This window comes from Panthera tigris, chromosome A2 (assembly GCF_018350195.1).
Source record: "Panthera tigris isolate Pti1 chromosome A2, P.tigris_Pti1_mat1.1, whole genome shotgun sequence".
Taxonomy (NCBI): Eukaryota; Metazoa; Chordata; class Mammalia; order Carnivora; family Felidae; genus Panthera; species Panthera tigris.
This window is the reverse complement of record NC_056661.1, coordinates 89,383,567-89,452,925: the sequence shown is the minus strand read 5'-3', so window position 1 is coordinate 89,452,925 and position 69,359 is coordinate 89,383,567. Positions and strand designations below refer to the sequence as shown.

General features: G+C 36.6%; 1 long non-coding RNA gene across 2 annotated transcripts; it reads left to right on the top strand.

Moving 5' to 3' along the window:
* The first annotated feature begins 10,888 nt into the window (after window positions 1–10,888).
* Window positions 10,889–52,755, top strand: LOC122236437. 2 transcript variants are annotated; one of them, XR_006214489.1, is made up of 5 exons: window positions 10,889–10,991; window positions 13,898–13,997; window positions 32,804–32,976; window positions 35,929–35,980; window positions 52,542–52,755. It is a non-coding gene; the product is annotated as an uncharacterized LOC122236437 (long non-coding RNA). The 2 variants fall into 2 exon arrangements; XR_006214490.1 differs by lacking the exons at window positions 10,889–10,991; window positions 13,898–13,997 and adding an exon at window positions 30,052–30,139.
* The last annotated feature ends 16,604 nt before the right edge of the window (window positions 52,756–69,359 follow it).

Sequence of the window (69,359 nt, the reverse complement as noted above, 5' to 3'; positions counted from 1 at the left end):
CCAGGTGTTGTGTTCAGGGCCCGCGATACAAAGACGATTGGAGTGATCAGTGTTTATTGAAGCTCACTCATCTGAAGGATTTTTTTCGTTTGTTTACATAAGCCCCAGCATGGTACAAAGAGATGTGTGTGGAGGTTGTCCTCCGCCAGATCACTGAAGCATGAGCTGCCCTTTGCCTCTGTTTCAGATCCTCCTGTCCCGTCTGACTTTGAACTCTTAATAGCTCTGCATGCCCTTGCTTGCATATCAAACACCAAAGACAATCCTAGCTATTAGCAGAAAGGGGACTTTCAGAATGCTATTCTTTGCACAGCTGTAAGTGTGACAACAGTGTGGCCCGTGTGTAATGCTACCATTGAGTTAGAGTCCTTTCAACATTCAACTGCCAAGGTAAAGGATTAGGACACTTCTTACTGGGGCATAGCAGTTTCAAAGTGTCAGATTTCTTTAAGCTACCCATGACAGTTGCTACCTGGTGTGTAGAGATAGGGTCCACACAAATAGACCCACGTCAAGCACACTTAACTGCCTGGCTTCATGGAAATGAAGCATAATAGAATTCTTGCCTGGTCTTTTGTGACTATTGCTTTTGTGGAAGGATTTCAATCGGGGTAGGTACCAACAGGTATAGAGTTTCCGTTTGAATACCCTGGGTGCGAAATTTATAATACCTTTTTATTTGGAGAGAGATTTCTTGGCCTAATTTGTCCAGCAAGGATATTTCCCACTTGTTCTCCCTTTCTAAATAGGAAGATCCCATTGTTGGAGGAAATGGATGTTAATTAATCATATTCTACTGAGCTTTTTATGGTGTAGCTCCTTTGTATTTGAAAAGTATAATTGGGGTTGAGGTAGGGCAAGAGTGAACATTGAAAATAAAGCATATTATTTACGACAATACTGACTACTTACGCAAACCATCTTAAAGTTTTAGTCTGTTTTCTGCTGGTAACATTTTATGGCTGATTAAAGCTGTCAGAACAACATTCAAATTAAATTCAGTGGGAGGTCATTCAGTCATCAAGAAGTATGTTCAGTCAGCGAGCTCCCAGCTCTGCTGCAGAAGGCCAGGGTGCTAATGAGAAGTTTGGCAATATTGCTTTATTTTTCCATATCAATGTTCAATGAATGTATGTATATGTTTGGTTTTAATAATGTAATTATTAAGTCAGAGCCTTAAATTAGCCTTTAACAAGTAGACAAAGAATCCGGGAAAAAAGGCAAGACTTTCTACTAATCTCTAAAATACAAAAGTTAAAATAATTTAACATAAAGGATAATTAAGTTCCCATAAAACCATTTACTGAAGTTCCCACATCATTATAAACATAATTATAATTAGGGGCGCCTGGGTGGCTCAGTCGGTTAAGGGTCCTACTTCAGCTCAGGTCACGATCTCGCGGTCAGTGAGTTTGAGCCCCGCGTCCGGCTCTGGGCTGATGGCTCAGAGCCTGGAGCCTGTTTCAGATTCTGTGTCTCCCTCTCTCTCTGCCCCTCCCCCGTTCATGCTCTGTTTCTCTCTGTCTCAAAAATAAATAAATGTTTAAAAAAATTTTAAAAAGCATAATTATAATTATTAATAAATATTTTATTTTTTCCTTAAAAATTAAAGGAGTCTCTGTTGTTTTCCATGACATGTTTATTCACTGTGATTAACTGCCTTGAAATTCTCACAAATGAATTCAAATATTTAAAGGGCTTTCATATAATAGGAATTGTTCTTATAATGTATGGAATCTAGTACTTGCATTAGCACACTGCAAAGCAGTGGGTGTTCTGTACATACTTGTTTGAAACTAGCAAACAGTGGATTTTCTATCTATGATGCATGGAAATAGGACTACTTAAAGAGGAGATAGATTGACCCCAGGAAACAGAGTACGTATTGAGAAATTTTGGGTCAATTACAGCTCAAGACTTTTATCAGATATCCAATACATTGTTGATGTAGATGACTTCAGAAGTCTCCTCCATCACTGAAAATTCTAAACACACACGTTTACGCGCACGTGCACACACACACACACACACACACACATGTTATCTAAGTTTATCATATCAATTTACTTTTTCCCCTGGCACTCTTAAAGTTCAATCAGAATACATTTCCCTTCTTTCTTACTCTTCTTTTTGTTTAACAGTGCTTATAAATATGTGTACTTCCTTAATAAAAATCTGCAGGATGTTTAGAATCCTAGGTCTTTTTTGGGATTGTCAAGTCACAATTTTCAAACTCTTAAAATGCCTATTTTTTTCATATAACTGGCAAGTGGTTCCTTTCAAATTTCCACATTGAACTTTTACCCTTAGAACTTGCTTTTTCTGTTTTCAGAACTGGCCATATGTAAGACTCTATATCCATCTCCCAGTGCCCTTATGGATATATCCAGATTACTTCTTAAACTTACTCTCTTGATGGTTTTCTGCAACACATATTTCACCTGAAATTAATGACTCTGGTGGTCATATTATGGGTAAACAAAAATCTGTTCGTGTCAGCTCATAAATGAAGAAGTGATAGAATTAGGAAAATCACCATTTTTACATCCCCCAGTATAAAAATTGTTTCAGGCAAGAAGTTTCAGAAGGATATGGGAAATATAACATTTGCACAGTATTAAAGCATAACACCACAGATTACTTATGTTTTGCCAAAGGAAAATTCTGCCTTATAATGGAAACCACTGGCAGTGACTACTTTACTCATGGCTTCAGTTATAGGGAGACACCAGATTTACTCCTCACGTGATTACAATAAGAAGTACGTAAGAATATCTAAAAATTATTCTTATAAAAAATGCTTAACCTAAATCCAATGAAACGTCTAAACTCCTATCTACATTTAAGCAAATACAAGGGGCAGAGGAATAAACTAAAGGATATCACGAGGAAACACTTAGCCAATTCCAGAGTTTGGGACACTGTAAAAGACAATGGCTTTGTACATTTCACAATGTCAAAGTAAAAAAAAAAAAAAAAAGGTATGAAGAGCTTTCCTCAGATAAAAATAATAAAATCTGCATGAAATACCCAAATTAATAACCTGGAGTTTCTACAGCCTGAACAAAGTTGCAGATTTTGGAGAGGAATTAAGACATGGAAAATGGACCAGCTTGTGGTGGGTTATCTATTTGTGTGGATTAAAATGAGGGTAAACTATGATTCATAATGGTCTGGAGTGGCAGAGGCTATGAGAGAAATTCCACTATGCTTTTGGCATGAGAATTTAAAGAAGAATTTATGGTGGCCACATCTTGAGGGGGTTGGAAATTCTGGAAATGTGAAAGCCCAATGATGGAGGCCTCCATGGTTCTGTGTGTAATGACTACCACAGTCTTTTCCTGACATCTGAGCCATGCAAGTGTGGGCAAAATCAAAGTAAGGCACCTGAAGGGGCACCTGGGTGGCTCAGTTGGTTAAGCGTCTGACTTCAGCTCAGGTCATGATCTCCTCGTTTGTGAGTTTGAGCCCTACATCAGGCTCTGTGCTGACAGCTCAAAGCCTGGAGCCTGCTTCAGATTCTGTGTCTCCCCCTCACTGTGCCCCTCCCCAGCATGTGCTCTGTCTCTCTGTCTCTCTCAAAAATACACATTAAAAAAAAAATAAAAAACCAAGTAAGGCACCTCAAGCCAAATGAAATGACAGAGATTTGAGCTGCTGCCCAAAAGACAGAGCTTGAAATTAGAGTCTAACCAACTCAGAGTATAAGAGTCTCCATAATATAAATTTTATAGTATCCAAGAACATTTTAAATTATAAGAATAAGTAGAGACATAGGACATATGACTGTATGTCCTCTGATAAGTCAAGCAGGTATATTGTAATTCCCAAAGCAACAATTAAAAATATGTAATTGTAACTAGATATCTAAGAGATAAATCAAACTGGGATTCTAAAATTATTTACATAATCACAAGGCAGGAAAGAGGAATAAGGAATAACAACAGAGAAGAAAAACAGAAATAAATAATAACATCGCAGATCTAAGTCTAATGCTCTTAATAATCATATTAGAGTCAAAATGACTAAAAACTTCACAAAGAAGGCAGAGAGTACAGAAGTGAAGAATGCAGAACCCAATTACATGCTACAGGTTCCAAATAAATGGATGGCAGAGACATCAAGAGTAAGCTTGAAAAGTCTCGAACGTTATACTATTATCAGATGAAATAGACTTCAGGATAAGGAGCATATTTGAGACCAAATTGTACATTTCGTAATGATTAAAGAGTAGGTCCATAGGGAAGACATGACATCACATAATGTGTATATAGATAATAAGGGAATTTCAAGATATATGAAGCAAAAGTTGAGACAAGGAAAGAAAACAAAGACCTTTCCACAACTAGAGTAGATACATTTAACACATTTATTTCATCACCTGATGGAAAACTATAAACATTAAAACTATAGGTGATTGGAAAAATTATATCACCCATGTTGATTTAATTGTTATTTATACATTGCTATATCCAACAACTATATTATTTTTAATTGCATGTAGAATATTTGCCAACTTAGGCAATATGCTGAACCAAAAAAAAAATCAAGGAATTTAAAAATATTTAAATCATATATGTTGTATTTTCATAACAGAATTATAGATTAAAAAAACCCTAAGATACCAAAGAAAACCAAAAGTATCTCAAAATTAAAGAAATGCTAAACAGCTCATAGGTCAAAGAAGAAACCACAAGACAAATTAGAAAATATTTCAAACTGAATGATGAGGAAAATACAACTTATCAAAATTTATGGGTGGGATAGTAATGCTTAGAACTATGTAACTTTAAATTATCATATACAAGATAAGAAATGGATCACTGTTGAAGTTTCTCTCTAATGGAGCTAGAAAAGAACAGCAAAGTGAATTCACTTCAAGTAAAAGGAAGTAAATGATGGTGATAAGAGCAGGAATGGATGGAAGAGAACAAAGGCAAACAAGATGGGTAATTAACAAAGCCAAGAGCCTGTTTATTGAAAAACATCAATGAATTTGATGAAACTCCAGATAGAGTGAAAAAGAAAGAAGTACAAATTACTAATATCAGGAATTAAAAAGATTATCACTACAGATTCCATAACCATTAAAATAATAATATATTGATGTTATTAGCAATTTTATGCCACCAAATGAAGTGATGAAAAGGAAAACTTGAATGAAAATCTACAACTTAATGAAAGTGACATAATTAAATGAAAAACAGATACCTTTATATGTATTTAACAGCTTGAAATTTTAATTTAAAAATCTCAGAATACCAGAGTCAGATATTTCAGTAATTCTGAGACATTCAAAGAAGACAGGTCAGCCTCTTACAAATTCTTTCAAATGAAGTCAGCATTACCTTAATACTAATGTGATAAAGATATTACAAAAAAGTAAAATGATGGGTCAAGATTATTTATGAACACAGATCCCTCAAATACTAAACAAAAATATTATCAAATTGAATTCAAAAACATGTAACAAGCATGTAACAACATAACTTCTTTTACGATAGCATGAAACACAAAAGATTTGGGGATTCATAAAAAATGCAAAACTTTTGAAATAAATCTAGTTATTTTTTTCTGAAAAAAATTAAAGAAGCTTAGATAAAAGTTAGAAATATGTTCACGGATTTAAAGACGTACTACTTTAAACTATCACTTCTCACCAAATTGATGTGCGTAGATTCAACAAAATACCAAAAAAGATCTCAGCATGCATTCTAAGAAGGGTATTGATAAACTATTTCTGAAATTTTTTGGTAAACTATAAAAAACAAAACATTGGTCAAGAAGGGGAAAGTTAGGGTACTTATAACATTGATTTTAAGATTTACTATAAACGGACAGTTTTTGTAGTTTCTTATAAAGTTAAACATACACCAACCATATCCCCCAACCTTTCCACTCCAAGAGATTTCTAGGAGAAATAAAAACGGGCATGCACAAAAATATTTGTTTGTGAATGTTTACAGCAGCTTTATTCAGAGTAGCCCCAAATAGGAAATTACTTTAATTCCCCAAAAAGGGAAAATGAGCCAAAAAACCCTCACAAATACACACACACACACACATACATGTTATATCATTAAATTATTACTGAGCAATTAAAAGGTAACTAATTACTTATACATATAGTACTGTAGAAAAAATCTCAAAATCATTCTTTTTAAGAAAGTCACATGTAAAATATACTTATTGTATGATTCCATTTATATGAAATTCTAGAAAAAGCAAACTAATCTACAGTGACAGAAGCAGACTGTTGTCTGGATCTGGGAGCAGAGGGAGAGAACAGCTGCCGAATAATGATGGAAAATTTTTAAGCATGATGAAAGTATTCTGGATACTGATTGTGGCTTTATTTCCATATATTTATTTATCCAAAGACAATGATTTGTACACTTAAGATAGATGCAGTTTATTGTACCGTGACTTAAAAAACAAAAGCAAATATAATTAGCCTAATTAAAAAAGTACATTTCATTTTGGTCTAAGCTATGTTTTGTTATGCTTTACTAAATCTGAATTCATAAAACCCTAATGATATATGCTTTTTACACTTAGTAGTAGTTAGGTATTAACACACTTGTTGAGTATACAAGTAAATGTCTAAGTACTATAGTCACTTTGTTTTTTTTAACCAATGGGATGAAATTAGTGTGTGTGTGTGTGTGTGTGTGTGTGTGTGTGTGTGTGTGTGTGTGTGTGTTCTAAACTGTGGTAGAGACATCTGTAAGTCTCTTGCTTTTAAATCGCTTGCAGTATTAAAATGTTTCAATACTGATAGAAGGAAGACCTGATATGATATACCTATTTTGTTTAAGGCTATAATTTGTTTGCTTTTTTAAAATCTATGACAAACCACAAATCTTATTTTATGAAAAAATGTTGATGTCATGGAAAAATAAGTGGAGGAGGGGTGATGTTCTATGTTTGAAAAAAGACTAATGAGACCTAACAACCAGATACAAATACTTTACTGGAATATGTAGGTAATCTTTGCATGTTGCGTGTTAATATTAAAAAAAAGTTATATGTTTTTTCAATTTATTTTGGGAGAGATAGTGTGAGAGGGGGAGGGGCAGAGACAGAGGGAGACACAGAATCTGAAACAGGCTCCAGGCTCTGAGCTGTCAGCATAGAGCTCAATGCAGGGCTCGAACCCACAAACCGTGAGATCATGACCTGAACCGAAATAGCACACTTAACCAACTGAGCCACCCAGGCGCCCGTTAGTTAGTATTTTTAAGGCTGATAATGATACTGTGGCTATAGAAAGGGGAAAAACCCTTATTGTTAAGACCTGTGAGCTCAAGTTCTACAGGTAGATATCATGACTTTATAACTTGTTTTCAAATAGTTCAGGAGAAAGAAGGAGAGAACTATTGTAACATTTGGACTATAATTACATTTTCTGAAAGGTATTCAGTGTTTCCTACTTGTTCAATTTCTATATATTTGAACATTTTCATAAAAGCACTAGAAGAAAAAAATCTCTTTTTACTCTGAAGACAAATAAAAGTTCATTAACTCAAGAAATGGACTCCCAAGAAGTAAAAAATGGACTCTCAGTTAAGACTGACCTTTCACTGACTGAATAAATTAATTTTTCTAGTAACAATCATCACTTTTTAAGGAGTTGAAGTCAGCTATTAGTGAGGTATGAAAAAAAAAACTGTTAAAATGCTATGGTTCACCATGGATGCACTATCATCTAGCTACTAAGTACCATGAACCAGAATATTTTTATGTGGATGATAACATTTCAAAGTTGAAAAAACAATAATAGCAGAAACAAGAAAAATTATATTCACTTTCCACATTTTTACTCAACTACATAGGCTTATGAGCCTTAAATGCCTGTACATCTATCAGAAGGTATTTGAGAATTTTATTTCCAAACCAGTGTCTTTAAAAAAAAAAAAACAAAATCAGAAATAAGGCTGACAAACCCTAACCCCAAAATCTCCAAAAAACATTATCATGTAACATAACTGCTTGGTTGTTTCTACCAAGTTATCAAAAGTGAAGTGCTTGAAAATAAAATTGTTTTTAATGATATTTCATACATGTTTTTTAAACGGTCACAATAATCTCTCCCATCCCCCATTCCTATCGTCAGAAAGTGGGGTCTATGTTCCCTCCTTTGAATCTGAGCAAGTTTGTGGCTACTGCAGACGCAATGCTTTGTGACCTCCTTTTGTGTCCCCACTAGAGCCACCTCACCTGATCCCACTGAAGCAGAGACAATCTGTTACGCCGTGACCTGACCAAATTGTAGACTTATGAGCAAAGTAAGTGGATGTTGTTGTCTTAAGCTTCTAAGTTTTCAGGTAGCTTGTTATACAGCAATACCTAACTGAACCTATTGCCGACAAAGAATTTAATAAAATGTTAATTAGAATTAATTAGAATTAATTAATAAGTACCTTCACAAATACCACTGCTCCTGTAGTTATATATCTTATTATGGAATGCCATGAGTAATGCCATTTTCTTTTCCTGGCAGGTGCCATATGAGATGGCAAGATCTATTATTCGTGATACCCGTGTGCACATAGGTAGGGTAATTTGTGTTGTAAAGAACCTTCTATGAAAGGGTCATGAAATGTCGTACTTACAAAATAGGAAACAGTGGCTGAGTCATTTGCTCATATGTGGTCAAAAGGAGCCATTTTTGTGACTTTCACAGAGCCTATTTAGAAGCTCCAATTACATAAACATAGGAAAGGGGCAACTGGGTGGCTCAGTCTGTTAAGCGTCTGACTTTGCCTCAGTTCATGATCTTGCAGTTTGCGAGTTCGAGCCCTGGTTCGGGCTCTGTGCTGTGCTGACAGCTCAGAGCCTGGAGCCTGCTTTGGATTCTGTGTCTCCCTTTCTCTCTCTGCCCCTCCCCTGCTCATGCTCTGTCTTTCTCAGTCTCAAAAATAAATAAACGTTAAACAAAATTATTTGAAAAAAACCTAGGAAAGCTCTTCCTAAACTCTAAGGAGCCATACAAATAACATTTTCTATTAAAATCAAGATCATTGAAATGTTGCTATTATCTTTGTTTTTATTCTGGTCTTTAAAAGTCAAGGCTGAGAGAACTGAAGAGTCTAAATGAATTAGGTGTAGACTACAGCAAGGTCTTGGGTTGTTTACAGGCAGGTATAAAAGATTTTGCTTTTTCATTTTAAGTGAAATTACTTTTTGAAACCTTTATATGCTACCTTGGCTATATCCTGAGAATAAAAAGCTAGGAGGTCAAAGGGCACTCTGAATTCTGCTGTGATCAATTTAATCCTGCCTTCAGAATTCTAAACAACGTTCTTTTTGTGTCTTAAAAACATTCATGATCATGGGATAATGTTCATTTATATATTATTAATACTCTCAGTTTACTTCATTTCCCAAAACAGAGTTGTCAAAGAGCTAACTTGTTAGTAAAAAAAAAAAAAAAAAAAAAAAAAGAAAAAAACAAAAAAAAACCTCGCTTCTAAAAATAGGTATTATCTTTCAGAAAATCCACACAGTTCATAGATTTTCCAAATGGAAACAGAAACAGCCTTTAACTGCATAAGATAATGAATATTATAAATATTTTAATATTGTTGAAGATACTTGATTGCTACCCCAGTTAGGTAATTTTTGTTCCCATTCGGAAATGTAGGATATTTTTTCATTATATATTTTCTTATTTAGCATATTTCAGGAATGTCAAATGCAGAATATGTGGCTATTTTAATATAGTTCCACTCTTTTTCCGGGATGACATTCAAGCAGCAGACTTATCAGAAATGGGCATGCTTCAGATGACAATGCATATGTACAAAAAATATGCAACTCTGCACTTTACTCTGGATTTTTCAAGTGGGTATCTGAAGGGCATTTATTATTTTGGTGACCTGAAATTCTGAAGATACAAGTCAGCTCAAAATGACAATCTTTTAAACTTGGTAGGAATTAATCCATTTACTCATTTATTTATTCTTTTATATACTCGCTAATTCAGGCATACTATATTTTACTTTCTATTTTTCTGTGCCAGGCACTAAGTGAAATCCTTAGGCTATAAAGATGTTCATGATTAAACTCTGCCTCAAAGAGCTTGCAATATTGATGGAGAGACAGTTGTGACTACACCAGGAGGCATTAGACCATTTGTTTGCCTGGCCTGGCTGCCATCAGAATTAGCAGTCCTTTTCTCTCTGAAGTGACTGGCTTTCCTATTCCTAAAATATGTGGGTCTCAGCCTAGAGAGTCAACACCAAAGGTTTCCTAACTCATGACTTTCTAAATATCCCTGTAAATGATCATAGGACCTGAAAACTTTAATAAAACACAATTCTGTGGCTTTAGGTGTATAAGGTACCTGATCTCCGTTATGAGCTATGCATGTTTGTGTAACAGTTTTACCTTATATGTTAGATCTTTTTTAAACTAGCAGCCTACTTCCCCTTTACTGCTATTGTATCCCCTTCCCTATCTGTCTACAGAATACACATATACAGTTGTTTTCCTTATATGTAAATATTTTCGCGCATGTAACTTTTAGTGGAAATAGGGGATTCTGTGTTTAATCACAGAGTGAAACAAGGAAATTTTCACTTCGCATTCGCTTCACAGGCAGTCTTCGAAAATCTCGAGATACATTTATTTTAATTTTGTATATTTTCTTTGATTCCAAACATCATCTTTTTGGAAAGTCAGCAGTATTACGTGTAAAACACGTGGGCTATTAAGTGGTAATGTACATCTCGCATGTGGAAATGTATCCACCTGTAACAAACAGCTTAAGCTAAAAGGGTATTTATTGACTCACATAACTGAAAATCCAGGGAAGGGGCTGTTTTCAGATGAAGCTTGATTCAGGGCCAAACGCTATTATCTTTCTTCTATGTATTGACTTGAAGGAGGAGAGTGAAATTTGGTAATTCTTTTGTACTAATCAAGGCCTGCATCAGGAGCTGAACAGACTGAGCCTACCCAAAACTATAAGGATTGAGAGGAGACAGGTGAGTTTTTTTGTTTGCTTTGTTTATCAGGAAAAGTGTGATTGTTGGATACAGGCAGGCAAAAGTGCCCTCTCCTGTTTGTGTACCAGTGACAGCATCCCCTGTTTTTCTAGTAAGTCAGTGCGATAACAGACCAAATCAATGGAACAATAAATTCAACCCTAAATATAGATGAGAACAACCACTGGAATTTTCTAGAATCGTGCAGTCCACTTATATGTAAATCATGAATGGAAATGACACTTTGTAACAAGCATTCTTTCTGCTACTGTTAAAGCCTCTGGATCACTTCACATGGACTGGCACTGAGGGAAGTAAAAATATTTAAAAAAACAAAAAACAAAAAACAATTTGGAACTTTTCATAATATTCTGTAGAGGAAGGTACAGGAGAACATCTCAGCTAATGTATGAAAATCTCTTGCAGGTCAAATATCCTCCAGCATATGTCTGAGTTAATTGATACATTTTCTATCAGAGAAGGCTCAAAAAAAAAAAAAAACAACAAACATCGTCATTTCCTTCTACCTGTGTTAATACTAAAGTTAACGAATATTTGTCTAAGGTATGATTCTTGGTAGGTAGGTCATGTTTCTAGAAAAAAAAAAAAAAGACCCTATGGCTCTCTTTTAAATTTTGAATTGCATTCCAGGGCTCTTTGTGAACAAGGATCTTTTTTTTTTTTTTTTTTAATGTTTGTGTATTTTGAGGTGGGGGATGTGCAGAGACAGAAGGAGAGAATCCCAAGTATGTTCCAGGCTGCGAGTCCAATGAGGGGCTTGATCTCACGAACTATAAGATCATGACCAGAGCAGAGATCAAGAGTCTGATGCCTAACTGACTAAGCAACCTAGGTGACCAGAGAGCAAGGATCTTTAGTACTTTCTGAATTTCCCAACCTCCAGGGGATCTCTTGCATATTGGAAGTCATTAGAGTTTGCCAATTTTAGAGACCTAACTATGCCAGATATTATGTAATCACAGAATTCCAAGATTCAAAAAGAATTTTTGAATTAGCAAATTGTTGCGGGCCTTTCATTTACTTAAATATTTACTAAGTAAATGGGTCTTTCATCGGGCCCATGTTTTCATAGAGCTTACATGCTCTAGAAAGACAGGCAGAAGGTAAATCCAGAAAAGAGACAAATACACAAAATATAAAATAGGGTGATGTTACAGAGATCAACTGGGTAGGAAATACTAATTTAGAATAGGTGTAATGAAATGCTTCCCTTAGTAGGTGACATCTGAGTCAGGACTTGAATAATAAAAATAGCCAACCATGTATAACATGAGAATTAAAGATCCTGGAATATAGGTCACAATACATAAATATGTTCGGTGATTAGGCAAGATATAGTCTAAGCTTTTACATAGGTATCAACATGGTTTATTTGAAAACTTGCTTCAGGAAACAAATATTCTAGTTCCAACATTCTAGGGTCTTTTAAAATGTGGCATTATAATAAAATGACTTAAATAAACATCAATGTGGCAAAGCTGATGCTGTTATAGGCAAAGTAGAGAACTAGTTTCTTAGCTGTACTAGGAACAGAAATGTATTGCTTTTTATTTATTGTCACAATGTAAAATTTATTTATCCAAACTCTGGTCTAGGTCTCTGATAAGATTAGGTTGATATGTCTCAATCAGTGTCTCCTTCTAACCAAGAAGCAACTTCTCTCTCAAATGCCTGTATCAATTTGACAGTTTTCTCTACTTCAGATATTCTAAAAAAGCTTTGGCTGTCTTAGTAAGTTTCAGAAGCCTTGAGGTATATAATTTAGAGTGGTTTAAAAGCAATGCATTCATTTTCCCTTTAACTTACTCTGACTGCCAATATTATTTTCACTTAGCCTGACTCTACACATAATGGAAGAGATTACTTGGCTGATAAGTTTAAGTTAGAACAAGGACGTCTGCGTTTCCAATGGCAAAGTCCAGATAATTCTCATCAGTCCACTGATAATTAATTTTTGAAACATTAAGAGATATTTTGGCATTTGCTTTTGTGGTATTATGTCTGGTCAATCAGGGATTTGATTACCTTTTCTTAATATGCTAAAACCTCCAATAACCTAAAATAGCAAACTGGAAAAATTCAGAGAAGCGCTACAGTTCAACAGTGATTAGATGCAGTCACATAAAAACACTGACAATTTTTTTTGTAAACACAATTTTCTCTTGAAAAATTGTGGTTATTTAAAATGACACAAAGAGTTTTTATATTAAACCATAAAGCTAATGATAAATGTAAATTAGAAGATGATGTAACTGTCTCTACTATAACTTTAATTCGTTTCATTTCATTAGGTTCTGAAATATTGGATTAGCCCATTTTTTTATTTTTTGAAAATATTTCTTTATTTTGAGGTAGAGAGACAGCACAAGCAAGGCAGAGGTAGAGAGAGAGAAAATCCCAAGCAGGCTCCATGCACAGAGCCAGGTGAGGGGCTTGATCTCAGGAACTATGAGATCATGACCTGAGCTGAAATCAAGAGTTGGGTTCATCCAGGCACCTCAGGATTAGCCCATTTTATAGAAAAAGCAGATTCATAGGTTGCACAAGGTCATTATAGTGGGCTTAAGTCTTTGGGTAGACCAAGGATATCTAGGTACTAATCTCTGTTAGAAGAAGTGTATGAACCAGACAACAAGTCATCCCTTGGAACCTCCAGAGAGGTATACGCCTGCTGACACCTTGATTTTGGCTAATGAAATTGATTTCAGACTTCAAATCTATAAGAGACTGTGCATTGTTCTACCACAAAGTTGGTGGTAATTTGCTAGAGCAGCCACAGGAAACTAATGCAATCGTAAAGTTGAAATGGTGAATCCTAAATAAGAAACAATGTCTTCCCCCCATTTTCTTTCTCATGTGTCACCTTGTTATGTTGCTTTCTACAGAAGACTTCATAATGGCAAACACAGAACAAATGACTAAACTCTTCATGTGAACTTCATGTGAACTCTTACATTCATGAGAACGCCTCAGTTTGTAGATACGGTAAGGAAACCTATGTTAAAATATTGGCTTCTTCACTTAAAATTGGGTTATTTATAAAGTGTGCTGAAAGGTGAAACCCAAGCCTTGAAAAATTATTGACACTACTTATCTTCTCAGATATATCTCCCTTAGGAGGAACTTAGAGAATATAGACTTCTTGTCAGATAGGCATGATTTGCAACCTATTCAATTCCTTTTGAATACACTATAGTCTAGCATTTTGTGTATAAAATAAGTTTAGTGACATAATCTGGTCTAGGTCTCTGATAAGATCAGGCTGATGTGTCTCAATTAGTGTTTGGCTTGAATAATCACTGGGTGTCCCAATCCAACCAATAATCACTGCTCTGTTGTGTTTTTGGAATAGACAAAAGTTGTGAAGAATGGCATATTCTGTTTACTACTCTGAAAAATATAAGAAAGATAGTAAACTCAAGAGGAAATCTAAAGGAATACAGCACACATTGCTAATAAATTGAATTAGGCAATTTATCAAGTTACTGACTACTAATTTGGATCCGAGTCAAAAATGAGATGTCTTTTCGTTTCTGGAAAAGTGGGTGCCAAAACAACACAGAACCCCACATGTAGGAAAAAGATCTATTTATGGGTAGATTCCAGAGTAGAACAAGTAAAAAGGGATTCAAAGCTGAAGAACTGTGGTAAGATTGGGTATCTGGGTGGAGTGAACAAAAAAGAAATGGGATTTTGGAATCAAAGGCATAGAGCTGAGTGACAGATGTGGGGAATTTGAAACTAAGAGCTCATTAAGGGCAAAGATTATATCTTATTATTTAAAATATATTTATTTCTGTGCCTGCAATGTGCCAAGAACTTGTCAAAGTAAAAATTTAAGCTGAGTAGTCCGAAATGAAACGGCATCATTTCTGAATGAGTAGCAATGGTTAAGGTTGAGCAAAGAATGTGAGGTGGTTCAATTCCTTCGGTTTCAGGTCAAGTTCGGTCCCAGAAATTGAGGTCAAAGTGAGCCTGAAGTGGTCCTCAAGAGTACTATCCTAATGTGAAAAGCAAGTTGCATTTCCAAAGGTTAGGAACTTGGCTGGCTCAGAAGCACTTTGCTGTTTCAATTCACAAAGAAATGGTAAAGGAGTTAAAACTGTACCGCCTACATGGGCAGTCTAATTTTATATGGCAAATGTAAGACTCGAGGTCTTTTCATACTTCTTCAAAAGTGGTAAAGCTGAGACTTGATGTGGTTTATAAATTGTCAGACAAGGGGAAATGGCATGAGGTAAGGTTAAAGAGCTAGACAAGGGCCAAATTGTTTTGGGCTCTGTAGACCATGGTAAAGAGCCTGGACATTATTGTAAGTACAAATGGGAGTCATTGGAAAATTTGATGTAGCGGACATACATCACATGACCACATTCTTAGAGGTCAGTTTGGTGATCTTATGATCACCAATGAATTAGAGAAGCAAGAGGAGTCAGAGGAACCTCTGAGAAGGCCATCAAAGTATTTTAAATGGAAAATGATGTTGAAGGTGGTGGGTGTAGAGTTAAAGAGAAAAAAAATTCAAATATTTTCTTAATTTTTTTTTAAAGTTTATTTTTGGAGAGAGTATGCAAACATGAGCAGGGGAGGGGCAAAGGGAGAGGGAGAGACAGAATCCCAAGCAGGCTTTGTGCTGTCAGAACAGAGCCCGAAGCAGGGCTCAATCCCACCAACTATGAGATCGTGACCTGAGCTGATATCAAGAGTTGGATGCTCAACCAACCCCTAGGATATATTTTCTAAATTGAGGCACAAGAATTTGCCACTGACAGGTAATGTATATGGGTTTGTATGAATATGGTTGGCAATGAGCAGAAGAAATTCAAATTAAAATAATTGGGTGGCATGTCTAGGAATTCACTGACATGAGAAAGATTAGTAGAGAAACAGGATTATTAACCTGATTGGTTGATTTCTGGTGGGAAAAGAGGAAGGAAAATCAAGGGCTGTTTTTTTGAGTTTGTCTTGCTTGTGAGACATTTCAGTGGAAATACCAAGAATCAATGAGATATAATGCGATAGTTCAGTAAGATAAGTATTTGGGAATCATTATCTCACATATGCTATTTAAAGACATGTGAATTTATAAGATAAACAAAAGAGAGGATATTGCAGAGAAGAAAATAGACGCCAGCTACAAATCCTAAACAATTCATCTGAGAAAGGGATAGCACATACAAACTGAGAAAGAAAAATAGGGGGGGTGGGGGAAGAAGAGTGAGACATCATGGAAATTGAGGAAAGAAGTATTTTAGGAAGTATTCATTGGTCAAGTGTAGAGCATGATGAAAGGTGGCCTAAAGTGAGTACCAAAAAATGACCACTGGAATACTCCAAAGGAAGGTTCTTAATCATGTTGATCAATGAAGTTTCAATGGAATATGGACTTCGCAAGTGAATGTGAAATATTGTAAAAATAAATGTATGATATTGTTGAGGAGTTGTGCCTAGACAGGGAGTATAGAAATTTATTGGCTAGTGGAAAAACATACATCTATTGAGGGAGAATGTGTTTTCAAGATGGGAGATATTTTTTAACTTTATTAATTTATTGTGAGAGAGAGAGTGAGTGAGAGCATGAGTAGTGGAAGGACAGAGAGAGACGGAGAGAGAGAGAATCCCACGATCAAGGTACAGAGCCTGACGTGGGGCTCAAGCTCATGAACCATAGGATCATAATCTGAGATGAAACCAAGACTCAGATGCTTGACCCACTAAGCCACCCAGGTGCCCCCAAGATGGCAGATAATATAACATGTTTATTATGTACTAATGGAACAAATTAGTAAGAGAGGGAAAAATTGATGATGTGGGGAAAAAGAACATATAAATGGCAGAGTAAACCACTGAGAAGGCAGGAGTGATATAAAAAAGAAAGAAAGAAAGAAAGAAAGAAAGAAAGAAAGAAAGAAAGAAAGAAAGAAACAGTATTTACTATTACAGAGGAGAGGCATCAGAATCTAAGCAAACATGAGGATATTTTGTGATGGAAAGGTGAATCTTTCTTAACTGATTACTTCTATTTTTTAAATTTAGTTATCAAGAGGAATCATTAGCTGATTCAGAGAAGGGAGGAGAGGGCTATGAAAGGTTTATAGAGAACTTATCTGCTGAAATATCTAAAGCACCAAGAATAATGCTTTGCACATGGAAAAACCTCATAATTGTGTGCTGAGGGAATGAAGGAATGAAGGGAGAAAAGAAAAGAGAGAAAATTGTTATCTCAGGAAACAGAAAAGCTGGCTTACAAGGGATACATAATAGGGTTGTGTAACAGACTGTACGTCCAGTTTTACCTCTTCACTCCTTCCTGCGGATCTTGGATCCTAATTGCTCTGTACTAACAATGATGTTGTCAATGCCCGGTTTTGGCAGTGGAATGCAACTGGGTTCTGGGCCAACAAAGGAAAAGAAGAATTCTTCTAGAGGTTTCTGCTAAAAATATCTTTGCTTTTAAAGAAAGATGCAGGTTAGGAAAAAATGCTTCTTTTCTGCCTATAGACAGCACTATGTTGGAGGATAATACAGGGACCTAGATCAAAGTTCAAAAATGGCAGAGCTGAAGAATGAAGAGGACTCAGGCATGGGACCAGCATTCAACCAGCACATAAGACCCTGCTATCAGCCTCATAATCTGACCATTTAAAAGACCTGGAACAATGCAAACCAATAAAAAAACATATTTGTTGAAAGAATGCACTGGTAAATTTGTCAACATGGTTTTGTGCTCAACAGGTACAAATGTTAACCTATAAACCTAAATATCACCTTTCATGGTTACTGTAGGATAGCCAGATAAAATACAAGACAGACACTTATGTTTGAATTTCATAAAAACAATGATGCCCTTCGCAATATTTGGGAAATGCTCATAGAAAAATATGTTAATTCTCTGAAATTCCAATTGAGCTGAGCAACCTAAATTTTTATTTGTTAAATCTGGCCACTTTAGACTAATCAGCCTGTCTGTAGCTTTTGTCCTAGGTCCTTAACAGGAAATGGGATGGCATTCAAATGCTGTGAACTCTGGTTGTACCACAGAGGACACTGGAAGACAGGCATTGCTTTGGAGTACAGACAGCATTTCACCAGCAAGTGCTTAAGTGAGAAAAGACAAATATAGTTTTATTTATATTTTAACATACAAAATTCTTTGCATAGAGCAAAAAATGCAACAGATTTTGCACAAATCTGCACAAATAATACCATTACTGAGTAGTGCCAAGCATCCACCTCCTTTTTTCCTTTGATGTTTGGATTTGTGGTTCTAGAGGTATTTATTTATGATTTAGTGCAGTATCGACCTTGGCAGTTGATAGCTGGAGAATATTTGGCTATATTAAAAAATCTATATTATAGGTCCATTTATAACACGAGTGGAGCAGGATACTGATGCTTTATGTTGATCACTGGATATTCAACGAAACCTGAAACTCTAAGTGATTTTAATTCTTACAATGTAGTAGTAAATTTAATTTTACAAAAAAAAGTGAAGCATATAATTTTACTCAAGTGTTTTTCTTTCTTTCTTCCTTTTCTTCTTCCCTTCCTTTCTTTCTTCCCTTCTCTTCCCTCTTCCCTTCCCTTTCCTTTCCTTCATCTTGTTTTCAAGTTTCCCAAGCATAGTACTTAGCTAGTATCATTCTAGATGCATGGGGGAAAAATTAATTCATTACACCAAATAGATGCTTTAGGCATTAGGGCTTAATTCTCTTTTGTGACCCTAGGTGATAAAAGCTGAAGGGATATAGGTTTTCATTTAATAAACAGAAGAGCCCATTAGTCCTATTAGAGCTTGTTAGAAAATACATCACAAATGGACTTTAACAATCACAAAAATCTACAGTCTAGATGCTCTGGTGTTTGAACAAAGCAGGTAAAGAATACACAATACTAACTACTGATTCTTCAGATTCTTTGAAAAAATATATACACATATAATTACATATTATTTACATATTTGGTGTAGAATATATATAGGAAAGTGGCAATAGAATTATATATTTGGATTGTGTTATTTTAGTTCTGACGGAAGTGTCTTTTTTTTCCCTTTACAGTGCATATTTTGCTCTAGTTAACTCTTCCTGTATCCATGCCTTTGCAATATGACTTTGAAACTTCTTACATCAAGAAGAGTCTATTATCCTAACCTTTAAAACAGGGCTGGCCTTGGATTTGTTTTGGTTAATATTATATAGAAGAAGGGATGATTAATAAGCAAAAATTTGAATTCATTCTTTTTCTGTGTGTCATAGAACTTGTATCCAGCTATAAGAATTAAGTGAGTGTTTTTTTCTTTAAAAAAGAACCAGAATTAATAGGTTTTTATCTATAATCTTTAATGATACGCATTTTTTTCCTGGATGGTTATTTTTTGTATCTCTTCATCACCTACCACTACACTTCATTCCAAGCAAAATACATTTAGAGTTAAAATAGCTTTAACTGTATTTTTTTTTTTTTAAGTAATCTCTATACACAATGTAGGACTTGAACTCATGACCCTTAGATCAAGAGTCATATGCTCTACTGACTGAGCCAGCCAGGCCTCCCAACTGCTGTCTTTTAAAAAGTATTATAACTACTTTTCTAACTTTTTCACTAGCACTTTTTAAAAATTGTCAAGTCAGCACTTGAACTACATGACTAAAACCTGATAAACTTAAGATACTGAAAGTCATAATCTGTTATAAGAACATCTTGAGACATTATGGCTAAAACCAATTACCAGGTTAGAAGATTATTTTTCTCAGTGATGGTGTTTTAAAAAAACCTTTTAGGCATTTTCAGGTTACTACTTGACAGTTTTTGAGTTTTAAAATAAAAGCATATTCTTTGTGCAAGGGAAAAGCCTACTGTTTTATGAAAACATTGTCTAGAAAGAGTGAGGATTAGGTTTATTTGAAAACTGTATTCAAAGTATGTTTTTATGGCTAACACATATATTTATTTTTAGAGAATGATGTTATATGCACAATGCATAAATATTGCCTTCTACTATTTAGTGTTCCCTCCATTTAAATTTTACAAATCAATATTTTAAGATTCTAACAAATGCTTATCTATTCCTTTAGAAATATGTGCTTATTCCACAAATAAATGTCTTATATTTTTATGGTCATTTTGGACGTCTCTGGGTGCAAATGGCTCTGGGTGCATTGTATGTTCGCAGAATTGAAAGCTTAAAATTTAGCAGAGAATTTGGTGTCTGCTCTTCAGAATGGCACAATGGCAAGAGTAAGAAGGAATATTCCAGTGTTGGTAATGGGCAGAAATGTTCTGGCTTTCAAAAAAAATATATGGATGTCTGAGAACCAGGAATTCATGGAACCCAGAAGGATTTACTACTTATACGTGGACAATTCCTTGACTCATAACTTCTCCAAAATTGAGATAAAATTCAAGATAACTTTGGAAAAGAATGCTATCCAATACAATTTCTATAAATTCTAAATTCAAGGGCAGGGGCAATTTGTTCTATAGTAAAAGGAATGGGGCAGAGGGATTTTCCTGGAATTAATACAACCATGCACTCCCATCTGTTGTCTGAGATGATCTAGGTAATTAATAGAGAGCTTACACATACGAAAAGGGGAGACACTTTTGTCATAGTTTCTCAAGCACATACCTCCATAAGTTGTGTTAGGCTTCTAATAGAAAACACATAAATAATTTTTCTTTTTCTTTTTCTTTTTTTTTTTAGAGAAAAGCCCTAAACACAGGTTTTCTAGATGTCTGCTTTGACAAGTTTAATTCCTAATCAGAACCTCTCCATTTTTTTCCAATCCTCAACAATTAGTACGTAAACAGATAAAATGAATGTATGGGTTCTTTTGAGAAACTGATTTATCATCCTGTGTTCAAGATTTATCTAAAGTGCCCTATGTATTGACAGATATAAAACCACAACATTTTTTCTGCAATTAAGTGAATTAGGCACGTCAAATTTACCTATTACGTAAGACATACTTTAAAAAAATGTGTATGTTGGGGCGCCTGAGTGGCACAGTCGGTTAAGCGTCCAACTTCCACTCAGGTTATGATCTCACTGTTTGTGGGTTTGAGCCCTGTGTCGGGCTCTGTGCTGACAGCTCAGAGCCTGGAGCCTGTTTCAGATTCTGTGTCTCCCTCTCTCTCTGCCCGTCCCCTGCTCATGCTCTGTCTCTGTCTCAAAAATAATAAACATTAAAAAACTTTTTTAAAAATGTGTATGTTTATATGTATACATGTGTATACCAATTAGTACATTAAAACTTGACACAAAGGAAATGACAGGCTGACTTGTGAATTCTTCCAAAATTTTAAAGAATACAAATTGAATTCTTCTTCCCCCTAGACGTTCATCGACTGTTTTAACTTCTATTTAATAGTGTTTTCATGGTTTTGAAAACATGAAATAGACTCCTGACTAAAAGGAACAAGTAAAACTATCTGTATTTGTATATCACATGATATCATATATAGGAAATTCTAAGGAACCTATTAGAAAACTACTAAAGGCAATAAATAACTTATAGTGTGATGGGATACAAGATCAATAAAAAAATAGTATTTCTAAGCATTTATAACAAACTTGATTGAAATAAAAAATGCACTTAAAGTAGCACCAAAAAGAATAAAACACTCAAATATAAGTTAATAAAAAGAGTGAAGAACCTGTATATTGAAAATTACAAAGCATACTTAAATTAAAGAATAAAACATAAATAGACATCCCATGTTCATGGATTAAAAAACTTAGTATTGTTAAGATAGCAATATTCCCAAAATTGATTCAACGGATTCAGTGTGATCGTTATCAAAATCACAGTTAGCTTTTATTACTTTCTTTGCCAATATTGACAAGCTGATGCTAAAATCTGAGGGACCCAGAATAGTCAAAACATCTTAAAAAAGGAAAGAGTGGGAGGACTCACACTTCCCAATTTCAAACCTGCTGGAACAACTGCATAGTTGAATGCAAAAGAATAAATTTGGAACCCTATCTTACACCATTCATGAAAACTTAAGGAGCTAAAAGTATAAAACTTTATAAGAAAATCTAGGAGTATGTTTTTTAGATATGACATCACTATATGCAACAGAAACAAACAAACAAACAAACAAACAAACAAAAAGCAACTGATTAACTGGACTACATGGAAATGAACAATGTTTATAATACAATTTATAACATTAAGAAAGTGAAAAGACAACACACAGGATGTATGAAAATATGTGCAAATCATGTATCTCACAAGGAACTTGTGTCCAGAATATATAAACTCTCACAACCAAATAATAAAAGGACAAGCCATTTTAAAAGGGGGAAAGGACTTGAATGGACATTTCTTGAAAGAAGTTATACAAGTGGTCTATGACCACGTAAAAAGATGATTAAGACCACTGTTCATTAGGGTACCACAAATTCAAACCACATTAACATACTACTGCCTGCCCAATAGAAGGGCTATAATTAAAACAATGGAAATTAATAAGTGTTGGCAGATATGTGGAAAAATTAGAACATGTATGCATTTTGGGCAGAACTATGTAATATATAGCTGCTGTCTTTAACATTTTCACACTTCCTCAAAATGGTTAACATAAAATTGCCATACAGTTCAGTATTCTATTTCTAGGTGTATTTCTGTGATAAATGAAAACCTATGTCCACACAAATACATGTATATGAATGCATAACAGCAGTACTTTCAATAGCCTAATTGGAAGCAACCCAAATATTCATCACATATTAAAAAGAAAAATTAAATGCCATATCTATACAATATAATACCATTTGGCAACAAAAATAAATGAAGTAATGACACATGCCACAACATAGACGATCCTGAAAACCATTTTGCTAAGTGGAAGAAAATCCTCACAAAAGACCACATATTGTGTAATTCCATTTACAGAAATATCCAGAAGAGGCCAATCCATAGAAATATACAATAGATTGCTTAGAAATAGGACATGAACAATAGGAGGGAGATTATCTACTAATGGGTCTAAAATTTATTTTAGGGAGGAAAAAAGCATCCCAAATTAGATTATGGTAATTGTTGCACAACTCTCTGAATATACCGAAAATACTGTATAATTTAAATGAGCAAATGAAAATGAAAACATGACAGTCCAAAACTTTTGGGATGCACAAAAGCAGTCATAAGAGGGAAGTATATTGCAATTCAGGCCAATCTCAAGAAGCAAAAAAGGTCCCACATACACAAGCTAACCTTATACCTAAAGGATCTAGAAAAGGAACAGCAAATGAAGCCTAAGGACAGCAGAAAAAGGGAAATAATAGATTAGAACAGAAATAAATGATATAGAAGCAAACAAACAAAAACAGTATAGCAGATCAATAAAACTAAGACCTTGTTCTTTGAAAGCATTGTCAAAATTGGTAAACCCCTAGCCAGACTTATCAAAAAGAAATGAGCAAAGACCCAAATGGATAAATTTACAAATGAAAGAGGAGAAATCACAACCAACACCACAGAAATACGAACAGTTATAAAACAATACTATGAAAAAGTTGAAGCCAACAAACAGGGCAATCTGGAAGAAGAGGACACATTCCTAGAAACTCACAAACTACCAAAATTTAAGCAGGAAGAAGATTTGAACAAACCCATAACCAGTAAAGAAACTGATTCAGTAATCAAAAATCTCCCAGGAAAAAAGAATCCTAGGCCAGATGGCTTCCAAGGGGAATTCTACCAGACATTTAAAGAATTCATACCTATTCTTCACAAACTGTTCCAAAAAATAGAAACAGAAGGCAAACTTCCAAAGTCTTTCTATGAAGCTAGCCTTATCGTGATTCCAAAACCAGAAAAAGACCCAACTAAAAAGGAGAATTATGGGCCAATATCCCAGATGAACTTGGATGCAAAAATTCTCAAAAAGATGTTAGCAAGTAGAATTCAACAATTCACTGAAAGAATTATTCACCATAATCAAGTGGGATTTATTCCTGGGCTGCAGGTCTGGTTTAATATTTGCAAATCAATCAGCGTGGTACACATTAGTAAAAGAAAGGATAAGAACCATATGATCCTGTCAAGAGATGCAGAAAAAGCACTTGACAAAATACAGCATCCATTCTTCATTAAAACAAAAACAAAAACAAAAAAACCTCAACAAGGTTGGGATAGATGGAACATACCTCAACGTCATAAAGGCCATATATGAAAGACCCACTACTAAAATCACCCTCAATGGGGAAAAACTGAGTCTTTCCCCTATGGTCAGGAACAAGACAAAGATGTCTGCTTTCACCGTTACTATTTAACCTAGCACTGGAGGTCTTAAACTCAGCAATCAGACAACAAAAAGAAATAAAAGGCATCCAAACTGGCAAGGGAGTCAAACTTTCACTATTGGCAGATGACATGATATTGTATGTAGAAAACCAGAAAAACTCCACCAAAAAAATTGCTACACATAATATATGAATGCAGCAATGTTGAAGAATATAAAATCAATGTGCAGAAAGTTGTTGAATTTTGGTGTACTAATAACAAAGCAGCACAAAAAGAAATCAAAGAATCAATCCCATTTGCAACTGCACCAAAAACAATAAGATACCTAGGAATAAACCTAACTAAAGAGGAAAAGATCTACACTCTGAAAAATATAGAATACTTATGGAAAAAAACTTTAGAGGACACAAAGAAATGGACAGCATTCCATCCTCATGGATTAGAAAAACAAACATTGTTAAAATGTGCATGCTACCTCAAGTGATCTACACATTTAATGCAATCCCTATCAAAATACCACCAGAATTCTTCACAGAGCTAGAACAAACAATCCTAAAATGTGTATGGAACCACAAAAGACCCTGGATAGCAAAAGCAATTGTGAAAAAGAAAAACAAAACTGGAAGCATCACGATTCCAGATTTCAAGCTATATTACAAAGCTGTAGTCATCAAAACGGTATGGTACTAGCACAAAAACAGACACGTAGATTAATGGAACAGAATAAAAAAATCCAGAAATGGACCCCCAGTTATATGGTCAACTCATCTTTGACAAAGCAAGAAAGAATATCCAATGGAAGAATCTATTCAACAAATGGTGCTGGGAAAAGTGGACCACCTTCTTACACGATACACAAAAATAAATTCAAAACAAATGGAAGACCTAACTATGAGAAAGGAAACCATCAAAACCCTAGAGAAGAATACAGGAAGTAACCTCTTTGACCTTGGTTGGAGGAATTACTTATTAGACACATTGCCAAAGGCAAGGGAAACAAAAACAAACTTGAATTATTGGGACTTCATCGAGATAAAAATATTATGCACAGTGAACAAAACTAAAAGGCAAATGACGGAATGGGAGAAGATATTTGCAAATGACATATGGGATAAAGAGTTTGTATCCAGAATCTATAAAGAACTTATCAAACTCAAAACCCAAAAAACAAATAATCCAGTGAAGAAATGGGCAGAAGACATTAATAGATACTTTTTCAAAGAATACATCCAGATGCAGATACATCAAGAATCAGAGATAGGAGAACCCTCTTGCACTGCTGCTGGGAATGCAAACCGGTGCAATACGGAGGTTCCTCAAAAAAACTGAAAATGGAACTATCCAACGATCCAGCCACTGCAGTATTAGGCATTTACTCAAAGGACACAAAAATACTGATTTGAAGGGGTACATGTACCCCAATGTGTATAGCATTGTCAACAATAGCCAAACTATAGAGAGAGCCCAAATGTCCATCGACTGATGAATGAATAAAGAATAGGTAGTGTATATACACAATGGAATATTACTTAGCCATCAAATATAGTGAAATCTTGCCATTTGCAATGATGCGGATGGAGGTAGAATGTATTATGCTAAGCGAAATGTGTCAGTCAGAGAAAGACAAATACCACATTATTTCACTTATATGTGGAATTTAAGAACATAGGAGAGGGGGAGGGAAGAGAGGGAAACAAACCACAAGAAGCTCTTAAGTAGAGAACAAGCTATGGGTTTACAAGGGAAGTGGGTGGGAGCTGGGCTAGATGGGTGATGGAAACTAAGGAGGGCACTTGTTGTGATGAACACTGGGTGTTGCATATGAGTGATGAATCACTGAATTCTACTCCTGAAACCAATATTGCACTGGATGTTAACTAAAATTTAAAGTATTAAAAATGTGTAAAAAAATTTAAATGCTGAAGTTGTATGGTATGGGAATTACATCTCAATGAAGCTAATGAATAAGTCTAGCTTCTTTTGTTGGGGCAATAAATACAGTTTTAAAAAATTCTAAGGTGGCTCAGTGGGTTGAGCGTCTGACTTTTGATTTCATCTGAGGTCATGATCCTGGGGTCATGTGACCCATCCCTGCATTGGGCTCTGTGCTGAGCGAGGAGCCTGCTTGAGATCCTCTCTCTCTCTTTCTGTTTTTCTCTCCACTCCTCTCCCCTGCTCATGTGCTCACTCTCTCTCAAATAAAAAAAAATAATAATAATAAAATATTAAATAAGAAAGGCTAAATTCAAAAGAGAGCCTGAGAGGATGGCAGAGTAAGGGGACCCTAAGCTCACCTCACCCTATGGATACATCTAGGTAACAGTCACAACTAGATAGCACACATAGATATAACTAGATAAGTATCAACAACCCAGAGAAGAATTGGAAGACTCACAGCACAAACCCTACAAATGAAGGCAGAACACAGGCCATATGGAAGACGGTAGGAAGGGCAGAGACATGGTGGGCAGCTAATGGAGCATGGACTTATGCAGGGGTTGGGGATGGGGTGGGGAAGCAGCCATAGACAAGGAGAAGGGAGAGAAATAGAGTATCTTATCTCAAAGCCCACATGGGGAAGCAAATCCCCAAAATATTTGGCTTTGAAAGCAAGAGGGAGAATTTCAGGGGTTCTTACAACCAGAGGGACTTGAAGTCTGGAATTTTAAATATCAGCAGGCTCCATTCTGGGGAATCTGGATGGCATAGGGAGCTGAGCCCCCACAACAAACAGCCCACAGAGATACAGTGTAGAAGCAGCAGTTTGAAAAACCTCTGGGGCACATGGAAGGGAGTTATTTATGCCTCCCGGAGCTCCTCCCAGAGGGGCAGCATTCACGGAAGAACTTCTCTAGGAACAAAGGAGTTGGCAGGCACCATCTCCCTTGTCTACCCCACAGCATAAATGCTCGCCCACCTACTGGAACCTGTGCAGCACAAGCACCCACAACCTAACTTGCTTACACCAAGCCCCTCCCCACCACCCCCACCCTGGCCCCGACCCAACACTGCACATCACTGGATCTGGTCTTCCTCGTTGCATGTGCCTCAGTCCCAGAGCTACAGGTCCCCTCCCCCGAAGCCCAGTGCAAACCTCGCCGACACTGCATCTTCCCACCTGTGCCCTTTGCGAGGCCTTGGTCCCGGCAGTGGCAGCAGGCCCTGTGGAAATTGGGTGCCCTGACCATTCATGCTCTGTGGATCCGACAATGCCGGCCCTGGTCCCAGCAGCGGTGGCAGCTCTCATTTCATCAACAGACTGGTGTACATCCTGTTAAAACTGCATGCTCCACCCAGGCTGGGGACCACCAAACACTACCTACAATAGGCAGAGAGAGTCTCTGCAGATGATTGAACTGAAGGAAAAAGTGCCCAGGGCACTACAGCAGGGTACATGGAACACACAGAGGAGACATCTCTGAAACTCCAGGTTCTGATGAACAGGGGACATTGCACTGCAGGGCATTATAGGGACCTCTTCTTCATAAGGACATTACTTATAAGGTCAGGAGACATAGGTGACTTCCCTAACACAGAGAAACAGACAGAGAGAAAGAACAGGAAAAAATCACAGCAAGAGACCTAGGCAAAACAGACCGAAGTAATATGTCTGATAGAAAATTAAAGTAATGATCATAAAGATCATTGGATTTGAAGAATCACTGGATTTCAAGAAAGAATTGAAGACATGAGTGAGACCCTTAACAAAGGGATAAAAAAGAACCAATCAGAGATGAAGAGCACAATAAATGACATTAAATATATACCTGACGGAATAAACAGCAGGCTAGAGGAAGCAGAACAAATTAGCAACCTGGAAGACAGACTAATGGACTAAACAAGCAGAGCAGGTGAGAAAAAAAATTATGCAAAACGAGAACAGACTTAGAGAACTCAGTGACTACATCCAGCATAATAATATTCACATTATAGGGATTCCCAGAAGAAAAGGAGAAAAAGGAGCATACAATTCATTTGAAGAAATAATAGCTGGAAACTTCCCTCATCTGGGAAGGAAACAGATAGCCAGATCAAGGAGGCACAGAAATCCCCAAGGGGGATTAGTGATAAAAGAAAAAAATTAAAGCAGCAAAAGACGACAATGACATACAAAGAAACCCCATAATGCTATCACGATTTTTCAACGCAAACTTTGCAGGCCAGAAGAGAGCGGCATGATAGAATCAAAGTGCTAAAAGGGAAAAATCTGCAGCCAAGATTACTCTATCCAGCAAGTCTGTCATTCAGAGTAGAAGGAAAGATACAGAGTTTCTCAAACAGAAGCTAAAGGGGTTCATGACCACTAAACCAGCCCTATAAGAAATGTTAAAGGGGACTCTCTGAGCGCAAAGGAAAGGCCCTACATAAGAGTATGAAAAGTAGAAAACACAAAAGCGTAAAACTAAGTATATCTGTAAAACTCAAGGGATTCACCAAATAAAAGAATGTAAAGTATGATACCATATACCCAAAACATGGGCAGCGGGGAGGGGGGTGGTGGGAGGAGTAAAGAATGGGTTCAAACTTAGTCAACCATCAACTTCATACAGACTGCTATATGCAGAAGATATTATACACAAACCGAATGGTAGCCACAAGTCAAAAACCAGTAATATGCCAAGAATTTAGAGAAAGGAATCCAAGTGGATCAGTAAATGCCTGCAAACAAAGAAAAGAGATCAACAGGAGGAGTCAGAGAAGAACCACAAAAACAACTACCAAAAAATTACCAAAATGGCAATAAATACATATCTATCAATAGTTACTTTATGGGGCACCTGGGTGGCTTAGTGTGTTAAGCATCTGACTCTTGATTTTGGCTCAGGTCATGATTCATGAGATTGAATCCTGTATCGGGCTCTGTGCTGACAGCTTAGAGTCTGCTTGGGACTTCTCTCTCCATCTCTCTCTCTGCTCCTCCCTGCTCACTCATACTCTCTCTCTCCAAATAAACATTTTTTTAAAAATAGTTACTTTGAATACAAATGGACTAAATGCTCCAATCAAAAGACAGTGAGAGAATGGATAAACAAAACAAAACGCCAAGACCCATCTATATGCCACCTATAAGGGACTCATTTCAGACCTCAAGCCACCTACAGATTGAAAGCAAAAAAATGGAGAAACATTTATCATGCAATGGATGTCGAAAGACAGCCAGAGTAGCAATACTTATATCAGACACACTAGACTTTAAACCAAAGACTGTAATAAGAGACAAAAAAAGGACACTATATAATAAAGGGGACAATCCAACAAAAATGTGTAACAATCGTAAATATTTATGCACCCAATATGGAAGCACCTAAGGACATATAACCATTAATAACAAATATAAAAGAAACTAATGGATGGTAATACAATAAAACAACCAAGCAAAGGGTGAAAAAAAAAAAAAGAGAGAGAGAGGGCGGCAAACCAAGAAAAGACTCTTAACTAGAAAGAACAAACCGAAGGTTACCGGAGGGGAGGTGGATGAGGAGATGGGTAAAATAAGTGATGGGGATGACGGAGAGCACTTGTGATCAGCACGAAGTGTTGTATAGAAGTGTTGAATCATTATACAGTACACCTGAAATTAATATAACATTGTATGTTATCGACACTGGAATTAAAAAAAAAAGTTGCAAAAAATCCAAGGAGGAATAAAGGAATTTTTATACAAAGAAAATGTGAGGAAATGCATTGCAAGCAGTCCCTTTTGTGAAAGATTTTTTTTTTTCAGGCTAACAGAAAATTATATAGGTCAGAAACTTGGATCTCTCTAAAAAAGGATAGAAATACCATGCTAACACTAATCAAAAGAAAACTGGAGTAGCTGTATTAGCTTGACAGGAGGCTGACTTCAGGGCAAAGAAAATTAGCAAGAATAAGGTAGGTCACTATATCATGTACACATCTCTCAAAACTGGATTTTTTTCTTCTTTAGTAAAATTCCGTGATGAGATTTAGAATGTAGCAATCCCTTTATATTTAATTCCATTTCATATTGATAGTTTATCATTTGTTCCAAAATGTCTGCTTGTAGGTAGTTTGTTCGAATTATATACATTGCTATGTGTCTGAGGTCTCTGTTAATCTAGAAAGATTTCTTCTATCCAAATCTTCCTTCTTCTCGTTCCACACTACTGTCACATTACAAAAACTGTGTCAATTGTCCACTGGTATGAACCGCATTCTTGATTGGTCTATCTCCTTTCTTTGATGTCATTTAAATTTTTGGAAGAATTATTTTTCCTTAAAAATTGGAAGCATTATTTACAAATTTGTATATTCAGGTTCAACTTGGGAATAATGCTTCTGAGAGGTATAAAATATCTGGCTGTCTCCCTGTTAATAATCGTAAGATTGATCATGGGTTCTAGTGGTAACAGCCTAATTCCTCCTTTATAAAGTTCCCCATTATTCTTTCATTTAATTGTTTACTTCTATGCCAGAAACAATGATTTCATTACAAATTGAAAAATGGCAATGTTCTAATTCTGATATTTCTTCCTCATTTATTATCTAAATTCTTCTCTAAAAAAAACTTTTCATCATTCGCTAAGAGTATTTGATTATACTAAAATATAGTTAATATGAGATCGGCAGGGAAGATATTAAATTTTCCTTTAATTGCCAATTCCAGAAGATATTAAATTTTCCTTTAATTGCCAATTCCAGAGTAAGGAACTGGTGCTCTAGATACCACGGTGGTAATCAGTAGTTTTTTGTTTGTGTTATTTCTTGATATTATTGTTGGTTGACTCTATCTTCTCTGTAAATATCCTTATTAACTCACTACTTTAAAATATATATTCCATTTACAGTAATTAATAGAATCTGATTTTACTTTTGTTGCAGAATTTTCCCATCTTTGTTCAGTGAAAATTCCTTTGTTTAAGTCCCAAATTCCTTTGGCTATAACACTACCAGATTTTTATTGTTTCTTTGCTTTCTCATACAAATATCATATTCACCCCAAGCATTTCTTACACTATTCCTGGAATCAGTCAATAGTTTCAAATTACCACTTGTGACAGCATTTCAGAGTCCATAGTTTTAGGAACAGAGGTGCCTATTCCTATGGGGCTGACCTTATTTTTAGGGTTTTTTTTCCCTAGTGAACAGAACTAGGATGGATGGATGATGGATGGATGGATGGACAGATATATTACAGATTAACAGATAAATGTATAGCATGTTTTCAGACATATAGTCTTTAGGCTTAATGAATTAACATAACTAAGAAGTAACTTTGTTAGTTATAAAAAGTATACTTGGCAATCTTCAAAGAAAAAATAAAACAGGGAAGAGAAACACCAATGGAGAGGAGAACTTCAGAGGTGATCTTAAGTTTGTTGTTCCCAGAAAAGGAAGTCTTAGCTAATGGATTTCAAATTTGCCAGTGTTGATGACAAATCTAAACCCCAAGTGGAGATGGCTGTAGGCAATTTTAGGCAAGAGTCTGGAAGGATGCCAGAATTTGCAGAAATACCCTAACCTATCACCATTAACAGTTGGTTTATAGAAGTCTTTTTGTTGTGAGTCATTCTCCTTTTTAGTGACCTTTGGATTCCTATGTATTCAGATTATAGCACACCCTTGCTTCTGGCACTTACTTTATTTTTGTGAATACAATTTCTCACTTCAAATAAAAAATGTTTCCTTTTAATGCATCTGGCTTCTTTATAGTTGACTAAGAGGAAGGATAAGCTGATCATGCCAGTACAGTATTCACAATCCCTTTGACATTTATTTTTTTCTGTTTAAAGTCAATGATTTAGCATTCTAGTACCTTAATTTGAAGTATATTTTAGTACGCACTAGTCATTTTCTCAGCCATGGTCAGTCCCCGGCCTTTACAATACCAAGTCTTCAAAGAAAGGACTAGATAATAGCAAACACTAATAATAGCAAGTCTTCAAAGAAAGGGCTAGTTAATCGCAATGCCTTAAAGAAAAAAAAATAGCAAAAGGCATTCTTTACTCAGATCAGAGCTTGCTAAACCTTTCAAGGAAGTGTGAATACAGACAGACTGAAGCACAGTCAGAAAGGACCAGCTTCCAATGAAACATTTCTTGAACATCTCTTGTAACAGAAATTCAAGCTTATTTGACGTGCTATTTCACAGGAATGCTTTTATTTATTGAGTGCATGGTATGTGCCAGATGCTGTGTAAGTGCCTTACACTTTTCTCCCCATCTAATTGTCTTAATCCAGCAAGCTGAGGCTCCAAGAGATTGAATTAACAGACACCTCTAAAAGACAGGGTCAGGATCTGAACCCAGCCCACTGGATGGCCTATGCTCTTAAACATGACCCTTCAGAATCATTTGCCAAGTTTAATCCACAGTTTTCCATACTCTTTCCATACCTCATTTTTAGAAGTTTGCCATAAATATTCTGCCCCATCCAGAGGAATCTCGAATAGTTGATCCAGTGTGGTCCCAAAGAATAAATACGTTTTGCAAAGAATCTGGAGGATTATCATGCTGAGGGTTAAGGGTTCACTTTGAGAAACCATATGCCTTTACGTTTTTTCTTCCATCGACGCAGCTCCCTATGTTGACTTTTTTCTTGTGAAGAAAATATGAAGCTGCTACATCCTGAGACAAGTCCTACTAGACCCAGGAGGTGGCTGAAGTGGTAAGAAAGGAAGAGAATGATTGACATTGAGGCACAGCACCACATGTCTTCCTTGTTCCCCTGGCAAGACCAAGTGGATGATGGTAAATTTACATTTATTTATTTATTTAGTTAGTTAGTTAGTTAGTTAGTTAGTTAGTTATGGTAAATTTACTTTAAAACATTGCCTGTCTTGGCATGCACAGATGCGTTCTGCTTACCATCAGGTTTGTTGAACAAAAAAGGCATTTACTCTCTGTGTTGGAAAGGTAGTACTGGAGGTTAGAGGAGAGCAGGGAAAGAGAAGATATGTGATGTACTGCACTAAATGAATTTTTCTCCAATTTTTTTTTTTTTGCTAAGTAGTACTCATAAATTTTTGTGAATGGATTTAAAAGGTATCTTTGTTTTTGGATATATGTGTAGGGATTTGGCATCAAAATTGACCCTAAAAGACTACCTAGTTTGCATGTTTTAATGAGACCTTTTTTATTTCTAAGTTTCTTTATTTGAGACAGAGAAGAAAGTGCACGTGAACAGGGAGAGAGGCAGAAAAAGAAGAGAGAGAATCCCATGCAGGCTCCTTGCTGTCAATGCAGAGGCGGCCGACAGGTGGCTCAATCCCATGGCCCCGGTATCATGACCTGAGCCAAAATCAAGAGTCATATAGATACTCAACCGACTACTGAGCCACTGAGACACCTCTTAACCAAACACTTTTAACCATAATATACTTAGGTTAAAACGAGTTTCCTTTGAGTAGGCATGTTGGCAGTCAGCCAGGAATTTATGCATATTTTGGCAGTGTTTAAGATGTCAAAAAAAAAAAAAGTCAGCCCCTATTCGGGAAATTTAAAAATATCTTCATAAGTTTAAAACCTCTAAGTGTGTTGACCAGTAAGCTGGAACAGCTTTTGTAGAGAAATAGGTGCCTCTGAGAGCTGAGAATTGGAATCAAGTGGTTATAATGAAATTTACTTTAAAAGTTTCTCACCAGCGACATTTATAGAATATTTAGATTTTGAAGAGTGCCAGGAAGGAAGTCTAATGTATGTATTAGGATGACCAACCAAAAAGGGTTGCCAGATTTCATGTTTGCTTCTCTGGCTTCCTGAGTGAATGAAAGGGATTATGGGAATTGGGGTCCATAAGGTGGAAGGTTGCTCTGGGGACAATTGTTCCCCAGGCTGTAGAAGAGTATTTGGATTGAGATATTGAGGCTTGAGGTCCCAAGCATGGAGAACCCCTGGCTCATCTGCTTGCTCTTGTACTAACAGTGCCTTCTGTATAAGAATGCAAAGCCACAGGACGTGGGTACAAAACAGTGTAAAACATCATCTGCCCCAGTGTTATGGACTGCTCTTCTGCAGTGACACAGGGTGACATCAAAAAGCAAATGTTGTGGAGTTTAGTAAGACAAGTTCTCTAGGGGTGAAGCTTGATTTCTTTCAGTAGATCATTTGGGAATGGGAGACATGGGGCATGTCTAGTAGGGCAAATGTGTTTCTTAATTTATCAAGTAATAACAGCACATTTATAATTCAACTAGAGTAAAACCTTGGTTTCTGAGCATAATTTTTTCCAGAAAATTGCTTGTAATCCAAAGTACTTGTATATCAAAGCAAATTTCCCCTTAAGAAATCATGAAAATTCAGATGATTTGTTCCACAACCCCAAAATATTCATATAAAAATGATTACAATAGTGTAATATAATACAAAACAATAAAGAAAATACAAAATATAAAGAAAAATAAACAAATTCACTTGCACTTACCTTTGAGATCCTTTTTGGCTGGTGTGAGGGAGATGAGAAAGAGGAGGGTTGTTGTGTAGGATGATTTTCACTGTCACAAATGAAATCACTGCTATCTGTTGATTCAATGGAATCTTTTTCTGCATGGGGGCCATTGTATACACTCACACAGGAGTTGACTACAGTACAGTATTAATAAACTCTTGTCATATACAATAAAGACTTGGCAGTCTTTAATGTGACTGCCAATAAGGCAGCAGGAGAAAGGGTCTATATCTGCAGGCAGCCTGACCTAGAATGAAGCAAAGCATTCCTAAGCTTACGCTTATATGGAAAAGGACTGTCCATAGGTGCTTTGAAGTGACAAAACAATATACTAGGTGCCAGTTGTGGGCACCTTGCAATTTATGACAAATCACTGATTTTTGACAAACACCGCAGCTTGAGACCAAGCATTCAAGCATAGGAAACAATCACCCACCACCCGCAGTGAGAGAAGAACCACTGGCTTAGTTATGATCATGTGACATTCAGCGTCATGTACTACTCACATTTCAAGACATCGCTCGTTTATCAAGTTAAAATGTATTAGAAATGTTTGCTTGTCTTATGGAACACTCGCAGAACAAGTTACTCACAATCTAAGGTTTTAGTGTATATGGAAGAGTTCATATTCTTTGCAGTTGTAGCCCTAGAAAGCTGGCTATGAAGATGTCAGTAGAAAAATAAAAGTCTGGTTCTCACTGGAGTAGCTTGTTAATCCTGCGCTGGAATACGCTAGAAGTGATACTATTAAAAAGATTACCTATAAGACATCTCTGGAGCCACACACTTTGGTCCAACACTGGCTGTATCCTTGATGGGTATTTCACATTCAAGTTATTTAACATCTCTGTGCCCCAATTTTCTGATCTGTAAAATAGGAATAATAAAATTATTTGCTTCATAGGGTTTTTACAAGATTACATGAGTTACTGGATGAAAGAGTTTTGAATAATTCCTAATACTTAGAAAAATGTCATTCTTGATATGTACTGTTTATTAGTTTATTATCATTTCGATTATGAGTGTGCCTTTAGGACATGCCTATTACCATATTCGGAAAGATTAGTTGATTATATAGGTTAATAAGCTCTTGAGTAAAGTTGCCAGATTTATCAAATAAAATTACACAATACACAATTAAATTTTAATTTCAGATATTTTTTAGTATGAGTACATCCTAAGTATTTATGAATACTTATACAATATTCTAACAGCTTTTTACCCCTTTTGTAACTACTGATTTTATTCTCCTATAGTTGCAATCAAGGTCTCAAGATGGAGTCATGGTGTGGTCAGCCGTACCTGCAAGTAAGTCCTAGAGTAAGGTAGAAGGTTATCTCTAAAATGAGGTCAAAAAGAAACAAGCACAGACCTTTACTGCAACTACTAATAACAGAAGGCATCTTTCCTCTGGTGGCTGAAAACTGTTAAAATATAACCCAGCAGCCTCTATGTAATAAAGGATAAACAAAACAATACAGAAGACAGCAGAGCAAAGAGAGGAGGAAGACAAGATTATCACAAATGCTCTCAGTCCCTGGAGTTAGCTGACCAGATTTGATATACCACTGGCCTTTTCATTTATAGGAACCATTACATTTTCCATTTAGCTGATATCAATTTGTATTAGATTCCTCACACTTATAGCTGAAAATCTTCTAGCTAATAAAACAAGTAAAGGTCATCTACAAGGCCAGATGGGAACAAGAGAACAGTCCAAACCAGGGGTTTGAGAATCTTTTTTTTTTTTTTTAATTTTTTTTTTTTAACGTTTATTTATTTTTGAGACAGAGAGAGAAAGAGCATGAACGGGGGAGGGTCAGAGAGAGGGAGACACAGAATCTGAAACAGGCTCCAGGCTCTGAGCTGTCAGCACAGAGCCCGACGCGGGGCTTGAACTCACGGACCGCGAGATCATGACCTGAGCCCAAGTCGGCCGCCCAACCAACTGAGCCACCCAGGCGCCCCAGGGTTTGAGAATCTTACAATTAGTCCTAATACGCATCCTACCACATTATTAGTATTCAATAAATAATGGTCATTGTTAATAGCATATTTATTACTTAGTAAGTGTCTAAAGAGTGAAATGTAACTAATTTGAGATGTGACATTGAGTTGCACCTATACAGATTTTCTGTAAAAAGGATGAAATGTAACTAATTTGAGATGTGACATCGAATTGCACATATACAGATTTTCTGTAAAAGGGCATTTAAACCAACTTGTGTCATTCTCGTTCTTCCTATAGTCAACACGCTTTTATTTTCCCAAAGAATCTTCATAAATATTCTACAATAGCACAGCGCCGTTAGAAACGTTTTGACAAGATGAATTAGACAAGTGGAGATTTTAGTTCCCTAGAAATACACATACTTGAAAGAATAAATGGATAAAAATTGCTGGGGCAACTTATGTTTGTGTTTTGTCAAATTTTCCATGTTTGCAAAATTGTTAAAGGCATCAGATGACCCAGAACGCAGATTTCCCCTCCTGTTGCTTGCTTGATGCCACGAGATTATTAGAATATGGTTGTAGCTCCATTCTGTAATCCTCTCTTAGACCTAATTTCTTTTTATAATGCAAAAATATGGTTTTGGCAGTTGATATCATTTTGGTCAAAATCACAATGGCAAGGACCTTTTACAGTAAGAAAATAACAGATCTTCGTGACTTATATATTAATTTCTGCAATTCTGAAGCCAGATGAACATAGATCTGAATGTCAACTTTGCTACTTAATGTTTGAATGACCTTAGTCATTTCCTCTTTCTACAATTCAGTTTTCTTCTCTGAAAACTGGACCTCGTAACAGCACCGGCCTCATACGGTTGTTGCAAAAATTAAATAAATTAACATGTATAGTGTACTCACAACAGTCTGTGGCACATGGGAAGCAGTATGTGAAGTGTTAGCTATTATTATTATGACTATTGACCCATTGGTCCTAACCTGGATCCTCTCAAGAAGTTAGCACATTCTATTATTTATTAATATGCCTTACTCCCATAACTGGGAAACTCATGTTCACAGGAGTCAAGGAAGGAGCCAAGAAGACACAGCAAGAGTGGCAAATATGTGTCTCAGCCTCAGGTATAAATGGTGTGAAGAAACAGGAAATGTCTTTTGTGGAGATGCCAATTATTATTTTTTGACATTATCAGAATCTACGGGCAACATTTCCAAGAATTGATAAGATATGAAATGGTTGGTTTTATTTATTTTCTAAACGTTTATTTTGAGAGAGAGAGAGAGAGAGAGAGAGAGAGAGCGAGACAGACAGACAGACAGGCAGAGAGGGGAGAGACAGAATCTCCATCAGGCTCCCTGCTATCAGTGCAGAGCCTGACGTGGGGCTTGAATTCATGAACCGTGAGATCATGATCTGATCCAAGCAAGAATTGGAAGCTTAACCAACTGAGCCACCCAGGCGCCCCGTGAAGTTCTTGGTTTTAAACTCAGGAAATCTATCTGCACAAATCATTTTTCTTTCATTCAATGTAGAATTAGTCAAACCAGTTGTTTTTAATAATGGACCATTTCTTGGTGCTTGCAAGTTAGGGAGGTTTTCTAAGGAAAAAAAATATTTAAGCTTGAATTTTAAGATGTGAACTATTTTTGCTATTTCTACTTTTTACTTTTTAATTTCTTTTCGGTTTTTATTTTGTGTTGCTGGTTTTGCATTACAGTTTTATCTTGTACTACTAATAACTCACACTGACCTAGATAAAAGTTTTCTCTGTAGGTAGGCAGACTGTCAGTAATTAGAGACCTGACTGTATTAAGAGCTACTTATATCAAAATATGATTCACGGTGCTTTTCAGATAAGGATTTCTCTTTGGTCTCTGGCGAGGTAGCAAATACCACATAATCTCAAAACTTCAACAGTTTATATATGGAATTTGCAAGCATGTGGATATGGCAAGCACAAATTTGATGCCTATGTTTAGAATCCTTACGACCAGGTTGCAGACTGTAAGGCAGCATTTATGCAGTAGAAGGTGAAAATACAACACAATGACAATGCACAAAGAAACTGCAGAAGTGATTTTTACCCTAATGTTTTTTGATCAATAAGGAAAACAAGTATCTTTGGCATTACAAAACCAACTCTAATTAAAAAGAGCAATGTTAATGTACCTCATCTGATTATTTTCTACAATACCAGGGATTGATAATGTACCAAGTATGTGCCATTGAAAGCATAAACTGCACCAAAAATCATCCATGCTCATGTAAGAAAGCAGTCCAGTTTTGGGGCACCTGGGTGGCTTGTCGGTTAAGCGTCCGACTTCAGCTCAGGTCATGATCTCACAGTCTGTGGGTTCGAGCCCCGCATCGGGCTCGGTGCTGACAGCTCAGAGCCTGGAGCCTGCTTCCGATTCTGTGTCTCCCTCTCCCTCTGGCCCTCCCCTGCCCATGTTCTGTCTCTCTCTGTTGCAAAAATAAATAAAAACATTAAAAAAAAAAAAAAAGCAGTCCAGTTTTGGTGAAGAGACTGTCTTTTTTCCATCGAATACTCTTTACTGCTTTGTGAAAGATGAGTTGGCCACACGTTTGTGGGTCCACTTCCGGGTTCTCTATTCTGTTCCATTGAACTATGTGTATGTTTTTGTGCCAGGGCTATACTGTATGGATGATTACAGCTTTGCAACACAGTTTCAAGTCCGAAATGGTGATGCCTCCAGCTTTGGTTTTCTTTTTCAACACTGCTTTGGCTATTCACGGTCTTTTCTGGTTCCATCCAAATTTTAGGGTTGTTTGTTCTAGATTTGTGAAGAATGCTGGTGTTATTTTGAGTGGGATTGCATTTAATATGTAGATTGCTTTGGGTAGCAGAGACATTTTAAGAATACTTGTTTTTCTGATCCATGAGCATGGAATGTTTCTCCATTTCTCTGTGTCTTCTATTTCTTTCCTAAGTTTTCCATAGTTTTTGGCATACAGATCTTTTACCTCATTAGATAGGCTTATTCCTCGGTATCTTAAGGTTTTTGATACATTTGTAAGTGGGAATGATTCCTTGATTTCTCTTTCTGCTCCTTCATTATTGGGATATACAAATGCAAGTCATTTCTTTTGCATTTTATATCCTGTGACTTTGCTGAATTCATGCATCAATTCTAGCAGTTTTTTGATGGAGTCTTTTGGGTTTTCCACATACAGTATCATGACATCTGTAAGAATGAAAGTTTGACTTCTTCTTTGCCGATTTGGATGCCTTTTATTTCATTTTGTCGTTTGATTGATGAGGCTAGGGCTACAAATACTATACTGAACAGCAGTGGTGAGAGTGGACATCCCTGTCATGTTCCTGACCTTAGGGGGAAAGCTCTCAGTTTTTCCCCAGTGAGGATGATACAGCTCTGGGCCTTTTCTATATGACTTTTTGATGTTGAAGTATTTTCCTTCTCTCCCTACTTTCTTGAGGGTTTTTATCAGGAAAAGATGCTGTATTTTGTCAAATGCTTTTTCTGCATCTATTGACAGGATCATACGGTTCCTATCCTTTCTTCTATTAATGTGGTGTATCACACTAACTGATTTGTGAATATTAAACCAACCCTGCAGCCCAGGAACAAATCCTATTTGACCATGATGAATAATTCTTTCAAAGTACTGTTGAATTTGATTTACTAACATCTTAGTGAGAATTTTTACATCCAAGTGCATCAGAGATATCGTCCTATAATTCTCCTTTTTAGTGAGGTCTTTGCCTGGTTTGGGATTAAGGTAATGCTGGCTTCACAGAAAGAGTTTCTAAGGTTTCCATCCATTTCTGTTTTTTGGAATGGTTTGAGAAGAATGGGTATTAACTCTTCTTTAAATTCCCCTTGGAGGCCATCTGGCCCAGGACTCTTGTTTGTTGGAAGATTTTTGATTACCGATTACTGATTCAATTTCTTTGCTCGTTATGGGCCTATTCAAATTTTCTGTTTCTTCTTGTTTCATTTTTGGTAGTGTGTATGTATTCGAGGGATTTCTCTGTTTCTTCCAGGTTGCCCTGTTTGTTGGCATATCATTTCTCATAGTATTCTCTTCTAGTTGTTTTGTATTTCTCTGGTGTTAATTGTGATCTCTCCTCTTTCATTCGTGATTTTATGTTTTTGGGTCCTTTCTCTTTTCTTTTTGTTAAGTCTGGCTAGGGGTTGATCAATTTTGTTTATTCTTTCAAAACACCAGCTTTTAGTTTCAATGATTTGTTTGGCTGTGTTTTTGTTTCTATATAATTTATTTCTGCTCTGATCATTATTATTTCCCTACTTCTGCTGGTTTTGGGCTTTCTTTTCTGCTCCTTTTCTAGCTCCTTTAGGTATACAGTTAGGTTATATATTTGGGACCTTTCTTACTTCTTGAGATAGGCCTGAATTGCAATGTACTTTGCTCTTAGGACCACCTTTGCTGCATCCCAAAGGGTTTGGACTGACATGTTTTCATTTTCACTTGCCTCCATGTATTTTTTAAATTTGGACTTCAATTTCCTGTGAACCCATCTATTCTTTAGTAGGATGCTCTTTAACCTCCATGTATTTCAGGGCTTTCCAAATTTTTTCTTACAGTTTATTTCAAGTTTCATAGCATGATCTGAAAATATGCATGGTATGATCTTGATCTTTTTGTACCTGTTGAAGGCTAATTTGTGACACAGTATGTGATTTATTCTGGAGAAAATTCCATGTGTATTTAAGAAGATGTGTATTCTGCTGCTTTAGGATGAAATGTTCTGAATCTTTCTCCTAAGTCCGTGTGATCCAGTGTGTCATTCAAAGCTATTGTTTTCTTTTTGATTTTGTGCTTAGAGGATCTGTCCATTGTTGTAAGTGCAGTATGAATGTCTCTTAGTACTATGGTATTATGATTAATGAGTGTAATAACGTTTCTTATTAATTAATTTATATATTTGAATGCTGTCAAGTTGGGGGCATAAATGTTTATAGTTAGATCTTCTTGATGGATAGACCCTTAACTATGATATAAAGCCCTTCTTCATCTCTTGTTACAGTCTTTGTTTTAAAATCTAGTTTGTCTGCTGTCTCTCTCTCTCTCTCAAAAAGAAATAAAAAAAAAGGCCGCCTGGGTGGCTGAGTCTGTTGAGCATCCGACTGTGGCTCAAGTAATGATCTCATGGTTCATAAGTTCAAGCCCCATGTTGGGCTCTGTGCTGGCACCGTAGATCCTGGAGCCTGCTTCAGATTCTGTGTCTCCTTCTCTCTCTGACCTTCCCGTACTTGTGTTCTGTCTCTCTCTCAAAAATAAACATAAAAAAAAAAATCTAGTTTGTCTGATATAAGTATGGCTACTCTTTCTTTTGTCCTCCATTATCATGACAGACAGTTCTCTGTCCCCTCACTTTCAATCTGCAGTCGTCTTTAGATCTGAAATGAGACTCCTGTAGGCAGCGTATAGATGGGTCTTTTTAAAAATCTATTCTGCTACCTTATGTCTTTTGATTGGAGCATTTAGTCCATTTACATTCAGAGTGATTATTGAAAGATATGAATTTAGTGCCATTGTGTTACCTTAGAGATAATGTTTCTGGTGATGTTCTCTGGTGCATGCATCTGGGATTCGAAACTCAATGTCTTAAAGGACCCAGCAATGTGTGGATCTGCTCCCCTCCTTCAGAGTCAAGTCCCTCCATCCTGTTAATGAAAGGCTTTGGCTGGCACCTGCATGGACTTTTGTCCTTGGGGAGACAACAAACCCCCTTTGAAAAGTATTCTGGGAAGGGGACTGTTCTCTCTCAGTGCCCCCTCAGAGATGTCTACACCACATTATACACTCTGGGACCAGCTCCCTCCTCCCCAGGAGTGTGTGACACAGCTCCACTACAGAAAAAGTCACACACATCCAAAACTTCAGAGTTTGAGCTCCAAAGGCCTTTGCAAAAAGGAACTGAGACATTCAGTACTTCTTGCTTCCCAGTCCATGGCCCAGAGAGGTTTTCTTCTTGTGCTAACTCAGTGCCACACTATCAACACCTCTCCCTTTTGTCTTCCCCTGAAAGGGTTCCCTCCTCTCTGTAATACCACGGTTTTTCTCTCCCCCAATTCACATCCACACACCTTGAACTTGCCAAGGTGTCTCCCTCCAACAGTGCAGATCCTTCTGCCAGTCTTCAGACCGATTTCCTGGATGCTCCAAGTAATCTGACCTCAATACAAATGAGGGATGAGGAAAGCCCAGTGTCCCCCTACTTCTCCACCATCTTAATTCCTCTCCTGTAATAGTTTTTTAAAATACATTTTAGATATTAGCCCCCTAGTATATCTATGGTTTGCACATATATTTTCCCTTTCGGTGGGTTGTCTTTTCACTTTACTGATGTTTTCTGTTGCTGTGCAGAAGCTTTGTGACTTGATGTAGCTCCGCTTGCTTATTTGCAGTTTCGTCGCTTGTGTTTTTGGTGTCATATTTAAAAAATCATCGGGGCGCCTGGGTGGCTCAGTCGGTTAAGCGTCCGACTTCGGCTCAGGTCACGATCTCGCGGTCTGTGGGTTCCAGCCCCGCGTCGGGCTCTGGGCTGATGGCTCAGAGCCTGGAGCCTGCTTCCGATTCTGTGTCTCCCTCTCTCTCTGACCCTCCCCCGTTCATGCTCTGTCTCTCTCTGTCTCAAAAATAAATAAACTTAAAAAAAAAATTAAAAAAATAAAAAATAAAAAATCATTACCAAGAACCATGTAAAGGAGCTTATTTCTATGTTTTCCTTTAGGAATTTTGTATTTTCAGGTCTTACATTTAAGTGTTTAGTCCATGTTAATTTTTGTGAGTAGTGTAAAATATGGGTCCAGTCTCATTATTTAACATGTGATTATTCAATTTTCCAGTACCAGGATTAGAGGCCTTGTCTCCACTCAATATTCTTGGTTCCCCTGTCAAATATGCTTGGGTTTATTTATGGGCTTTTGATAACGTCCCATTGATCTATTTGTCTGTTTTCAGGTCAGTGCCATACTGTTTTTGATGACAATAGCTTTGTAGTGTAGCTTGAAATCAGCAAATGTGATTCCTACCGCTTCATACTTCTTTTTCAGAATTTCTTTGGCTATTAGGAGTCTTCTGTGGTTCCATATACATTTTAGGAATGTTTCTTCTACTTGAGTAAAAATGTCATTTATCCTCATAGGGTTTGTATTGAATCTATAGGGGGCTTTTGGGAGTGTTGACATTTTGACACTAATTCGGATTTATGAATATGGGCTAACTTTCCATTTATTTGTGTCTTCTTCAATTTTTTAAAAATATCTTTGTCTTGTAGTTCTCTGAGGAGAGATCTTTTGTGTCCTTAATTAAATTTACTCCTTAGTACATTATCGCTTTTGATGCTATTGTAAATGGGATTCATTTTTTATTTATTTTGGAGAAAATCCACTTTCAGTGTACAGAAAACCTAAAGATTTTTGTGTGTTAATTTTGCATACTGAAGCTACATTTATTGACTAGGTCTAATGGGTTTTTGGTTGAATTTTGAGAGTTTTCTGTATACAAAATCATGATGTGCAAACAGACAATTGTACTTCTTTCTTTCCACTTCTAATACCTTTTATTTCTTTTCCTCGCCTGATTGTTCTAGCTAGGACTTCCCATAGTATATTAAATATTAGTTCTGAGAGTGGGCACCCTTGTTTTATTCCATATTATAGAAATTTTATCCAGCACTCCTGCGCTCAAAACACGACTACTTTGTTCCACAAAATATGGATTCTTGATACTGTACTTAGCCTATATATACACCTTATGTGGGGAAACTTAATTTTTTCAACAAGTTTTAAAACTTATTAAGTATTAAGATCAAGCTTTAACTCTTTATTACTATAATACAATGTCCTAGACAATGTTGAGCACAATAAGCTCTTAATAAAGATTTATTATCTCTCTTGACTGGCAGTATTAATTTTCCCTTTCTTCTTTTTTTTTTTTTTTTTGAGGGTTAGCAAGAGAGAGCATGAGAGTGGTGAAGAGGGGCAGAGGGAGAAAGAGAATCTTCCTGCATGAGAGGATCAATGCAGCACTCAATCCCACAATTCTGGGATCATGACCTTAGCAGAAACCAAAAGCTGGGCACTTAACTGACTGAACTACCGAGGCGCCCCTCCCTTTATTCTTAAATGAAACAAAGACAATCAAAATTTTGTCAGGTGCAACACATATTAAGTTTTCTCTTTAAATATAATTGATTCTTAGGAACGTGTAAATTTCTTATTTATCTTTACATTTGTAGGATGGGGACCAGTGTCTACCATCTACTAGGAACACAGTAACTTATTTCTGAATAAGTAAAATAGTCAAAGTCGTGTTACTCTTAATCTCAGATACACATTTATAGTCAGCAGGATTCAGTTGTGAATAGAAACATACGAGTGCTTTTTCTGAGACAGGACCTTGATTATATCCGTTGTAACTTCTTTATCTCCTTATACAATCATTTGTGATTTCCACTAACCATTTGCCAACCAGATCATTTGGTCTCTGCCATATCCATCAGTCCATAATGAGAGTGATGTGTATCATTTTCACTTCTAATGACAGGGCAAAGTAGTTTCCTTTTCCTTCTTAAACAAATCCTTGGTTTTCATAATCTTTACCTTTGATCATCACTGTCTTTGCCAGGAGCTATTTGATTTTAATACTCAATTTTTAATAAAAGTGCCAATTGGGAGACTCTTAATTTTCTTTTGAGCTAAAAATCAGTTGCAATTTTAATTTACTTTCTTTTCCTTTAGGCAAAAAAAAGGCTTTAAAAGACACTGCATTTTACAAACACTGCATATGGAAAAGTTAAGTCATAGAGAAAGAGAACATTTTTATTGTGGTGGTGATTTTTCTTTCAGAATTCTAAGAAAATAGAGGCCTGGGCTATAGTTCTAAGCAGTGACATGTAAAGCAAGGTATTTTTGTTGTTGTTGTTAAAGAAGGATCAGTGGCAAGATGTCACTTTTGACGGTCTTGATTTGGTCTTTCACTGGGCTGAGCATATGATTTCGTGGCCATTAGGTAGCCCCCAAGGTGCTCTTTCTTTACGTTGACGGATGTTGTTTCCTTTGACACAAGGTTTCAGTATGTCATGCATAAGTCATTTGCCCTGGAAATCCACGTTATTCCTGCATAATGGTATTACATTTGGTGTTCTCATTTTAGATGTTGACCAAGTCTCATGACCTATTCATTTAATTCTTTCAACTTTTTCAACCTTTTTTTTTTTTTTTTTAGGTTTATTTATTATTTCAGAGAGACACAGAGCTCAAGTGGAGGAGGGGCAGAGAGAGAGGGAGACACGGAATCCAAGTCAGGCTCCGGGCTCTGAGCTGTCAGCACAGAGCCCCACGTGGGGCCTGAACCCACCAACTGTGAGATCATGACCTGAGCTGAAGTCGGACACTCAACCGACTGAGCCACCCAGGCACCAACCCCTTGCTGTATTTTTCCTATACAAATCTATTTCTCTTGAAGGCTTGAATTTTAGCTTGATACGTGACTGTTAAAATGTAATTTGTGCCATTAAAATATGGTGAAACTGGGCCACCTACCTCTCAGTATCTCTAAGCATAGAGTGAATAGAGGTAGACACAAGTTTCCAAAGATAAAAGACATTGTTAAAGATGACACAAAAGGCATCAGCAGATTTTTGTTAGTATTTGTAATATTAGAAAACAAAGAATACTGGGGTGCCTGGGTGACTCAATCAGTTAAGCATCCCACTCTTGATTTTGGCTTGGGTCATGAGCCTAAGGTCGTGACATTGAGCCTGGCATCAGGCTCCATGCTGAGCGTGGGAGACCACTTGAGATTCATTCTCTCCCTCTGTCCCTCTCCCCCACTCATACTCTTATCCTCTCTAAAATCATAATTTTTAAGAAAAGTTAAAAATTTTGTTTGGACAAGTGAGAGTGAACAGAGAGTGAGAAATTTTAGCAGTTGTTTCTGTCTATTACAGTCTAAGGCAGTCTGGATCATAGTGGGTGAGCTATTTATCCAGCATCTCCATGGTTTTGTTGTTGTTTTAATACATGAGTTTGTGAAAAAGTTACTGGGAAAGCCCACATACAATTTTTCTCTCTTTGAGTTTGTAAAGGAAGAAATGACTTGTGTCTTTCAACTACCATATATGCTCATCTGTGGGGTTTTTTTCCATATTAAAAACAGTATTTTCTCCAGAAGAGTGCTTTTTTATTTTATCATTTAACAGTGTGAGTAATTCATGATTTAAAAACTTTGTAACGGGAAAAATAAGAATGCTTCCTCAAACTCTAGTGCCTGTTTTATGCAGCTAAAAACTGCTAAAAGCCTATTTTTCTATCTATCCATTAACATATGTTAAGAGTCCCAGAATACCCCATATATAGGCACACCCAGTCAAAATCTTTTGGCCCTTGAAAAATCAACAGAAATTTTGAAGTATTTTCAAAGGCTGCTATCAGCAATATAACTGTTTGGCACAGGGAAGAAAGCAAATCCATTAGAGGGTATTTGATATAATTTCTTTCACTACAGATTAGTTTATTCTGCTTATCAGAATTCACAGCAAAAACATTAATATGTTTAACATACCCGAAGGGTTTCCCTAAGTTTAGTAAGGGCTACTGAGCAGATAAATCCATCTATTAATGTACCACAAGTGGGCTATAATTTTTCTGCAAAATTTGACTACCTTTTATATAAAAGTAATTATAGCTTCACAGACTGAGTTGAAAGCCAAGAATGAAAAGAAAGCAGAAAGATATAACCTTTGGTGAGGGTAAATATCACTCAATAAAAAATGACCCATAATTGATGGAAAATTGGAGGACGAAGAGGACATTAAGTCAACTGTTGTAACTTTAGGACATCTGGTAAAAACACAACACAACACAACACAAAACAAACAAACAAAACCCAAGCACTTTACCTAACGTTCTATGAATCACGAAGCTTTCCAGGATCACTGAGGGCAACAGGCACTATTCCTAGCTCCGTGTAAGCATCAATCACTGGCCTTGATTAGTTTCCTCACATGCATGCCTTGGTAAGTATTCAGCTGAATATTCAAGGGAACCTTCTACTGATCTATGAAATTCTTGCTCTCTGGAACTCTTTCCTCGCTAGATTCTGTGCTGTGAATTCCTGCTGCTTTGATTTTCCACTTTCAGCTTCCTGTTAATAATGCAAAGATCTGTAAGAAATACTTGGATATGTCCTCATTACGCCCCAGACTGAAAACTACCTTAATGCAGGAAGCTTGGGTCTTCCTAGGGCTCGTGTTCCTCTCCATCCCATTTGTAAGGGACCTTTTTTCTTCATTTCGTGATGCCCTGTGTTTTTTCACAGTTGTGTCATTTTTTCTTTTTTATAGTTTCATTTGGGAGCATATATCTGGTTTCTGTTATTCCATTTTGGCCAGAAGCAAAAGTCCTGTATTTACTATGTTTTTCACCTCTTACTGATACCTCATTTATTCCTTATTGAAGACATTCTCATTCTGTTAATGTCACATTATAAATACTATTGGATCTTATTCCTGAAAAATGTTTTCATTTTGCTCTCAGACTGAACACATTCCTAAGCTAAATACAGAAAACTACATGATTTTTTTTATATTGTTTGAAATTCAAAGACATATTTACATTGACTCAACCTTTTATTTATTGCTCTATTGCATCTAAGTGTCATTCCTTTTGGCTTTCACTATTATATTTCTGCATGTTTTATCTGCTTAGTTTGTGATTCCTCAACTATGCATTCAAATCTTTAGTTTTTCAAACCCATATATTTCTAGTCCATTCTCTTCTGTCATCTGTCCCATATTCTGTGTATTCTTCCATCTGGAAACTACCATTATAAATGTGCTAGAACTCTCTCTTGTCTTCCTTTTTTTCTTCATATGTTTATCTTTCTGTGTCTTACGAGTTTGTACCTCCTCATGTCTAATAGTTCTCTAATTTTCTTCTTTTAAAAATTTTATTTTATGCTATTATATTAAAAATCACTGCCTGTATTTTTCATTTCTAGATATTCGTTTTGTCCTATTATGTAACATTTTAAAGTTGTATTCTCTTATGGAATTCTGATCTCTTCTCAGGTTTGGTCCAGGACTGGAGATTCCAGTTTTCATAGGTCTTTTTATTTTTCCCATCCATAGCATGAAGAAAAGAGAAATTTCATTCTGTAGCTTGTGTCCTCCATTTTCAGAAATTATATAGTACTTAAAGTGCCCTGGCTTTATCAATGGTCTTATTTATAGCTTTCCGTTTGCCTGCACTTAAGGCTACGTCACTTTCCACCACAGTCCAGACAAAACCCAAGTGCTCAGTTTCATTATGTCTTATTTCTGGTGCCAAGGATCACCAATGTCAACTTGATTTCTTTACTCTGAGATGATTGTCCTTCTCCTTGTCCTTCTCCTTCTTCATTTAAGACAGGGCTCCCTTTTTGCCATTTTTTAAAAATTGATATATAATGAAGTTTGGGTCATGGTTCATTAACAGTTTTTATGAATTTTTGCCTGGATAGTGATCCACACTAGTTCTATAGGCTAAGATTGTCAGCAAACTTAATGTAACATTTTATATACATTATTTAATTTATTCCTCATAATGATCCAATGAATACATGTTGATAGAGGGGGGAAAAACAACAACTAAGGCTTAGGCATTTTAAGTGACTTGACCAGAATCACATGATCAGTAAATATTTTGACTGTGGTTCAAAATCAGGTCATGGCATCTCTTGGTTATGCAGTTAGCCATTAACCTCTATAACTGCATCTTTAAGAGAGAGGACATTTTGACACCTTATGGATATCTTTTTTTGTTGTTGTTTTGTCTTGTTTTCTAAAAGGAGAAAAGACCTCAATTATTTGACTTGCACTTGACCGTTGAATCGGAGTAGATCCAAACTATGTTCTTCGCAATTTAAGTATCTTGTGAAACCTGTTCAAATTACTGGGAATGGAGGAGGGTTTGTTATAAAGAAAAGAAAGCAGAATAATGTTATAATATTAGATATTGGCAGGTAGATCAAGCTTATGTCTTTTCCTTTGCTGAAAAATTATAATATTTTAAGTTCCATGGATGGGTAATGGAAAGCTTTCTCTCATAAAAATTCTGTAAGTTTATTTTGTGATGTGCTAAAATCAGACTACTTGAAGTCACCCATGATCAGTCTTTGATACTGATCATGCTTTATCTATTTATCTTGAACTAAAAAGCTTACTTAGGGATGTATTGTCCTCTTAATTTAGTTTGCTTTCTCAGCACTACTTCTGTCATTTGCATTATAAAAAATGAATCCTTAAAGCTGTGATGAATTTCTTCTTTCAGCAGCAAAACAGTTACTCAATTCATGAGGTTAAGTAGATACATGTCATTGGTTTATCACCATCATCATCATCACATCCCCATACCAAAATTAAAGTTCAAATTACCTTCTTTACATATTGATATTGTCTTTATGTTTCTTTTCTATCTTGTAGAATTTTCCAGAGATTTTCTCATAATTACATAAACTTCAGAAACTCCCACTAAAGTTATACAGACCTAACAATTCATGTCTCTAATAGACACAGATTATTGCTTACCTGAACTGAAGTTCTAAGTCAGATTGAATCTTACTCTTTCTCATGAATTCCCAATTAATTTAGAAAATAGCACTATTTACTTTATAAATGTAATGCCCTAATAAGATGCACATTTCTATCCTTAAAAGTTTGTCTTCAGTATTTTCCAATTCTCTTACTGTTGCTAAGTTACATAGCATACCATTAGCATCATTATCAGCAAAGATAATTCTATCACTAACATCAAGAAACTGAAGGATACAGGGGATGGGACTTTTCATTGTGACAAAAATTACAGAAGCTTATGGGGATGACTAAACAAAATTGGAATTTGTCCAGAGGTCAGCATCTAAGCCCACAAAGTATCTCACTTCAGGTATGTGAGGTGTAAGTCATCCGTTCCACTTATACATGGAGAGAAGAATTTGGCCAGATTTTAGGTTTCCTTTACTGTTTTCTACTTCTCTACTCTGCCATCCATCCCCAATAGCCCCTACCTGACTCTGTCTTAGCCACTCTGGAGACCTGAATATGTTTCTGTCTATTTGACCAGGTGCTAGTCACAAACCAATTATTGTATTCTCTTTTGAGATTCAATAAAGTTCAAGTTAATCACCCAAAAATATTGTTCAGTGGGTTCTGGCTTTCGACCTTTCTGAGGTGATTCCCATACAGTCATAAGAAGTTCCAAAACTTTAACGGTCAATTCCAATGGCAGGCCTGACCACCATGCTAACTGCCAACATAATCTGGAAAGCTTTTTCAGAAACTAGTCTAAATCTTATTTAGTCCAATCAATTACTGTAACAGCATAATTCTTGCCAGTTTATCTGTAGTCATAGGCCAATATGAGATTTAAGTCTAAATTCTTTTTTTTTTAATGTTTACTTATTTGAGAAAGAGAGAGAGAGAGAGACACCAAGCAGGGAGGGAGCAGAGAGAGAGGGAGAGAATCCCAAGCAGGCTCCATGCTGTCAGTGCAGAGCCCGACATGGGGCTCAATCTCACTAACCATGAGATCATGACCTGAACCCAAATCAAGAGTCATATGCTTAACCGACTGAACAACCCAGGTGCCCCAGAATCTTAAGCAGGCTACAAACTAAGCACAAAACCTGACATGGGGCTCAATCCCATGACCCTGGGACAAGACCTGAGCTAAAATCAAGAGATGGATGTTCACCCAACTGAGCCACCCAACACCCCTTAAATCCTTTAATTATATTTATGAACCCATGAATTAAATGATGCTGAATCTACCTATTTTAATATATTTAATTTGAAATAAGTCAGTCTATTAATTCAGCAACTTTTCAGGAACTGGTTACTTGCACCTAATTATAACAAGTGATATATTCTCTCAACAGTGGACATTACTTATACTATTCTTTGAATACATTTTTGATGGTGTTCTTTTTTTTTCAACGTTTATTTATTTATTTATTTATTTATTTATTTTTATTTATTTATTTTTGGGACAGAGAGAGACATAGCATGAACGGGGGAGGGGCAGAGAGAGAGGGAGACACAGAATCGGAAACAGGCTCCAGGCTCCGAGCCATCAGCCCAGAGCCTGACGCGGGGCTCGAACTCACGGACCGCGAGATCGTGACCTGGCTGAAGTCGGACGCTTAACCGACTGTGCCACCCAGGCGCCCCGATGGTGTTCTTAATAATTTCCTTAATTATAAACTTTTAGAGGTAGACTTTATGAGTGGTTAGATACTATCATATTTTTAAAGCTTTGGTGTTTACTAAACAAATGCACACTGGGAAGGTTGCATTAATTTATGTACCCAACAGCATAATGAGGAGGAGGAGAACTTAATACTACTTTTTAACTTTGGTCATGGGTAAGGTTCCATGTGTGCTGAAAAAAAGTTTTGCCACTAAAATTCAACAATTCAAAGATCTATGTAGGTTTTTTTTTCAATGCATGAGATCATGTTTTAAACGTGATTGACAAAATTATTTTAAAAATTAAAATCATACATAAGGCTTAAAGAGTTAACTAAGTATTGCAGAATATGGATATAAAAGAGAAAATTACAACAAAAATGAAAAGGTTCAATGGAGAATCTAATACATTATGTAGCGAGGGACTTACACACAGAAACATCATCATGAAATTCCAGAGGGTTGAAACAAAAAATGTTAAAGACGCAATAAGAGACAGAGTCATTTACATATAAACAGTATTCAAAGAGTAATATCAATTAGTTAGAAATCAACCAAAAATGATTCAACATACACTTTCATGAGCTACCAGATTACTAACCATATAGGTAGAGAATACAGAAAAACTGAGTAAATTTACCTCTTTTATACCCTTTTCTTAGGGAAGTTGCTTGAAGTTGTGCTCCAGCAAATTGAAAAGTTAAACCAAGAAGTCATAAGTAAACAGTGGATCCAACCTAAGAAATGTAAGAAGAGACATTCCAATTGAAAAAATCAAGAATTCTAAGTGTATTATTTTAGATATCATGATATCTGTCAAGAAAAATATTGAAGTAATTGAAAAGATTTACAAGTTGACTTTTAGATACTATCTGTATTTACTAGGCACATATGTTACTTTTCTATGGATTATAAAATAAATTTTAAAAATAAAAATTCTATTATAAGGGATATTAATGTGTTCATAATAGAATAAAACTGCAAATCACTGACAATTTCTGTGTCTTAAATCATAAGCAAATGTATCGGTGCACATAACAACACTTAGTTACTGTCTTATTCATCAATAAACATAGCGGGAACTCAAAAGTTTTGTGAAATGGATAAATCTGATTCAGTGATGAATATGGATTTTTAGCTTGATGAATCCAAAGATGCCTGAACCTTTCTTAGAGAATAATTCATTAGTCAAAAATTCATGAGAATGAGTAAGTATTTTCATTTTCTTTGGGTAAATACCTAGTAGTGGAAGATACCATTTGCAAATATATGTTCCCACTTAGGAGGTTGCCTTTTTATTTGGTTGATGAGCAACCCAAGTGTCCACTGCTAGATGAATAAAGAAGATTTTATACATATACATATACATATACATATACATATACATATATATATAAAACACACACACACACACACACACACACACATATATATATATAAACAATACATATACACATATACAGTATACAGACATACATATACATGGATATTAGCCATAAAAAAGAATGCAATCTTTCCATTTGCAACAACATGGGTGGACCCAGAGGGAATAATGCTAGGTGAAATAAGTGAGTCAAAGAAAGACAAATATATGATTTCACTTATATGTGGAATTTAAGAAACAAAGAAAAAAGGCACAAAAAAAAGGATTCTTAAATACAGAGAAGAAAATGGTGGTTGCCAGAGGGAAGGTGGTAAGAGAACTGTGAAATAGATAAAGGAGAGCATGAGTACACTTATCTTAATGATCTTAATGAGCACTGAGTAATTGTTGAATCATTGTATTGTATACCTGAAACTAATACCAAGCTGTATGTTAATTATAATTCAAAAAAGATCATGAGAACACATCCTGATTTCAGAATAGTACACAGCACTGCTTCAATGGTGGATCGTTACTATGGCCTCAAGAAAGCTAAGAATCTGTTTTAGTAAGGCACAGGTCACCACTCTCTACTTCTTCCTGAACCCTCTTCCACTCTCGTTAACTTGTCTTTTTATTAGCCTTTTGAAGAGCAGGCAAAAATATTCCCACTTCATAATGAGGCAGAAATGATGACTGCATCTACATTGTGATCTAAATTATGGCACAAAGTCTGCATGCTTTTAAATATCTGGCTCCAACTAGTTCTATCCAAGTTTACATTTTAAGAGAAGAATGGTATTAAGATGAACACCCATTTTAGTCAGGCACAGAGAGGTACCTTAGTACTTCACATTATCCCAAATGCAAACATTGCTTTCTGAGTTTAGATAAAGCCAAACACCATCTAATTTGATCAGGAATACATAGAAGGAGGGGGTGGGGTGTTGATTTCTAGTTTTTCTGCTGCTCATAAAGGAGGTTGTGGAGGGTGTCCAATCAAGACTGCTTGTACTGGGGCACAGGTAGGGCAGGGGTGTGTTGAGAAATCTTCATACATATCAGTCTTAAAAAAAAAAAAACGTGACAAGAAAAGAGGAGAGGGATGTAAAAAGTAGTAATTGTTAATTTCAAGCTTCCCTGGGGCTCTAGCATTTGCCCAGGGACCTGAAGTGGAAAATTAAAAAAAAAAAAAAAAAAAGTACGTGAAAGGAACAACGACAACTGGAATTCCCTAGAAACATTTGGAGAAAAGTAGTCCAGAGTTCCATTTTTTTCAAGGGATGCATTAGTTTGAGTTAAACTCAGGATTCTCATTTTATTGGTGTAGAGTTTCCATGAAAGGGAGATAAATAAAAGTAAATAAAACATGAAATTGTGAGCCCTTCCCAAATAGCATATATAGCTTAAAGATTCACAGTGATTCGATTAAATAAGCTCTGTGGGAGATCAGATTGCAGGGCATTAGGTGCTGAAATGGGAACGTCTAGGGAGCTCTTTATCATTTAACCAGAAAATGAAACTAGATAGAAATTTTAAAAATAAACTTGTTAGTGGGAGAAAAGCACCCAATGTCATTTTGTTTATTAAAAGAACATGCTCAACAAAACAAGCATTTCCTACCAAAACAAACAAACAAACAAACAAACAAACCAAAACTAATATTTAATCAGCAGAATAAGCTGCTTTAGCATTTTGCAAAAATTCCATGCGGTGCTTTCTATTTGCACGCTTCTGTGCTTCATGTGAAACATTCTACCATTTTTGCCAAAGGTATTATTTTTGCTTTTCCATTTAGTCACAGTGGAATAGCGTTCTGAAGAGTCAGGGACAAGAATATTTTTGTTTTCCATATGATCATTCTCTCTTGCTGCCCAATGATACTACATGGTATGTTCTTACAAAGCAAACCTCACAGACACAGTGTATGTTCCCAGCAATCTGATAAATTAAGAGTCTTAGCGATTTTTTTATAGAACAGTTTAGCAACCTTTCACCAGATGAGTACACGGTAACAAAACAAATGTTCTTTTTGCCATCCTGAATGGGATAGTTCATCATTTGTAATGAATTAGCAACATACAATATGATGGGTCATATAGAGAAAATTGGCTGGAGTAAAATAAGTCAATAAACATTTACTACTAGGACCATGTTAAAATTATGAAATGAGTGATTCCATCCCATAAAAGCCATAATGGAGATGTTTATCATCCTGAGAGACCTACAAAAAGTTGCTGTTACTTCTTTTTTTTAAATATAACTTCCTATATGCCAAAGGAAAATGGGAGTGATATGAAATTATTTGGAATTATTGGCAAGCATATTCAGAGAAGGAGTATGTAACACTTCTTTATAGCTCATTTCTAAAATATTTTAAAAGGAATGTATGGTTTTTTGACTAAACATTGTTAAAATCCTCAAGAATGAAATTAGTAGCTTCCGGGAGAAACTGCTCTGTCCAATTTAAGAGGTTGGAATCATCCTTATATATAGCAGGCAGCAGAAGAAAATCATACAATTTTACAAACAGAAAGTAACCCAGAGATCATGAAATTCAATTTTGTACTCTGACACCATGTTGCCTCACTTACTCAGCAAGGGACATGTGATATTCTACTCAGGGCAATACCACGGTGATACATTTTTTTTTCCAATGTAACCTCTCCACTCCCATAGCATCAATGGCTATACGCTGATGTAAAAGGTCATTACTTACAATTTAACAAATATTTGGAGGTTATAAAAGGAAGTTAAGAAGGTACTAAATACCAACTTTTTTGCTAAAATTAACACACGTATACTCATACAATTATATGCTAAGTATATCAGTGTTACAACATTTTTGTTTAAGGTTTTTCTTATTTAGTGTAAATATACCTTTCAATCATTTTTTTTTTTACATTTATTTATTTTTGGAAACAGAGTGAGACAAAGCTGAGTGGGGGAGGGGCAGAGAGAGAAGGAGACACAGAATCTGAAGCAGGCTCCAGGCTCTGAGCAAGCAGTCAGCACAGAGCCTGATGCGGGGCTCAATCCCACGAACTGTGAAATCATGACCTGAGCTGAAGTCGGACGCTCAACCAACTGAGCCACCCAGGCGCCCCTACTTTTCAATCACTTTTGACCACTGGTTGTTTTTATGGCATCACCATAACTGACTGATATTTATGACCCATGTGAGTGATCAACAATAATTTACTACCTTTTGTAATAAGAGTAAAATGTTGAGGCTTATTGAACAAAACCCCAAGGTTCCATTTTTGTTTCATATTTAACTACAATTTCATTTTTTTCTCCATGTTGATCCCCTTTCCCTTAAGTAAATTATATGTCATTCTATCACTATACCTTGAAAGCATTTTATAAAATACAGCCAGAAGCTGGGGTGCCTGGGTGGCACAGTCGGTTAAGTGTCTGACTTTGGCTTAGATTATGATCTCACGGTCAAAGAGTTCGAGCCCTGCTTCCAGCTCTGTGTTGACAGCTCAGAGCCTGGAGCCTGCTTCAGATTCTGTGTCTTAGTCTCTCTCTGCCTCTGCCCTACTCATGTTCTCTCTCTCTCTCTCTCAAAAGTAAACATTAAAAAATTAAAATAGAATAGAATAGAATAAAGTACAGTCAGAAGCAAATTTCAGGTTTATCAACTTACATAGCAAAAATACGTTCAGTACCTACTATGTGCAAGGTACTTTTCTTGTTTTGGGGATTCAGTGGAAAACAAGACCCACAGACTTCTCTTGGAACCTACATTATCGTTCTTTCAGTCTGCATATTCAGTTTCCTCTTGAGCTTGGGGAAACTTCCTTCTCCGATTGATGACAGCCTGTCCTTTATCCAGTGCTTTTCTCTCTCTCAACATCACAACATCATCCTGTTTGATTTTCAGAATTCTCCCCCTAAGTCTCCTAGTTTCCTTCATGTCTTTTATCATTTTTTGATATTTTGAAATATTATTTCTACTCGATTTTATGAGACAAGAAGTTTTGCCTCATCACTTATGGACTTGTATCTGCCAGTATGGAAAACATGTTTGCAGTCCCATAACGTGTGCTGGCAGGATGTGACCTACTTCACTTTCCACGAGGAAGACAAAGAATGCCCCTGAGGGCTGGCTGGGCAGCAGGAGCATCTGGAAGAAGCTTTCCATTCAACCAGTTTCTAGAACTCTTTCAGAACCAGCAACAGCGGGAGCCAGCCTAGGCAACAGGTAATTCCTTATTTTCCCAAGGGCCAGGAAAAACAGACACACTGACACTGAGTCCAGTCAACCTGTTTGGAACAGCCCTCTCCAGGCTCTCAGCAGAAGGGAAGCCCAGTACCATCTCTCTCCTGGAACCTGCCCGAACCTCCTGAACTGCATGGCTCCAGAGAGGTGATAAAGGAACGTGTGTGCAGCTGGTTGAGTTTATGTTCAACACCGTGTCTTACCAGAACTTCTGTGGCTGACTCCAGAGTACCATTTTGTTTTTGTTTTTAAAGAGAATCTCATCACACAACTTCGCTTTTTAGAATTTATCAAAAGTATCTCACTGCACCGAAAACTATGAAAAATGACCTTCATATCCTTGCCTCCTCAGATTGCAAATTTAGAAATAAATCTTTTCTGCCATTTTCCTGTCAGCCAGTCTTACTGGACTGGACAGACTGCTTGCAGGTCTGTGCACCACATTCCTTCTCACCTCAGAGCCTACTCTTCTGTTTCCCCCTCTGCCTACAACTCTCCTCTCTCTCCTTTCGCGTGGCTGTTTACTCAGAATTTCCTCTCTTCCCTCTTTCCTTCAACGTGTACTTATGGAGTGCCTGTATGTGACAAGGGCTAGTTCTACACTGGTAATCCAAATTAATAGGGTCCATTTGAGTTTTCTGTTCACTAGGAGAAGCAGACTAAAAAAAAAGTATATAAATACATAAAAAAGTATATAAATACATAAATTCAGTGAAAAATGATACATTTGTCTCAGGGCACACAATTGAGTGAGTGAAGGGGTGGAGATATGAAGTCTTATTTGTCTGGTTTTCAAGAACTCTGTCTCCATCACCATATTCTTTCGTATCTAATAATTAGAATTGTATTAGTTTACCTCTCATACTATCATTTTTCTCTTTCACATTCACTACTTAGGATATGTCCTGAAACATACATTGCTCAGTCAGAAAAACTCCGCAAAGTAATTGCAGGGTAAGAAACGGAATGCATTATTTTTCACACCTTCCTATGTGGTCTGCCAAGCGACTTTGCGGTCGTGCCTACGAATAGTGTGATTTCTCTACATCACGGACACCGAGTATGTATGGTGATAAGTGGTTTGTTATGTAGCAGTGTTTGTGACAACGGCTGACAAGTACATTAGACGCTCCTGAGTCCTTTCCATATTTCAGAAAACCTATTGGTGTATTTTAATTTTCAATTTTGAGTCTCTAATTGAAGGAGGCACTACATCAAAGACATCTCTTTTGTGGCGTAATAAAAAAGAGAAGCATAAATTACTTAAAATAATTATGGATGCAGAATTTTACTCACAGCAACCTCAATGGCAACACTCCCACTACGTCCCCAAAAGGTAAGACTTTCCGGTAATGAGGAAGCAAAACTATCGATTAAAAGAGAGACATACATCCTGTCTTGTGCTACCTGCCTTTTTTTTGAGATGTAGAAAAAAGGGAGTTTATAACTCTGTATTTCCTATTTAGGAAGACATGTGTATTTATATTAAGACTCAACCATACACCAATGGAGGTAGGTTTAGAGCCTGAAATTTTATTAATGGTTTGGCAGTATGAGTAAAAATAAATAAGTAATAACTCAGTAAGGTCCCTCATTGCAAAAGATTTTAACAGAGCTGTTGGTGACAAAGGCTAGTGGGTGATTAAAATAAAGCACAAAAGTGAAGCAGGTCAGAGCTGGATTAAGTTGATTTTGATATGGTACCATTCCCACAGAATGCAACCTACTTGTGATTTCTTCTCGCTTGAAACACACACACAAACACACTGGCCTCATTTCTCCCTGAGAATCACTCTTTCTCTGCTCTATTTAACAGAAAATCTTCTCAGAGTAATTGCTTATACTTACTCCCCGCAGCCTGTTCTCCTTGAGAATATTCCAATGAGACTTGCATGCCACAGCTACTCCTATCAAAATCACCTACAACCTTCACATTGCTAAATCCAGCAGAAATCCTCAGTTTCACCACCCTTTACTTAGCAGCAGCATTTACATATTAATCGGTTCCCACTTTTTGAAATTGTGATCATTGCCGTATAACATTATAGTAGTTTCAGGTGTAGCCACTTTCTAAAAATACTTCTTTGGAAGCCTTCCAGGGCATTTCACCCTCCCAGTGTTTTTTCCCTTCTTTATCAGCGGTTACTCCATTTAGCTTCCCATTATCTTAACATCATACAATCTCTGAACAAAATCTTGGGCTTTTTTTCTTTTTTTTAAATCCACTTCTGAAAAATTGTAGCTTTAAATATTATCTAAATATGAGCGAACTCTACAAGTAATCTCCAACCTGCACTTCTCCCCTAAATCCCTGAATTTCAGACCCATACAATACCACCTACTCAGTATCTTTACGTAAATACTCCAAGGCACCTTGAACTCAACATTTCCAAAGCAGATTTGTTCTATCTCCCAAAGCCTGCTTCCCTTGACATCTTCTCCAACATGAATAAAGCCATGCCGTTCCTGAGCTGCTGCAGCTCATAATCTTGTTGTCATACTTAATCATGCTTCTTTTATAACCAACATTCGATTTGGTAGCAAATCCTATCAGCTCTGCTTTGAAAATATATTTAAAATTCAATAGTTTACTACCTCCAGCACAGCGACGTGATCCAAGCCACCATTCCTTCTAGTCTAGATAACTATGATGGCCTCCTAATTTGTTCCCCAATTCTGAGGTTGATCCAAATGTCTATTCTCCACAAAGTATCTCGGGGAAATTATCCATAGCTATACATCTATCTCCATCTATCTGTTTATCTATATATAGATATATATATATAATGTCAATCATACAATGTCACTCTTAGGCTTCAAAGCCCATTAATGGTTTTCCATACTACTCCGACAGAAAACAACAATCATTAGAGTAGCCTACAATGTCTTAGATCTATACCATTCTCCTCTAACCACATTACCTCTCTGACTGCATGTCCTATTATCATCCTCCATATTCATTGTGTTTTTAGCCCGACTGGATCTTTGCTCTTGAAACATACCACGCAAGACACACCTAAGAGCTCTTATATCTATAGTTGTTCCATTTTTGGTTTTTGTTTTGCTGAGAAGGCTCTTCTATCCATAACGCTCACACTCACTTCTTGAGGCTTCTATCCCAGACACATCCTCAGTGAGGTATTTTGTAATCATCGTATTTGAAATTGAGCCCCATCATTCTCTTTCGCAATTCATTTCCCTATTTCTTACTTTGTTTTCATGGATGGCACTTCAAGACATCTGACGTCACATCTTTTTGCTTAATTATTTTTGTTTTTGTGTTTTGACTTTATTTTCCCACCAGAATGTAAAATTCACGAGAGCTGGGATTTTCGCTGCGTCTCTCCTGCATCTTCAGAGCACAGCATGAAATAAATATTCAGAGAACAAATGAATAAATGAATGAATGTCATGAATCCTGTTTGGCTGAAATAACTGATGAACAAATTAGCTAATTAGCTGAAACTGGCAGTGCAGATGCCAGCATAAAACAGGAGCAAGGATTATAGGTTTCCTAATCTTTAGATATCCCTTATACCTTAGTGTCTTATGGCGCTCTGGAGACTGTGCACGTGTTGGGTAAGAAAAAAAATTACATTAGTCATGGTGATAGCATAGGAAATACAGTTGACAGTGCAGAAAAAGAGTTCTGCCTCACCACAGCATAGTACAATGGCCCAGAGACAACCTGACACACGAAAGAATTGAGTATGTCTTCCTAAATGTTGAGGGATAATCAACACTGCCTTTAAAAAACCATGACAGCCAACTGATCATCACTCTGATTAATTTCATATATTCAATGTAAATATGGTGATAGGATGGTTTGGCCTGGCGGATAATATTTGTGAAGACAATACCTCCTATCACTGAGCGGCGTTGATGAAATTCTGTTCCTGTCAAGAACTAAGCCCCCATACGTTTCACTAAACACTTTGGGGATTTACGATGTTAGGATTCTCAACAGTTTTCATCTGCTGTGCATGGAGAAGGATTTGAAACAGCAGGAGCATATAGTCCATAGGCACTGAGGAATAAAAGCAGTGGACAACAGAGAGAGAGAGAGAGAGGGAGAGAAATAAAGGCAAGGGAACTAGAAAGGGGAAGTCCAAAAATATACTTGACTTCTTAATCATTTTCAGTCAAAAAAGTGTATGTGAAAAACTGATGTGACTATCTATGTAGAGATCTCACATTTCCAGATTCTCAAATTCCCGTAACTTTTCCAAATACCACTACTACATTATGGCTTTATTAGAAGACTGAAGAAAAATATAGCCGATTCCTTGCTGAGTCATAAAAGGTAAGTGAGTGGGTAAAAACTTTCAGTGGAATAGATGAATTCGACAAAAATGGAAGTTCACAGACATGAACAGTGAATATTTTCACGTTTGTGCAATGCCATGTAACCATTATGAAGGGAACCTAGCTGGTGCAGACGGCCAGACTTACAGTAGGTGTGAAACCTAATTCCTGCCTTGATACCAATAGTGAACTGCACTGCACTTAAAAATTTAGTATACAGATAACTATTCGATATCCATGGAAAGACGTTGATTTAGATTTTAACGGTTAGGAACTAAGCAAAGGTATGGTAATTCCTGCGCCCTGCCTCTTTTTTTTTTTTTTTTCCATGAAAAACACCAGGTCTCAGAACAGAAATGTGGAATTTGTGACCCCAGCATGATAGGTAGGGAACAGCATAAGATGTCCACATGGTGAAGTACTTGGCACAGGCAAAAAACAAAACAAAACAAAGCAAAAAAACGACGACGACAACTAAAACCTAGGCCAGGAGACTTTGTATTCCAAACAGACTCCAGGGAATAGAGCAGCAAGGGGTTGTATACATAGGATAATTTAGAGGACAGCAGAAAAGAGCGCCATGAAGATGCGATTAAAAATGACTATGCTCGGCAGGAAGAACACCACTGTGGCTCAGAAAATAGGAAAGGTGATAAGGTGGTTATGAAGATCAGTATGTCCCATATATGGCATTATTGTCACCTCCAACTGAACCCAGGCTAGAGGGATGCTAGTATTTCCTGGAGGAAAAGAAACTGTGTAGTTTTATCCCAGAATACTCTCATCTTTGATATCTGAAATTAGAGAACTAAGTTCTCTCGGAGAAACTTTATTCACTGATGTGGTAACTATTTTCCACTCAACAAAGCAACTTCCTCAAGAATATAGAAGCTCATGAAATGCATCTTGAAAACTCTCCCAGAATATGTGGACTGCCTTACAGGGAATGCACTGAATGCCTTATGCACAGATCACATCAGAAAACAAAGTCCTGAATGTGGCTTGTGAGACCGAGAAAGAAATTTGGTAACTTTATTCAGTCACAATGTGTAGAATATTCTATTTGTGACAGACTCAAAACTCCTTTCTTGGTCAGTCCTTTTATGCTGAGGTACATGTAAGAGCATATCTCTAAGTGCAGTATACTTTGTATATAAATTATTCCTCAAAAAGCTATTAAATAGTAATAAACAAATTAATAAAGTAATAGATAAGTCACCCCAATGAAGGAGTGAATCTCTAGTTTTCAGAATATAAGCTGTGGGGACAATTAAAGGAGCCTCATCTTGTAAGCTCAAATTTATTTGGCTACCACTGGAAAATGATAAAGAAAACTCTATGGACTCATGTTCTGTTATAGACATTGGTGCATTTGTAGGGAGCTTCACTATGTGATGGGGCTGGGGGAAACAATGACAAATAAGATTGATAACTTCCCAGCTCTGAGAACTTCCCGTCTATTGAAAAACACAGAAAATAAATACATAATTACATGACACAGTTTTAAGTGTTCTGGATGGAAAACTATAGAAGAGACCCAAGTACAGAGAAATGGGCACTGGGCTAAGATGGGCTAGGGGAAGGGAGACACAAAGGGAGACTTCCACAAAGGAATTTATGGATGGTGACGTGTTGTAGGACACTGAATGGGAACATTTCTTGGATACAGATCATGACTTGTCAGATAGCCCAGAGGCAGGTGGAGAATTTAAAGATTTGAAGTCAGTTTGGGAGTTTCTGGCCTTTTGTTGTTGTTGTTTTTTCACAGAATAGTGAGAGACAAAACAGAAGAAAATAGAGCAGAGATGTGATTTTATTAATATGTTGCATTTCTAAAGTGCTCTGTATTTTTCAAAGACCTGTCAAGGAGGTCCTGTCCTCTGACCCCCTTTAACAGTACTAAGGTAAGTGGCTGTGTTCCAATCATACTCTTTCACTGTTGTGGAAACTGAGGCTGATATGGTATCTCATGGTCATAAGGAAGCCAGGGCAGAATGGAAATTAACATCATCTTTAACCCTTCACTCTCAGGGTACAGAGCCATGTTGCCTTCCTTCCTTCCATTTGCCTTCTAGAGAAAGATAAGCAATAGATCCTGATGTATTTAAATTCTCTCCTTGTCAATGAAGTGCATAAAATCCATTACGATTTAATGGAACTAAAAACATGGAGGAAATAGAGCGATGTCGCTCTTGAGGAACGGTCTTATATTCTGCTGAATGGTGGAGTAAGCATGGTAAGTGATGTTATTTTCCTGCATTGTAACTGTAAGGGAAGGCAAACTCATGGCATGTCCTTGCACTGGGAGAAATCTTCAGTTTAGGAGCACAACCTGTAATTTGCATTTGATCTTATAATTCTAGGATGAAGTAATTACAGCATGTTGTATACAATTAAGGCTGAGGAATAATTCCATTTTACACGCTAACAATGTTCAGATAGGAAAAGATGTCAATGGAAGCCATACTGAGAAAATCAGTGAAAAGTTGGCATGAAAAAAAAAAAAAAACCATTTTAAACCCAAGGTAGAGAGTGCTTTCAGTCTGAAGAGGATTCCAGATTTTATATATGGGAGTGAGGAAAGAGAAGTAACAAGTTTATATGCAATATCATAACTTAGAAAGCTTACTTTCTTATTTTGGCTCCATTAACTTATATGAACCAACCATGTAAACTCATCATACAATACTTTGTTTTTACCTCTACCAAGGGAGGAACGTGACATTCTTACTCTACTCCCAGTGAAATTGTAGGATTCAAAAAGAAATCTCTTAGAACATTTTGAAACAGAAAATATTATGTAAGTAATAAATTTCAAGGGGATTAGGAGAACATGAAAGAAAAACAGGGCAGAGGAGAACTGCCCCATCTAAACCAAAATGAAAGAGATGGAAAATAAGGGCTTCCTACAAAACCATACAAATAATCTTGTAAGCTACATGGGGTTTCTGTTTAGAACGATTGGAAACCAAAATTTCATCTTGGTGCCTCAAAGTCTAGAAAATGATTTGAGTTATGGATCTTACCAGATTTTCTTTTGTATATATTGTGTACTTTGTATTTTGTGTACTTTGATGGTATTGTGTATTGCCAGTTTACCAATTTTTAAGTTTTTACAGGTTGTAAGGACCAACGTGTTGTTCCATATATATATATATATATATATATATATATATACACACACACACACACACACAAACATGTATATACATGTATGTGTATACTCACATATATATATTAATCTTGAAGTTGCTTGTACTTATTGAATAAAGACTTATTTTCATGGTTTAATCAATGGACAGTATTTAAAAGTATTGTACTGGCATAGTTTCTGTGTCTGAGGAAATAAAATGTATAGTTTAAAAAAAATTGATAGCTGCATGCATTTAATTCATGAGCCCCTCATTGACAAAAACAAATTAATAAGTGTCACAGTCCTAATCACAAAACAGATGCTTGGGATTATTCCTAGAACAAGGCTTATATAATATATGACGATTTTCCTGACTTGAGACACCTTACCACAAGTTATGAGCAACACAAAAACTGAGATCTTCATAATTTCAGCTTGGTCACCCCTCCAAAGTTCTCATGAACACAATTTCTGTTTAGCACGCACTTTCCTTTCCATGCCGTTATCAATTGCACACCATTAATTTGTTCCTGTACATTTGCTTCCTTCATCTCATTTACCATAGGAAAATGCCACCTCCCTAACACCATGTTAAGTTTTGTATCACCATTTCACTAAACTGCGCACCTCCTATGCCCATCTTCATAGCTATACCTGGGCTTTTCCGATGAGCCTCAAGGTAACAGTAAGCTATTAAGATACCTTTTCTTGAAGCATCAAATATTTCTGTAAACAATAGTTAAATTCTTGGCACTAACTGGCATTTCTTCACTGGAGAGTGTTGTTTTCTAACTTTCCTAATTCATTAGAAGACTGAGTATACGTTCAGACTAACTGTAGTCCATGCTTTTCCCACCACCAGATAGCAATCACTTTTTGGAAATCTTTACCAAACCTTGACCCTAGCCTCTTCGCATGTGGTGTCGTCAACTGATACTCAAAATACGGTCCCTCTCCTTGCTGACTTCCTCAGCAAGCTCACAGCTTCTTTCACTATCTCCTGCCATGCCAAAATTCCTTATAATTTCACTATCAGCAGTGGGGTGCCTGGGTGGCTCAGTTGGTTAAGCATCCAACTCCTGGTTTCAGCCTATGTCATGATCTCACGGTTTCTGACTTTGAGCCCTGTGTCAGGCTCTGTAACAGCATGGAGCTGGCTTGGCAGAAAAAAATGTGTGAAATAAGACTTAGGGACGATATAATCGTCAAACATAAAAAATCTAGGTTGGCGGCACCTGGGTGGCTCGGTCAGTTAAGGACCCAACTCTTGATTTCAGGTCAGGTCATGATCTCATGGTTTTTGGGTTTGAGCCCTGCATCAGGCTCCATGCTGACAGCGCAGAGCCTGCTTTGGATTTGCTCTCTCCCTCTCTATCTGCCCTTCCCAGACTCGTTCTCTCTCAAAATAAAGAAATGAAGTTAAAAACAAAAGGATTTCACTCTCAGCAGCAATGACCCTTATGCCACATGAGATAACAATAACTTCTACATAGTTCAGGGCCATTTTTTTTAAATCACTCAACCCTTGAAGAGATGGGTTATGCTTTTCATGTTTGGAAATGATCCATCTCAAGGAGCTCCCACTTTGTGCACATCAGAATCACATGTATCGCATTTTTTTTTACCTTTTTGCAATTTCCTGTCATATGCCTTTTCCCCTTCATCTATTAATTAGCTTGGTCACCATATTAACTGATTGACTACTTGTTTGGTGAGGTTAATTATTATCAATTATTGCTGATAGATACTGTACTAGCGTATCAGAATTTGAAGAATGTCAGGCAAAAACAAAGGTTGATAAACATAGTACCTTACCCCAGGAAATTTAATTCAGTAAGTGCTAGAAAGTACGGCTGCATTAGTCGAGCATCCAGCATGCTGCAAAACAAAAACGCAGCAATGCTGGTTGAGGTGGCTCAAAATATGAGACTACAGCCTCTGGCCAGAATCCCAGGACAAGTATGTGTGATGACAGAGCAAGGTATTCAGAAATTTCAGCATGGAAATGAAGAGGTTACAAGGTTTATAGACAGACTGAAAGACACTGAAAGAAGGGCTTCATGACTGGGGACAGACAGGTTGCACCATGACATCCAGAAGTAGAAGCCTGAATACTGCCCCACACAAAGACCAACCAGGAAGTCACATCTCAATGATCACAAGCAGAGAATCTAGACTATACAGCGTATAAAGCACAGGTGAGAGGGGTGCTAACATTCAGGAGGTTCAAGGCCTTCTTATCCTCTATTACCATGAGAACGTTGAAGGACTTGCTATATCATAAGTTCATGTTAAAGAAAATCAGAATGAAATGAGGGCATTTGCAAGAATTTCCCCCTTCCCAAGTTTTATTAAGAAATAACTGACATTGGAGCGCCTGGGTGGCTCAGTCAGTTCAGCGTCCGACTTCGGCCCAGGTCATGATCTCACGGTTCATGGGTTCGAGCCCCGCGTCGGGCTCTGTGCTGACGGCTCGGAGCCTGGGGCCTGCTTTGGATTCTGTGTCTCCCTCTCTCTCTGCCCCTCCCCTGCTCATGCTCTGTCTCAGTCTCTCAAAAATAAATAAATGTAAAGAAATAACTGACATACATCACTAAGCTTAAGGTGTACACAGCATGATGGTGTGATTTATGTTTTGTGAAATGATTACCACGATAGGATCACCTAACAACCATTATAGATACAAGAAAAAGCAAAGAAAGAAGAAAAAAGAAAAAAAAATTCTCCTTGTAATGAAAACTCTTAAGATTTGGTCTCTTAACAACTTTCCTATATACATCCTATAGCAATGTTGTCTATAGTCACCACCTTCCTCTAATTGACCACCTTCCTCTAATTTCTCCTCCCCCCAAACTTCTGCTTCTGGTAGCCATATCTCCTTCTGGCCTATTTCACTTAGTACACAGATTTGAAGGTCCATCTATGTTACTGCAAATGGTAGGATTTCCTTGTGCTTTTTTGTGACCGAATGATATTGTATTGTACATGTGTATACCACAATTTCTTTATCCACTGATCCATCGATGGACACGTAGGTTGTTCCAAGTCTTGGCTATTGTACATAATGCAGCTATAAACATGGCAGGGTGAGGGGGTGTAGCTATCTTTTCAAGTTGGTGCTTTCACTTCCTTTGGGTATATTCCCAGGAGTGTAATCGTTGGATCATGTGGCAGTGCTATTTTTAATCTTTTGGTTCCTCCATACTGTTTTTCATGGTGGTTGCACCAGTTTATAATTCTACCAACAGTGTGGTACAGTTCTCCTCTCTTCACATTCATGCTGGCATTTCTTACCTTGTCCCTCTGATAATAGCCATTCTAGTAAGTTGAAGTGATATAACACTGTAGTTTGAATTTTGAATTTCCCTAATGACTACTGATGTTGAGCATCTTTACATGTACCTATTGGTCTGAAAGTATTTGTCCAAAGTGACTAAATCAGTCAAAATAGATTTTTTTTTTTTTTTTTTTTTGCGGGTGGGTGCGGGAGTACCTGGGTGGCTCAGTTGGTTGAGCATCTGACATTGGCTCAGGTCACGATTTCACGGTGTGGAGTCTATGACATCATATTTTGGCAGGTTACACTATACAAATGAACCTTGAACAATGTCAAGGTTAAGATCACTAACACCTGGACAATGGAAAATCCGAGTATAACTTTTGATTACTCAAAAAAATTATAAAAGCCGGGGCGCCTGGGTGGCTCAGTCGGTTGGGTGTCCGACTCCAGCTCAGGTCATGATCTCACAGTTCGTGAGTTCAAGCCCCATGTCGGGCTTTGTGCTAACAGCTCAGAGCCTAGAGCCTGCTTTGGATTCTGTGTCTCCTCCTCTCTCTGCCCCTCCCATGCTCATGTTCTGTCTCTCTCTGTCTCTCAATAACAAATAAACATTAAAAAAAATTACTAAAAGCCTACTGTTGACTGGAAGCCTTATGGATAACTTCAAAAGGCTATTAACACATATTTTGTAGGTTATATGTATTATATATACAGCATTTCTATAATAAAAAAGGGTCAAAAATCTTATTAAGAAAACCACAAGGAAGAGAAAATACATTTAGAGTACTGTACTGAATTGAAAATATCTGCCTATAAGAGGACCTATGCCATTCAAACTTGGATTGTTCAAGGGTCAACTGTATTTTTTCTTCCTTTAAAACACAGCAAGGTAGAAAACTGTTAGCAAATTTGGATCTTTTATAGAAAGCACAAATGCTAGATTTCCTTTGCATGTATAAGGAGTATCAGGAGTAAAATTTTAATTCTACTATTACTATATATTTTCTCTTCAATACGTAGCTCTGTCATATGTCATGAGTAAAACAGGAGTACAAAGTAAACACTAAGACATACCAGAACTTATGTAATCAAATGTGAAATGACTTCCTAAGTCATCAGTTACCTGACACTTATTCTCAACGGCTGACATATCTTCAGAGCAGCAGCTCAT